This window comes from Talpa europaea (genome assembly GCF_964194135.1).
Source record: "Talpa europaea genome assembly, chromosome: 3".
NCBI lineage: Eukaryota > Metazoa > Chordata > Mammalia > Eulipotyphla > Talpidae > Talpa > Talpa europaea.
Window position 1 is genome coordinate 43458023 of NC_140069.1, and position 72089 is coordinate 43530111.

A 72089-nucleotide genomic window follows, 5' to 3' on the forward strand; every position below is an offset into this window, starting at 1 on the left:
TTTTTCTATAGGCTTCCAAGTTCTTAGGAAAGTTTTTAAGAAGCATCAGGTTAGAAACCTTTAGGAAATGTTGAATAAATATCCCGTCTTATTAGATGAATTAATATTTCCAAAGTCAGATTAAACTGATACTATGGATATTATAAATGATTGATTAATATATTCAGCATGCTGCATAAAATTTGCAATTTTAATAAGAGAATGGATCACCTCAAATAATTTACCAAATTTTCCAAATTATTAGGATTAAAGTCATAGACATATAAAAGACATCAAAGCTTGAAGAACATGCAAGGAATTTTGAGCTATTTCTACCCTATTTTTCTCAAGTGAGGAAATGAAGTCTTGGCACATTAACATGATTTGGAAATCCTCAAAATTTCTCTGACTTTCTCTAAGTATTAAAGATTAGTATAAAATTTAAGACTGTAGAATGTAGAAATAATCATGTGACTCCCATAAGTTATTTAACAGTTTTTTTAAAATCTGTGTTTTTGTCAAGCATTATGCTAATACTAGGCTGTAGAGATAACATAGAACCTAGACTCAAATAACCAAAAGCAAAAATCCTCAAATATTATTCTATATGAAGGATATCAATACTTTAATAAATACTTTTATAACACTAAATTTATTAGGTTAATTAAAATATTTGATCATGGAGATTAAAATGCCCCATTTTCTTTCTAATGATGCTGGTGATAGGTAGTGGTTGCATTTGTAGGGTTTTTATGGAGCAAAATGAAAAAATTGGTAGTGTGATTTAAATTTAGATTCCAAGATGATTTTTATTGTCATTTTTATTGTGGCTATTAACATTTTTTTGAATATTAGAAGAAATATAGATAACAATATCTAATCAAAAAGGAGAAAATAATGGTCAATAGATAATATTTAAAAACAATAAATTAAAATGTGCTAACATGCTACAGAGACAGAATAATGGAAGTTCATTTTTTTTTTAAAAGATTTATTTATTCATTTACACAAGAACCGGGGTACAGGCCAGACACGCAGGAAGGTGAGAGGATTCACCAGACAGAGCAGGGAACAGAACAGGCAGACTGACCGAAATACACTGCTGAGGGGAGCAGTGGGCGCGACAGGAGAGGTCTGCCACGCCATGTGGGACCCTTCTCGGCAGGCTGGGATCGAACTGGCGCTGCAGAGGCTGCGGACAGCTTCACAGCGCAACACTCAACCGCCTGCACCACCAGGGGAGGCCCGGAAGTTCATTTTAAAGCTTTACTAATAATTAGGTGTTAGTTATCTCGTGTGTGAGAAGATATGCTAATAAGCAGTGGTATATCTGCTATTGAAATTTGGAGCTCTGATGCAAGACATGTTTCTCACTAAGATGGGTAATAAGAGCTAAATTTACTTCTCAGAATTATGCAGTTAAACAAGGACAAAATACTATGAACAGTAACATATAGATTGAACAAGGAGACTGGGCAACTGATTGTATCAGGCTATTAATTATAATAAGTCCTAAAATTATAATAACTCCTAGGCATAATTTAGTTTTTATTTTGTAAAATTTTGGTGGTAGAACAAATCTCTAGTAATGTAAAAAATAAAACTAAATACCTTTTCCTATGTACTAGCAAAATGAATTTCATGTGAATATAAAATATGTTCAAATATTACAATTACTAGAAGAAAAATAATTTTATAAATGTATTTGCTGGCTTTAAGACTTATAAATTTATATAATTTAAACATAAAGCATAAATTAGAATATTCAATACGCTAGCATTTATTGGGTATGGCTCTAGCAATAGTACCAAATTAGCCCTACTAAATACTTTTTCAGTTGCCTCCCCCAATAAACTTTACAAGCAAGCCTCAAAGCGATTAAACATTTCTTAGCTACATTCTAGAAGTTCAAAAATAGCTAATATAAAAATGTTGTAAATATAAAATTGCTTCAGTTACCAATAAGCAAAATTTACAATATCTGATATGTCTTCTCAAATTACCAGAGATGCAAAGAAGGAAAATATAATACATAATCAGAAACAAAAAATAATTAATAAAAATAAACTGAAAAATTATGCATATGGTATAATCAGTAAACAACACATTCAAACAGTTATTACAACTAATTTCTAAATGCTGAAAAAAGGCAAAGGGACACTTAAACACTTTTTAAAAAAGATTTATTTATGCATACAAGAACTGGAATGTAAGAGGTGTGTGGGGGGGTGAAAGGATTCACCAGAGAGAGTGGGGAGCAGAACAGGCAGATCTACTGAAATAACTGCTGAGGGGAGCAGTGGGCGAGACTGGAGAGGTCTGCTGTGCCATGTGGGTTGCTCCCTGGCTGGCCAGGGATCTAACTTGTGCTGCAGTGGCTGACAGTAGCTTGATAGCACCGTCTTTAACCCCTGCACCACCAGGGAGGCCCCACTTAAACATCTTAAAGAGAGACATGCTTTTAGAGATGAGGAATTTAAGAGATAAAAATAAACTGGAAGTGATTAAAAGAGATGAGACAGAGCAGAAGCAAAGATTAACCTCCTTGAAAGCCAAATTTTTGTTACTATATATAATCTTTCCATTGAGGAGCCCAACTAGGAAGCCTGAAATAGAAGATGCCAGCTTGGTCATCTCTTTGCATTTGAAATTCACTGTTTCCCATTTATGTTTCCAAATATAATGAAAGTATAAAATTATGAAAATTTTTCTCACTGGAATTAAAGTTAAGCACCTATCTATTGTATGGACTGCTGGCATAATGCAAATAGGTAAATAGTCAATGTTTAAAAAATACATCACTAGCAGCATGAAAAGAAAATTGGAACATATAACACAAGTTGTGGATGAATATAGTAAAGAAAAATAAAATCATTTTATTGTTAAAATGTGGTTGCCCTGCACATTAGAATAAGTAATACAAGGCATATTTCCTTTTTTGAGACATAAGCATCAAATTGAAGGGCAAATGGGCAGGTGAATTTAAAGAGTAGTTAATTTCAACAATTATCAGATTCCCACTATTTTTTTGTCACTGACAGCATCCCAAAATATTTGCTGAAGGATTGTATTTTTAATGACTATCAATGACTTTTAATGACTGCCAAGATTTTTAGTGACCATAAAAACAAGTACTATCAAATCCATTCTCAATACAGAAAATAATGCTCTTTGTGCCAAGAGTGCTGATATTAAGCACCCACATTTCAGACTAACTCAAGATCAACAGATGGTACATCTAGTGCGATAGCAAAAATATCTATATCTACTATGTATCTATGTATCTATGTATCTATGTATCTATCTATCTATCTATCTATCTATCTACCTACTTACCTATCTATCATCTCCAAAAAGACACCCTGATATTTATGATGTATTATTGTCTAATATCTGTTCTGGAATCATTGTCAAAGTTAATTTTAATCCCATTTATCTAAAAACATCAGGTGAGAGAATTATGCAAAAATTTGAACTAATATTTGACAACTAACATTGTTATCAGTGGTTTTAGAGGAGGATATCACTGATTTATTGTAAATTATTTTGTTTCCAGTTTATTAGATGGAAATATCAAACTTAATTTGTTAGGATTGGAATAACTAGTCCCAGAAAATAACATTTGTGGTTCTCACCTTATGTTAAGAAGTGTATCACCAGTAAACAATAAGACAAATATATGAATTACTAGAATAGGTTACTGGTTATGGTTTATCTATGAATTTTGTAGAAATATTTTATAATCAATTGTATAATTGGTTCAAATTGTCACTGTAATATATAATTATAGGTATTGATGTTTTCCTCCTGTGAACATTAATATACACAAACCCTATTAAATGAGGTCAAGAGGCTAAAAGGAGAGTGCCAGTACATGTGTAAATTAGACAACTGTATGATCCAACATGCCTTCTGTCTCCACAGGAAATCATACTGTTTCCCTTTCAGCTGAACTGAGAAGGCGGTCCTCCAGATGTTATATAAGTAGTTGCTAACCTTTGCTACAAAAAAGTTTGCAGCAATATTCCTAAAATAGAGTTGCAAACTAAATTTACTTCAAAAAGAAGGATGGGACACATGGGTCTCATCAGGAATGCAATTTCTAATCTGCCCTCCTTTCTGTTGTTTCTGAATAAACCCATTTTTGTAGAATAACTGATTATTTTATCTTGAGGTCAGCACTCCCAAGGGACAAAAATTATGTTCCTTCTTTCTCTTTCTGTATCTTGCCAAGAACATATGAAGGTGGATTCCATCTAGTAAGAAACTATAAATGGGCTGTTGAAGTGAAATATCTTTGGTTTTTCTAAAGATTTAGGCAAGAATTACAGTGATTTTCATTAAATTCTTGAGAGGGTGTAGATTGTGATTGTTCTAACACTTTGATCACCGGGCAACCACCACCAAATTAAGCTTGCAAAAATTAAGGCAACTGAGCACATGGACTGTCATGCCTGAGCACAGAGTTCTTCCTTGAATTTCAATGATTACATTGTTACCACTGTCTTACTACAAAAAAGTTGTGCCCTAAAAATGGTGATGAGATCCAGATATCCCAACTGAATTGAATGCTCTCTGCTGTAATATTGTTGAGAAAAAGATTTTCTCCATATAATCATTTTTCCCCACAATCTAAGGCCGTGACTTCATATAGTTTACTACAGGACAGTAAACTGGTAAAATAGTTCACTTACATATTAGTTTCTATTGACTATGATAGTCAAAGTCAATATTAAAATGATAATTTTATGTCCCAAAAATGGAATAGTAATAATTTCAGAATATTATACAAGTACGAGTCCCTAAGTGCCTAAGGTGACAGCTTAACTTTGGAACTGGACTCATGGGTGTTTATAACTGCACTTGAACTTCAATAGTAAAAATAGCACTTTGTAAAAGGGCTATAATAAGCAGAAGCTCTGTGTCTGTATTTGTTTGCATTATTGCTGTTTTTCATCTACTTTTACCTAAAATTTGATTATTACTCTCTTTGATGGGCTGAATCAACAATTTCAAATGAATAAATATAACCATAAATGGCATCCATAGTGACATATAAATATTACTATTAACGTGGTAAGCAGAAAGTCTAAAAAAATCTTTGAAATTTTCAGAATCATTTTTTTTTACATAAACGATTGTGAAAATTAACATTCTATGTAGTCTTCAACGATGTTTGCAACATAGTGTTTAGTATTCACATCTATGATTTTATCTAGGTATTCCTATTTTTAAGTTGGTTCCGATTTAAAGTGTGATAACATTTAATTGTAGAAAATTAAGGAAATACAGACTATTATGAAAGGGACCAACATCTGCAATCTCTTTGTTATACCTCAGTTAAGGGGAGGTGCCATTTTGCCCACCCCCACTTACATGCAGCCCCTTGGGCCACAAATCCCTGAAAGCCCAATTCAGATTGCATGTTAGCAGGAAGGGTGGCATTTTGTTTTGCGGTTTGCTTCCCATTCTTAAATGTGTTAGTAAGGAAAAACACCCAGGTCACATCATTTTGCCATGTAGCTATTCTGGAACATTGTCACCCAGAGAACAGGGTAGTAGGTTTTCTGTTGTTCTCCGGTATTCTGCATACTGTGATTGCCTTCATTTATTTGACTTTTTGTACCTGATGCAGTTACAAAGTTACTAGAAGTCTTTAAACTTCTTATATTTTTCTTCCAGAAATTAAATGACCTGACCTCTCCTATTTGATTTGTCCCCTATTACTTCTAACCTCCCTTCTTCCTTGCTAGCTACACGGACTTCCTTTCTGTCCATTATCTTCTTCTTCCACAGATTTTTATAAGCATATCTCTCTCTGACTCTAAGGAAGCTTAGACTAATTTTAATTGTTGTACATTGTATAGTTTAATATAGCACCTTGGGAATCAATGGTCAAACGGATGTTAAAATATCAAGATTTATTTTTAAAGTCTAGCTTGTGTTTTTTTGTACTTCTACTGTAGAAACTTTGTTTTCAGAAACCTCTCTCAAATAAATAACAGTTTAAAGTTTGCATTTAGGAGATTATTGTTCATCTTACTATTTATGACTACTGAAATATAATATAGAGAAAAGTAAAATAGCATAATAGTAAATATTTAGCTAAATTACCTAGTACTGACTACGTTTGTACCTATATTGCTCTAAATTAATTTAATAAAATAAATTAATGATTATAGTTAAGTTGTACACATGTACACATTGTCATTAGTCTGTTTTCATCATCACCATCTCAGTGTAAATAAAATGTGTTTTTACTTATGATTAAAATGATAGTTGGTTTCTTCAAGAGAAAGACAACTCTTAGAAGCTAACAATCCAGGACACAAACTGAAATCTCCTTATTTTCATTGTCATCATTCAAGAAAATATTTTTGAAAGAAGAAATATTATTGATCATTAGAATTGTGACTAGTAATTAATTTCAAATTATCTTTGGTATAGTTCACATCCACACATCATAGAACAAAAACTGTGACCCTCACACAAACAATTCAGGTAGATGATCATTAATATTACCACTGTGACATGCTATGGAAACCACATTGATTCAAATTAGTTACCTATATTGTTCTATATTTTATGGAAGGTACATTTCCCAAAACCACAACTGTTATACATTTATGACTAGAATAGTATGCTGCATATTTCCATTTATGAATTATGTTGCAAATATTCTGATATGTTTCATTAACATATGTTTGCAATGTTCTATAGAACTGTTTCATTCAGTAAACACCTATTTTACAATGGTTTTATCTTCTTAATGTGACTCATGTTCTGCCAATGTTAAAACTGAAAAAAGAACAAGGCATTTTCGGCCTTTTGGATCGAATATTTTAAATGATAGAAATTATTTTGGCTTGTAGGGTATAGAATAGCCAATAGAAACTATTTTCACAGAAATGTATGTTAAAATATTTTGGTATGTGAGCTATATTGAATTACTATTTTGTGAATTGTTACTGTTTTTGATGGCAGTAAGGTCTAGAGATTTGCAAATGTTGTTATATAAATTCTTGAAAGGTGAAACATTAAATCCATTAACTAGGTATATGTTCTGTAAGACATGAAATCAGTTAGGATATTTTTTAGAAAATTAAATAGAATAATGAATTGTGTGTTTCTCAAATATAAATGATCTGTTAATTTTCTCTAAATTTGGTTTGGTTCAAGCATAGGTAATCTCTCAATCCCGAGAGATGCAAATTACTATCATGTGACTTAAAGAGTAAAAAGAAACTCTTTAAGTTCTCCAGGAGATACACAAGGGAGAATAGAGGCATTATAGAGTAAAGGAATATAAAGACTAGTAGTTAAAGGCATTTGAAGATAAATACATATAAATCATTATACTAGAAATATTTATAATGAACAATGGGGTAAAAATAAGAAAATAGTCAAATTTATCTTAGAATGGGGGAGTTCTGGCAAACATGCTTTCTAATTTAGTATAACATGAATAGGAAATATCTATATGATTTTCATTTTTGCCTCTTCAAATGCCTGTAACTACCAGTCTCTAAGCCCATTGAAAGGAAGTTTTGGTTATATTTGTAGCCCCTTGCCTACATGCCTTTGCAGACACCTAAAAATTATTGATTAGGTAAATGATAGAGAATAATGACTAACTATTTCCTTTCTTTAACCTGGCTCAAATTGATAAGTTGCCAGGAAGCAAACACATTAAAAAAAAAATGAGGATTTTGAGAAAGAAAGGAAAATCAAGACAACATATAAGACTTGAACTAAAACATTAACTTCATAATGTGAATGGGAATGACTAATGTCTTCAACTTCTTTAAAAAATTAGGCTCTCTGGAAAGAAATAATTTAAGAGTGAATCACTTCTTCCTCAACTTGAATTACTGACATAATTCAATTTATACAAGATGAATGTGTTTGTATTCTATATATAAAAAAATCAAAAATAATTCAATTGTTCATATATTTTGGTTGCAGATGACAAACACCTCTACTCTAAGTAGTTTAGCAAAGGGTGGAATTAATTGTACTATATATGAATGTACTGTATATTTCTGGAATGAATAAAAGTGAAGCTTAATATCAAAGTCACTAGAACTAAGAACTTAAAATGACCAGAACTATTTTCTCTCACTCACAGTCTTAAATTTGATTCATTTGTAGGCTGTCTCCATTTTCTACAGTCACTTCTTTGTTCTATTGGAAATAGGGCATCTAATTGGGTGTAGACTTTGTTAGCTTTGATTATGTCACACCTGTGAAATATTAGAAGTTTTTTTTTTTCCTCTCTAATGCAAAATTCAAAAATCCTGGACCTTTCAACAGGTGCAACTTAGGATACATACTTATTGCAATAATACTGGGAGTTTTTACTATCCTATAAAGTGTACCATTCTTCAAAACTTAGTCAGGTGCCTACAAAGAACCAATAAATAATGGAAGAAAAACCTGGCTCTATAGAAAGATGACCATTCTCATTGCAATTATGTACTTAGAAGAGTGGAAGAAAACTTTTCCACAAAAAGAAAAATGATTTTTACACAAAGACAGCCACTGACATACATTATGTATCTTGAGTCTGCTAGGGAATATCTTTTACTAACAATAACAAGGAAATGAAATCATTTCAATAAAATGGAATAATTTCAATAAAATACTTTTTCTGCTTCATAACAAAATTGCAGTGGTAAGCATTCTCACATTGTATTGTTGTATCGTAATGACCTCATTGACCTAGACTCCGTATGTCCTTCTATTCTGTCATCATCTTGCAGTTTCTGTCTGCAAGAGATAATTACTTGCACTCCAACAGCATTGTCTGAAATCCATGTGAATGAAGGCAGAAATTAGCAAGAGTGAAAGAAGGAATTCACCACTAGAGACACATTTAGGCATTTACACAGAAGTCTTAATTAATGCTGGAAAATTTTCAACTGGGCCCATTGCCATCTCCTAAAATTTAAGGAATCCATAATAAAAAGAATGACATAATAATGGATATTGAGTATACAACTAGCAATTGCTGCCACATGTCTCAATTTCTCTTAAAAGTCAGCATAGGGTTAAAAACATAAATATCTCAGGAGGTAAGAATTGCATTGTAGATAACTTTAAACTTGATTAAAGGCAAGCTAGATATTAAGCTACAAAACCCAAATATTTATTATTTATTATTCTAAAATATGTCATATCTGAGTTTCTACCAAGGTCTTACTTCCTATACTTTAAGTAAATAAAATCAACATTCTCTACTATTGGCAAACTATCAGTAGTCCATAATCATGAACATATGTATGTATGCAAGAAAGGCTAAACACCCAGCAAGCTATAGATAAAACTTGATTTTCCATTATTATTCATTCAACACCTTTTATGAAGATGGATGCAAACCACCCTGCAATTTCTATATTTTTCTCTTCCAATTAAGAAAGGAAAAGCTACATTAAACATGACAATTATTTTGTGCCAATAAGTGTGTTTTTGTTTTAGCTGTTACTCTTGTGTTCATTCAGAGATGCAAAAATTCTGTTTATAAACATTCCAAAATATCCTGCAAATATTGTAACTTGGGGATGCAATTTTAAAATACCAATAAGAAATATATTTTGTATATTTCATATTCTTTAAAACCAGTGGTTAAAAATAAGTTCTAATTCCAAAGGAGACCAGTTCTTAATGTATTTGCTTGCTGATAATAGTACTGCCTAATTAGGATTTTAAAATAAAAGACCAGCTATTTAATCTGACTATTCATTCAGTCAAGCTATCCACGGTGATTATTTTGTTAAATACCTAGATGGAAGGAATTGACATGGAGGTCTTCAGGTTGCAGAATACAGTCAAATATTTTGCAAACTATCTTAACTCAGAAAACTACATTTTCTGGCAGAATGTTGTGATTTAGAGCCAATACATTCCACTATAGATGATGGAGTTGGAGGATTCCTATGGTTATCCTTTCATGAGTAAATTGGTACAATTTCCAGGAAAAATTGACATGCATACTAACAAAAAAGAGTAAAAGTCCTTATCTGTCAGACTTTCACATAGCCAGAGGGATTTACTCAGATGCTCAGATTTTTTCCACATGGATTAGTGGAACTTTCCTCATGTTAGACTCTAGTAGAAAAGGAGACCTATGCGAAAACTTGTAAAACACTGTCAGTGTGTTTCTGGGCATGATGTGTGTGTGTCTATGTCTAGAGTTTGAACAAGAATAGTGAGAACTTGTTGAAATAAAAGTAGCACCAGATATAATTCTCAACTAGAGTTATGGGAAGAGACATAGAGTAGCAAAACATATTGTGTAAGATAAAGTTAAAAATACTTTACCTTTCCCACTGAATATAGTCATAAAGCTCACACAGAATGCATATAGAAACTATTTCAGATCTATAGAACACAAATAATAGTAGATTGGAAAATAATAGAAAACAATAGAATTCAAAGTCCTACCTAGCTGGCAGTGGGCTTGCTATTTTTTTTTTAATTATTTATACAAGAACTGGGGTACAGGCCAGATGCGCGGGAGGGTGAGAGGATTCACCAGAGACAGAGTGGGGAGCAGAACAGGCAGACTGACAAAATACACTGCTGAGGGGAGCAGTGGGTGAGACAGGACACATCTGCTGCGCCATGTGGGACCCTCGCCAGCTAGCGGGGATAGAACCGGCACTGCAGAGGCTGCGTGCAGCTTCACAGCTCTGTGCTCAACCGCCAGCGCCACCAGGCGAGGCCCACTATTTTTTTTTTTCTTCCAATATTCTTAGTTATGACTAGAAACCCAGAAATGTGCATTGTCACAAAAGAGAAAACCCCAACAGACTTCCAATAGTTCTTCTGGAAGGGGATCTTCCAACATGCAGAGAGAATATGAGAAATTTCATTGCTTTTATTTTCGGTATTTTGCTCTTCAGCCACCAAGCTGTCCTGTGGCATTGATGTCATGGAGACCTGAAAGAGACTATGACTTTGAATGACAGATTGAAGGAACTGTGTTGCCAAGAGTTTAGTACATACCCATGTTGTTTTTCTTTCTCTCTCTGATCTCTCACTGCTTGTCTCAGAACTGTGGGAACTATCTAGCAGAGCTGTTTTCTGGCCACAGAACCAAAAAGTGGAACTCAGAGCATCAGAAAATACAAAAGAGACTGTGGTAAAGGAATAGCTTGGGAAAGTGATTTGTTTGATTTTTTCCCCCTGAACTTCTGCTTTGTGTATTCATGAATCTGACCATAAGAAGCATACCATAAATGTTGAGAACTGAACTTAAAAAGACTGCTACTTGTACACTCAGTAGTCCATATATGTGACCTATCTCAAGAATACCGTGGACACTGAAACTTCATCCTACAGAAACGTGTTTGAATTTGTGGCCCTGAACCCAATGAGTCAATTACCCACTAAAACAAAAATATCAACATTCTCTATAGGACTTAAGTAAGACTGGGAAGTATCTTACAGCATTCAAAATGTTTGAGACATAATCCAATTTACTCAGCAAAATAAGAATAAGGAAAATCTCAAGTCATTTGAGAAAAGACATTTAACAGATGGCAAAGTTAGAATGACAAAGATATTGAAATTATTTGCACAAACTTAAAAGTAGCTGTTATAAAAAATAGTATGGTGAATCTCTTGGAATGAAAGAAAGTTTGAAATCTCATCAAAGAAATACAAGGTATGGAGGACAATGGAAATACTTAAAATGAACTAGATAGTAACTGAAATAGAAATAGCTAATGGAAATGACCAAAAAGTCAGTAAATTTGAAGATATATTATCAATAATAGAATTATCTCATCTGAAAAAAAGATTGAAAAAGTGCAATGGACTTCAGAGACCTTGGAGACAGTATAAAAATTTCTAAAATTCATTTCATCATCACAGTGCCAGAGGAAAACAACATACAAAAAAAAGTGTTGAAAACATCCAAAATTTAAATCTATGGATTCACACCAAAAACCCTGAATAGCCAAAGCTCTCCTGAAAAAAAAAAGAAGGGAATGGAGGCATCACACTCCCAGACTTCAAACTATACTACAAACCATAATCATCAAAACTGCACGGTAATGGAACAAGAACAGACACACAGACCAATGGAATCAAATAGAAAATCCAGAAATAAACCCACAGATTTATGGTCAACTAATCTTTGACAAAGGAGCAAAGACTATGCATTGGAGCAAAGAAAGTTTGTTCAATAAATGGCTCTGGGAAAACTGGGTCGCTACATGCAAAAGAATGAAGCTTGACCACTACCTCACACCATACACAAAAATCAACTCAAAATGGATTAAAGAACTAGACATAAGACCTGAGACCATAAAATACATAGAAGGAAATATAGGCGAAACACTACGTGATATGCACATCAAAGACATCTTTACAGACACATCAACCAAAGCAGTGATAGTGAAGGCAAAGATAAACAGCTGGGACTACATCAAATTAAAGAGCTTCTGCACAGCAAAAGAGACAATAACAAAAACAAAGAGAAACCCCACCAACTGGGAGAACATTTTTGCACACAACACTAATGATAAAGGACTGATCACAAAAATCTGCAAAGAGCTGATGAGACTCAACAACAACAAAGAAAATAACCCTGTCAAAAAATGGGCAGAAGAGCTAAAAAGAAACTTCTCTGAAGAGGAAATGCAAATGGCCAACAGGCATATGAAAAAATGTTCAACATCACTTGTCATCAGGGAAATGCAAATCAAAACTACCATGAGATACCATCTTACACCAGTGAGAATGGCACATATTAAAAAAACTAGCAACAACAAGTGTTGGTGAGGATGTGGAGAAAAAGGAACTCTTCTGCACTGTTGGTGGGAGTGCAAACTGGTTCAACCACTATGTAGAGCTGTGTGGAGATTTCTGGACCTACTAAACATAGAGCTTCCATACGATCCAGCAATTCCACTCCTAGGTATTTACCCAAAGGACACAGAAACATCAATTCCAAAGAGCACCTGCACCCTTATGTTTATAGAAGCACTATTTACAATAGCTAAGCTTAGGAAACAACCCAAATGCCCAAAAATAGATGACTGGATCAAGAAGATGTGGTACATATACACCATGGAATATTCCTCAGCATTCAAAAAAGATAAACACCTGCAATTTGCAGCAACATGGATGGCGCTGGAAAGGATCATGCTCAGTGAAATAAGCCAGAAAGAAAAAGAAAAATACCAGATGGTCTCACTCATAGCAGGAATCTAGAAAACTTAAATAAGGGACCAGGAAAATGAATAAGTATAAGAAAGGGAAAATCAAAATCAACAAAAAACTATGAACCAGAGACACTTTTGGGGGGGGTGGGGATTGGGAGGGGAGGGCTTGGGGTCAAAATAAGGGGGTTGCAATTGTATGGGGAATGAAAAATAAAATTTATTAAAAAAAAGTGAATGTATAGGACACCAAAAAAAAAATAATCTATGGTTTCAGGAAGCTGAGTGAGTCCAAAAAGACACGATGCCCAGTTACAACATAGTCAAATTTTTGAAAATAGAAGGCAGAGAAAAATCTTGAAAGTACCCAGAGAAAAAGTGGTACATTACTTATAAGGAAAGCAATAGGAATGACTGAATTTCTTCTGAGAATCCCTGGAGACAAGGAGTAAGTGCATAATATTCATAAAGTGTGAAAGGAAATAACTATCAACTTGGAATTCTGTATCCAGAAAAAATATTATTCAAGAATGAAGACAAAATAAATTCATTATCAAATGAAGAAGATCTTAGAATTTGTTGTAAGCAGACATTTTAAATAATTGCTAAAATAAAATTTTCAGACAGAAAAGAACAGCTATTAAAGTAAACGTGAATTATCAAGAATAAAAGAACTGAAATGGGAAAATATGGGTTGATAGCAAGAGTTATTCTTTTTATTTTTTTTTTATAAATTTTATTGTTATATTCCCCATACAATTGCAGCCCCCCCATAAGAGTTATTCTTTTTATGTTTTTACTATGTGTAATGGTTGAAAGCAAAAAGCTAAAACAATTTGATGGTATTCAGTGTCAACAAAAAATATAAAGTAATTAAACTAGAATGGGCAGAATAAAGGCATCTATATGGTGCTAAGTTTTGAATATTTTACTGACGTGATGAAAAATTTGATCCCAAACAGTGGAATACTTATGTATTAAGCCTAAGAAAAATCACTGAAACATATCTACAAGATCTATGCGTGAAGACATTAATACACTAAAATGATTCAAATAACCTGAAGAAAGTAAGAAGGAATGAGGGAATGGAAGAAAGAGGAAACAAGCGAAGAGGCTGAATGAGGAAAGTGGCAAATTCTCTTCTCAAAATTATATAAGTTGTATAAAATTATCAAAACTGGGCCTCCCTGGTGGCGCAGGCGGTTGAGCGCTGCATGGTGAAGCTGTCCACAGCCCCTGCAGTGCAGGTTCGATCCTGGCTGGCCAGCCAGCGAGAACCCCACATGGCGAAGCAGACCTCTCCTGTCTCACCCGCTGCTCCCCTCAGCAGTGTATTTTGTCAGTCTGCCTGCTCTGTCTCTGGTGAATCCTCTCACCCTCCTATGCCTCTGGCCTATACCCCAGTTCTTATATAAAAATAAATAAATCTTTAAAAAAATTATCAAAACTTGGTAATTAAAAAGTAAAAAATTGACCATATAGCAAAAGGTACAGTGTTTATTCAAGAAAATTTGCCAATCCATAGTAAGAACAGTGGGAACTTTTTTTTTTTTAAAGTTATGACTGTTCCTATCCCCTCACCTCAGTTTCATGGTACAGGATGATATCAAGATAATTGGAAAGGGTTGACTTCATTTGGAGAAAGCTGCTGAAAATGTCATGACCTGGCTGTTGTCAGAACAAAGTGATGTCTATCTCTGGTGGACATTTAGGGTGGTCAATATCCAGGTAACCTGTCGTTTTGACACTAGTTGGGGGTAAGCAGTATATCTATAATTGTTATATTTATTTTTATATTCACTTGATGATATAGGTTATATTTGTCCTTGTTTTTAAAGATAAATGGGCATTGTGGTCTTAACACTAGTCCTACACACAACAACAACCACAATGTACACACACATAATTATGCATTCACACACACAATGTATATAGTCTCATAATCTGAGGACATCACCTAAATAACTCTCTCCCACTGTACTTTTTCTCTACTTGAAGATAGAAGTAGAGATGTCTCCACAGCTGTATATGTGGAGTTATGCCAAGATACTCTCAAGTGTAGGAAGTGATCCAGATGTCATTGCTACTGCTGGAGAGAGATACTCCAGAGGTTGTCATCTGGGCACTACTAGTGCCAAAATTGCTGCATTGTCCACAGCTGTTGGCTTTCTTGCTGGAAGATGATGGAGCAAGAAAATATTTGCAAACCTTGCCAAAACAGTGGGAAGCAACAACAAAATGAGTACACATTGGTGTAAAAGTCATTGTTCAATTTGCTTTGTCACATATCTGATATGAAATGGATTTGTTGGTAGAGTAATTACAACATTGTTTATCTGTACACACTTCATAGTTGTTAATATGCTGCTTTATAGTATTAAAAGCATAGTTTCAAATCTCAGACATGACTAGTTATTGATTGAGTTTACTAATGATTCATTGACTATGTTAAACTAGGAGAGAAAACTGTTTCAAAAATAATCTTTAAGTTACATATCTAAAAGTGAACACTCTGGTCTTCATGCTTCACTCAAATTAATATTTGTTAATTGATAGATTCTTATATTTATGTCTCATATAGTACCAACAAACTGTTTCTTATAGCAGATGCTTAACATATGCTATAAAGGGGATTTTAACTGAACATCATTTAATTAAACTTAATGGAATTAAATTTAATCTTATCAATTGATACTATGGATTAGTTCTTGTTCCTTTTTTACTCTGACCTCACACTGGCATATGTATCTTATTGCCAGTGAATTACAGGATGATTTTTCTATAAATATCAATATGCAAAAAATTAAATTGTGGTAAATTTTTAAAAAAATATGGTCCAGATATCTGGGTTAATAGAGTACACAGGTATTCATGATAATTCATTTCTTTATTGATTTACTATTTGATGTGCAGATAAATTACAATAATATTGTAGCTATTCAATTATAAATGGGAATAATAAAAATATAAGAAAAGGAAGAAGGTATTATTTTTTCATGGATTTGGAATAATCCATAAATGAATAATCTTTCATTTATTCAACAAGCATATACTGGTCAATAAAAGTGAAATTAGTCTCCTAGAAGGTATAAAACAAAATAAGAGATGATACTTCCATTCATAGAACTAGTAGTGTGGGAGATTAATATAAAAATGTGGATGAATTATAATAAGAATTGTGATAAAAATATTCATAAGACATCTTCCTGGAAATCAAGGTCAGACAAGTATTAGTGGAAAGGTGAGACATGAATACATGTTTAAACATAAAAGGAATCCAGATAAGGGAATAAAGGGGACACAAAGAACAGTCCAAAAAAGGAAGTAAGATCGTAAAGTGAGGAGAACACGAAAGTGCATATTCGGATCACTACATTGTTTCACATTGTAGTATTAACCAGGTGCTTTATTTTTTAGTAGTAGATTCAGAATTCAAATCATCAAATAAAAAAGAGACTCTGGGGCCTCCCTGGTGGCGCATGTGTTTGAACACCGCGCTGTGAAGCTGTCCGCAGCCTCTGCAGCGCCGGTTCGATCCCAGCCAGCCAGCGAGGGTCCCACATGGCGCGGCAGACCTTTCCTGTCTCTTCCACTGCGCCCCCCAGCAGTGTATTTCAGTCTTTCTGCCTGTTCTGTTCCCCACTCTGTCTCTGGTGAATCCTCTCACCGCTCATCTGGCCTGTACCCTGGTTCTTGTATAAAAATAAATAAATTGAAAAAAGAGACTCTGCTCTTATTCAAATATTGGGAAATGCAAGATAGAAAAGAAAAACAGCTAGAATCAAGGATAGAATTTTTATTTACTCTTTCTTGGAGTTTTCACTTTTTCCAAATGACTACCATAGAGCCAAGATCAAGGTCAAAAGTATCCACTTTATTTCATCTTTATAACCCAAGAGACAGCAAAGAACTCCTGAGAAGTTCCAGTTAGCAAAATTTTAGGTAGGGAGATTGATTGGCTCTTTTTGGGCCAAAAATCTGGAGATATATATAAAGACCAAGCAAGGAAGTAATACAATTGACTTTATTCTTCTTGGACTAACTCTCTGACTATGAAATAATTGATATTTACCAGAATCCTATGTCATTCAGAAGTTGTTTCCTCTAGTGAATGGAAAACATGACATTCTCAAATAGAAGAGGACAGAATATTGTTCTGATAAATAAATGTGTATTTGATAAAGATCTTACAATTGTTCCTTTAGATTATGGAAAATCATTTAAGAGTTTTCCTAGAGGAGTCATTTGTTCGTTTTTGTAAGAATGGTCTCAGTCAGCCTGGTGGGAGATGATGAGAGATTCTACACTGACAATGGTGTTAGACATAGATATGGGGAATATTTTAGAGAAATTGGAAGAAAATTTGGCAGAACAGTAATCCATTAAATGTGAGGTAGGTTTGGATAATGAAGGCAGTGCTGGACAGGGAGACTCCTATAATTCAGTTGCCTACCAGTTCAAGTTAATGATATATTTACATGCCTCTCTGTTTATTCCTTTTTTTTTAAACACTAAAATCACTCTTTAATCACTTTAAGTAATTTAATATTCTTCATTTCTTACCTTGAAATGTATATCTTGATGTTCAGTAATCTCTGTGCTGACAATATCTTGAATTTCTGGTATATTTTTATTCTATAATTTAAGATATCATTGTAAGAATCTTCTCTTTTTGTCCTTCAGTTTAGAAACATTAAGTGCTACTTGGAAACCTAAGGTTGAGAGAAATTTCTGCTTTTTAATGATGATATCAAATCTGTCACAAGCAAGTCTTAACTCTTTCCATGAAAAACTACAACAGAAATTAAAGAAGTATAATTTAATATAAATCATAGTAAGGCTTCTCAGCACTATTTTCAGCTTTCTTGCGCTCTCCCACTGGAGGTCCAGGTGCTTTTCCTATAATACCTATGAAAAGGGTAATGTATAGAGTCTGAAAATAAGAGACACTAATGTAAGAATTGGGGGGAGGAAGGTAAAAGAGCCTTATTATAACGAACTATAGAAATGATCCCTGAAAGTATAGTCTTTAAAAAGAGCCTTATTATAATTCCTCTAGTAGCAGAGAGCAAAAGCATGAACTTGGTCAGACAAAAAGTTTTTGCAGACCTTCTGTGTCATATCTGGAGCCAGATGAGTTTGTTGCCAACATTTCTGGTGGTTCAAGCAACTTCATGACTTTCTAACTTCTAGTGGCAAGAATTAACAGTTTTCTGGAATCTTTAAATGTCTAGCCTTTTCATCAGTTTTTTTAAAAAATATCTATTCTACTGTCTTAAATCTTTTTCCACTTGAAATATCTGGAATGGTTACCATCATCTTCACCAAACACAAACTGAGAGTTTTATTATCATGAGTGGTTCCATGCAACCAATAATAAAGATAGGATTCTGGTATTTATTTTCTAATGTGTTTATGTTTAACAACAGAGATGACATCACTGCCAGTGGAAAATAGGGTACTGATAGTTGATGTAATGCAGCAGCAATAGTTACTTAAATTATATGTTACAGTTATATATAGTAACAAGCTTTTTGAATGCAAAATTTGGTACATTAAGTGACAGAAGCAATAGTTACGGTGGGAGTATAACTGTGTTATAGGCTAGGTGCCCGACTGCTTTACAGAGTTCACAGAAAGAAAATGGCACATCCAAGTCTATAATAGTTTCCATTTAAGTCATGCTCAAAGTAGAGAACTTCTATGGTTCAACTCAAAAGAATGTTTTATCTTTCCAACCAACATATTCAAACCTACAGACTCAGTTTGAGCTTTTATGTTTCTGAATTACAATGCAATTTGAATCACTGAGTGGGAATTATTAGCATCTTCAGTTTTGTAATGAAAACTTTTCAGTGAGTTTTAGTCATTGTATATGTCTTCATTCCCTCCTCTCCATATGGCAATGAACATTTTTTTTAAGGAAAATCAACTTTTCTCCTCCTGTCTAAAGAAACCTGCCTATTCTTAGTTATTTCAAGTTCTTTTAAGACTCACTCTACCACACAATCAGGGACTCGACTCATTGTATAAATCCAATATAGCTTGTCCATTGAAAATTTTAAATAACCCTTAGTTTCTAGCAAAAGTCTGAGATATAAATGGAAGTAATTCTTTACTTGTTAGACCAGGAAGGAAGTAATATAATTCGGTTGGGTGTAATTTATCAATACTCGTGCAATTATAAGAGATTATTTGAGTGATGAGAGTGCATTTAAATTTTACTCTGTTGTTTGAATGTCACTGGACAGAATATGACCTACATTAAATGCAGTTGAGGACACAGAATTTTCTTGGTACAATGAATTAAAAAATGTCAGAATATAGTAATACTTAAATGGATTTATATCATAAGATCCATTCACAACTCCCTGCTTTCCTGCTCCAGTTTCCAGGGTCCACTCCCTTTATACACTGAAGCGGGAACCTCAGAATTCACCAGACATTTCCTGGTAGCTTTACTTCTGGAATGGTAGAAACTCAGAGCAGTACTGACCATCAGAAATGGGAAGGCCGATTGCCAAAGTGATAAACAGTGCCAGAGAAGAAATTTAAATAGATTGACCTAAGGAAAATCTTGATATGGTTATTTATCACATTGTTCCTTGGACAAATACATTTTCACCTGCAGTATAATGCCTTGTTTAGTATAATTGCAAAACATCCTACATATTGATCTGGGATACAGAAACACTTGAAGTACTACACCTAAAGATTTCCTCTCTCCTTCAATTTTCAGGTCTTTGCTGCTTCCCAGTTCTAGATATCCCAGTCATTACACTGATAGCATTGTGCTGCTTGGGACTGGCAAGGAGGAAGTAGCGCATAATATAAATTTCCAGATAAAGACCAGGTGTGACAAAGAATAAGATATAAATGCCATAAATATTCAGAAGATTACCATCTTTGCAAAGTTGCTAGTAGTTGGATGAAATATAGAGACACTTGTTGAAATATGAACTGAAAAGTAAAATATGTTTTGTCCCAATCAGCTCACTTCTACTAATAGAGATTAGACTAAGTATTTGAGAAAAATCTGTATGCATAGTAAATGATATTTGAGTGTACTTCCAAATCCATCTATGGATTTATTAACTGTTTTATTAACTACCATGGCATCACAGGTTGCATTATTTCTGGACAAGGAACTCTACCAAAAAAGAATTAACTACATGCCCATGCATAAAAACTCATTGTTCTTAGCATTTATTACATCTGAGCTGGGTTTATATGCCATTTGAAGTATGTTGATGACACAGTCAAGCAGTGGTTCTGCAGGAGATCTATGCTGTCTTAAAGATATAACTCAGAGTGGTGAGGTGCAACCCCTGAACTGAACATGACCCTTATGATTGTAGGTCAGATGGAAGCAAAAGAGTTTCCTTTTTTCCTCCCCAGAGAATCATCTAAAAGTTAACCAGCGAGACACTGCACCCAGAGATTCCCGTATCTTGGGATGGAACCGGAATACATTTGGACATTGGAGATCAACATAAACTGAAACAGAAAGAAGAAACAGAGAGGAAAGTCATGCTTCTTTGAAAAAGAGGTGGGTAGAGAGAAGCACCTGGAAGCTAGTCTGGGGCAGGGGACACAGACATCACAGGTACTGATGGTGTGAGCCAGCCTTCTCCCTCTACCAACACAATGGCACCAGCAACTACATACCTTGAGACTCTTTCTGTGACTCAGAAGCTATAAAAATAGGTCTCAGTACTTACTAAAACCAACAAAAGCCAAAAAACTAAAAACCACAGCACCCCCTGATGGAAAAGTAAGAGTAATCCAGATATTATTGCTACAGATACTGAAGAAAAGTATGGACTAAACAAATCTCTTACTCCCCCCAAAAAAAGCCCCACAAAACAATAAGTGCATTAGCACACTAAAAAAATAAAAATAAACTAGATCTCACAGGAGCAAACAACTGTCCAGAATCCATGAATTTTTTTCCTCCCTATCACATTGAGAGTTCAAAATTGCCATGATAAGAAAAATCTAAGAGATGGAAGAAAATGCAGAAGGGCAACTGTTATAAGTTAATCAAAGAGATACAAAAAAATTCACTCAAAAAAAAAAAAAAAACCCTACATCTCCTGTATTTGTGTTCAGTGGAGGGATCAGGGGTAGGCTTGAGTCCAGGTTTCAGGAAGACAGTGGACCTACAAATATGCTTTGGTGTTTTGGATGACTCAAATCTAATGCACAGAAAACACTTGCACATTTTGGGTGAGTTCCCCATGTTGCCTGCCACCATCACAGGGCATCTGACCTTATTACCAGAGAAATAGTGACAAACAATTGCAAGTGGGGAAATTTTGGAGTAGCCTAATGCAGCCAAGCACTGCACCACAGGACCCTCACTATGCCTAGCGTGGCCACCCACATTGGGAGGTGAGGTCTATTCCTTTTTCCAAACAGATGTGGGACCAAACTCTGCCTTGATATCCAGACACTGCCCAAACTGGGCTGTAGACACTGGCACAGTGTCATGACCTGATCTCTGACACTCTTAGCGAGGGGGCTTTTGGGAAATGGTGGACCTTTCTTCTTCATTTGGACAGGGACTCACCTTGACCTGCTTCTTGGCTCTCACTCAGTCCTTGATGGTGGGCAATGCCATACCCTGCAGCTCTCAGGTTTCCTCTTTAGGGGCCTGTCTGGTTTCTTTTCAGTTTTGGGTAGCCAGTTCTAGGTTTATCCTAGGCCTTAGCAGGCCATCCGTCTTCGGTAGGTCAGTCTGCATTTTTTTAGCATTTGCCCGAGGCTTAGGCAGACTGATCATCTCCACAAGAGGGCGCTCTTTTCCTCTGCTGAGGAAGCAGCAGCCATCTTTACATGGTTCTTACAGCTTAAACTGCAACAGGGGCATGATCTACAAATAATAATCTCTCTCTCTTTCTCTCTCTCCCCCCTCCCACTTTCCCTCCCTCCTTGTCTCCAGCTTTCCCTATTTTTTCCTCCCTGTAAATAAACTCTGATCAGGTTGTTTCTCCCCATGTGTCTGTTTTGGAGTCATGTCTTGCCCTTAAGCATGTGGGTGAGGTCCTCCCTGGTCTCCCAAGTTTGTTTGGTTTCAGTACTTTATCTGAATTGTACCTGTAATTCTCTTTGATCAATATTGTACAAAATGAATGTCTATCAAAATATCTGTGGTGCATCTTTAAAATACAGATTCAGAAACCCAACATGCACATTGATATGAGCTCTTATTGGAATTAATATTGGGCAACTACTGCTTTTAAAAAGGCCATTTGAGCAATCAAAAGACATCTTCATAATGGGTATACTGTTGACAATGTGTATTTGTTTAATGTAAAAGTCATTATATGATTATCCAAGCATTCAAATTGCTACATACTTAATGTAACATTATTAATAACAATATAACCATAGCTACATTTCTGATGTAGCCTGTAAGTCTCTGTAGTTTAGTTTTATTATTACAGTTCAACTCTAATGTAATGCTCAAGTGGGTAATAATATTGTTCTTGATTTTAACATGAAGAAACTGAGATTCATATTAAGTCACCTACCTAAAAAAAAAAAAAAAGGAGGATTGAGCATTTGAATTCATAATGATCTAGATCTCATTGCATTTTCTATATTCCAGATCAAATGAACATGGAAGAGTATGAAGTTACTTTTGGATTCATAAAAAAAGAGAAAAAGGTTGGCATATTTTATTTATTTATTTTTTTTATTTGCATTTTTATATTTTATTGTAAAGAGTTAACATCATCCAAGATATAATTTCAAATATGCAACTTTGAAATATGTGCCTCTGGTGACTACTGCTAGTATTTTGAACTTGAGAGTCTGCAGGAAAGTAATGAGTTCAATTTTCTCTAGAATAGACTAACAAAAAAAGACTGAAAATTTGCAAATTTTTCATAGGTTTGATCTAGCATTTTTCTACTCATTACAGAAATGCAAAGGAGACATGACTGAAATTTTTGCTTTTACAGATCCTGCTGTGGAATGCAGAAATTCTATGTGGCAATGGAGCAGTTTCAATTGTGAACTCCCTTGCTTTGAAATTGTAGACTAGACTATATCTTTTGGTGCCTTGGTTAGAAATCTGAAACCCTCATTATTTCTGCATTTGTTAAACTATGACTTTTTTTCTACTTGCAGACCAAGTAGTCAGATTTGATAAAACTTGATCTATATTCAGCAATCTGCTCTCATCTCAGCTTACTAAATAGTTCATTCCAGGGCACCCTAGAATGTATGAGAAGATACTTTTAATAGGTTTCCTTTTTTCCCCTTTTAGTATAGCTGTTTTCATTTACATACCTGAAACTTTTGAATTTTGTATTTGCTCTATTTCTATGTCTGAAAGGATTTTGTGGCTTTTCTATCATAATGAAACCTTTGTATTGTATATATTTTGCAGGGTTTTCTTGAATTAATTTTCTCATTTCAAATAAAAAACTTATTTAATATTTGCTTATATGTCTGTGCATACATCTCTCTCGTTTGTGTGTTTTATAAAGAGAATGTGCTAGTGTTACTAGTATTACAAAGATTGTTCCAGACTTTTCTTTAGATCACAGGTAAATTCATTCAGATTACAATGGGTGATATAAATTTATCTGTTTGGAATGATAGAAGTCTTTGCAAAGGCAAATACTTCTGTTTTAAAACAGAAATACTGGTTATATTCTACTTAGGGTTACTCAGAATATTTTTTTCAAGATCAGGGATTTAAAAGAGATGTTTCTATATCTCCTTTCTATGAAAATATTTATTGAGGGAGTAATGTTTATTGAGCTACTAGGACCTATGCCTTGTAGCTAATGATACCTTGAAACATAGTTTAATTGTAGTCCTATAAACAATGTATGGGACTATAAATATAAACTTAATCTTAACACTATAATCTGATAGAATTATTTTTTTATATTTTAAAGTATTTTCTAAATCTAAACTTTTATTTTTTTTAAGATTTAGTTATTTATGCATACAAGAACTGGGGTCCAGGCCAGAGATGTGGGGTGTGAGAGGATTCACCAGAGAAAGAATGGGGAACAGAACAGGCAGACTGACCAAAATACACTGATGAGGGGAGTAGTGGGCGAGTCAGGAGAGGTCTGCTGCACCATATGGGTATCTCCCTGGCCGGGGATCAAACTTGTGCTGCAGTGGATAGCTACATAGGTTGCGTCCTAACCCCCTGTGCCACCAAGGAGGCCCTTAATCTAAACTTTCAATCTATTAGATTTCATGAGACCAAACTAGTAATGCTAAACACACATATCACACACAGAAACACACAAACACTATATTGATATTTACATCAGTCTTCTGGTCCTTTATGTCTACAATGCATCCCACCGAAGTGCCTATGTGAGAGGGTAGAGATTGGCCATACTTCTCCAAAATTGTCCCTCCAGCTTGAATTCCACTCTGCCGATCTTTTTGGACATTGTACATATCCTTCAGATATTTGCTAGTACCTCGAGCTTGATACATATCAAGTGAAATTCCACTCATTTTTTCTTCCTGAGTAGGTGTGACCCTTGGAAATCTCACCAGGAATATGGAGATGGCATGGATGTTTCTCACTGCACAAGGTAAGTTAGTAATAGCTGACTCTATAGATTAGTGTTTAGAATTGTGTCTTATGAAGGGACAAAAATAGTGTCTGCTACCTTGTTACCAGGTAGCAAGATGCATAAGCATTTCCCTGTAAAATAAATGCATACATAAGTATAGTATTATCAATCAGCAAGATTTTCTTTATAAGTATGAGGCATTGTCTCTCTGATTATGTAGCAAATGAAAAGGGGAGGGCAGGAAAGAAGGAACAACAATATTGCCAAGCAGGGTTTTGGTAGTAACTGTTTAACATTATTATGGAACAAATTATTATTTGGGAGTTTGGAATCTGCTTTGAGAATTGTTCATAGATACATAACAAACTCAACACATATCTCATGCAGCTATTTACACTGAGTAAGCTGTTGATTAGCACCTCCAAAATGTTCTCAATGTTGCATACTCAGTTGTGTCACTTGGAAAGTTTTAAAAAATACTCATGTCTGGGCCACACCTCTGAACATTCTGATTAAATTGACCTGCATGGATGTCTAAATACAGCTAGAATTAAGAACTAGTGTGTAAAAACAAAGAAACAAACAAAAAACAAGAAAATATATTGTGAAAATAACACAAATAACAAAACAAGAGAGAGAGGGGAAAAAAGACTGGTTATTACTTCTATTTCTACTTCCTAGACTGGTGGAAAATTGTGTGTCCACTTGAATTATTTGCAGAAGTGACAATAGCAATTAATTATTCTTGCAAGGGTTCTGATACACTTCCTTATCATGTTATTTCTAATTGATTAGATGAAATTAATTGCATTTTTCTTTCAATCTAAAGACCCATGTCATACTTTTTAACTGATTACACCCAAAACATTAATGTTAATTCCATAGCAACTTTGACAGATTCATCCAGTCTAGATTCTTGGCAGTTACATGTTTTATAAATTATGGTTTTTATTCATTGACTTTTAAACCTTATTTTCCAGTATTAGTAATTGTATATATAGTTTTTAAAAGTTCTCTTTTTAAGTGAAAGAAGATATTGTATTGTGTCAAAATACACTTACAGAAGTAAACCTGGCCAAATAGTAAATCTGTGGTAGGGGATTAGACTTCAGGGCCCTTTACTCCCCATTCTGCTGCTTAACTCACTGAGGCATGCTGCTAGTATATGTCTTTGATGCCAGCCACAGACTCTTTGGATTAATCCTTAGCCTTAATGCCTTAACTTAGTGAGCTGCAACATACCAATTCCCACATGTCCTGTTTCCCTTAGTGATGGGTTAGTTTTCGCTTCATCATTTCTGCAAGTATCGTAAGTGTCATATGGGTCTATAAAAGCATCACCGTTCATGTCCTCGTGGTCAGCTAGTGCCCACATGCTGAGAATCAAGTGGTGTAACATTCCATGAATGTCCCCAAGACATAGGATTAGGCTGCATTGACACGTTTCTCAGATGGAGCAAAACAATAATTTCTAATCTGCTACATTCCATTGTTGGTGTGCTCAGTCATTTCAAGAGACTTCTGGTAACAATTAATACAGCCATAAAAAAGGGAAAATAACAGGGAAAAACATGCACACAAATTGAAAGCAGATATCTGAATACTGTTGTCCCACAAATTTAGATCAACCACACGTCTGCCTGGAAACTTGTAAATAGCATTCATAAGTGATGTTATCATATAAAATGTGGTGGAGAAATCACAATGGAGCCTATTTGTACATTCTGGAATTAATATCTATGTGCAGATAATTAAGAGAACAATAAAATACACAAAATGAATGCACACAGGGGAAGGTAGGAACTGAACATGATCCAGATATGTCATATTGTGGAAACCTCAGGGAAATAAAGCTTTATGGGATACTGGCAGACAGCATTGCTGCTGGAACAGGATTTTGAAGTCTTGCAGCTTGGAAATAATGTTTTCAGTTAATAAGGATATGTGGGTGGAATTAAACTTACCACTCCTACTATTGTAGTGAAAATTATGTGCCTAATTCCCATAGACTGTCCTGGAAAGAATTCTTGCAAACTCTTTTATGCCAATGCTTTCGAACAAACCATGGTAGATGGTAGCATCAAATAAGATTGAGATAAACCTTCCTGTTACTTATCTATACATCCTGATAGCATTATAAAAGTTTAGATATGCACGCAGGGTATCAGGAACACTCCACTGTGTTCCAAGAAAATAAGCCTTAACCAAGAGACTCAATTTTCATTTTTGACCTGAAGAAAATCTTTTTGAAGATGGTGGAAGTTATTAAAAGAGAATGACATTACAGTAAGCAGTACCTTCACAATCTAGTGCTTATTGGTTTTAGGCATGTGTACTGAAAGAATATTTGCTATAACCTAGATACAAGGTCAGATGTGGTCTAAATGATCTAAATGTTTTCCTTGTATATCTCACAGTATAATGCAGCAGACTTTGGGAAAAAAAGCAGGTCTCATATTTGAGACACAATTGGGTACACATGTAGCTTTCTGTACATAATTCAGTGTGCTTTGATTTATAACAGACTAGATTTCAAAATCAGTAAGTTTATATTATCAACTGCTTATGTGCATGTATGTGTGCTTGAGAAAAAGGAATTCAGGTTTGTTTTAAAAAGTCTTTGGCATTTATTCACACATAAATTCCAACAAAATTAAAACATTGATGATTTGCATAGATAATTTAAAAAGAAAATACAAAAATATTAAACAGAAGAGAATAGCTATACACAATTTCCAGTTACCCAAAGATATGCATTTACTTTTGAGAAAGATAGACAAATGAATTAACTCACTGACTAGTGAATGTACAAAAATGTACAAATAACTCTAAAACATGTTCCCTTGTACACTTATCTATGTGAAATTGGAGAATAGCACTATCATTTTAATGAAAATATATTAAATGAAAACCTTAATATGTAGCTTTTTTGAAGTCCTTCAGTAAAGTGCCCCATCAAACAAGCCAATAAGAAAAAAAAATTAGAACTAAACTATATTAACCCTATAATAAATAATTCCTTTTCCATGCTATTTGTTGTGTATCCTTTGATGATTCATAATTTTTTTTGTATGTCATCATGAGAAATATAAATGTTCTCATAAGCCAACAAACTTGCTTGGCTTAAATTAGAAATTCTATTTTACTTCTACAGACAAATATGAGTGGGAAGTTATCATTAAGGAATATCTCATGATGTTACTAATGGAAGAGCCACAGATAATATTTATTAGTCCAGGAAAGGTGCAATTAGTCACCATAGGGGAAAAGACCACACATTGAAATACCTTCTCATATGTGACACAGGTAGGACCTGCATTAAAGCCATTGTCTCTCAGGTTCTTGCTGGGAAGATTTGGAGAGGTTTTTTTTTTCCTATGATGTTGCCCATGCATTTATTAATTCTCAGGGTTAATGATCCTATATAGAGTATTCCTGTGCCAATGATAAAACTGTGATGAAGGTATAGTTGTTTCTTTTTTTAAAGATTTATTTATTTATGTAAGAACTGGGGTACAGGCCAGAGGCTCAGGAGGGTGAGAGGATTCACCAGAGACAGAGCAGGGAGCAGAACAGGCAGATGACCGAAAACACTGCCGAGGGGAACAGCGGGTGAGACAGGAGAGGTCTGCCACACCCTGTGGGTATCTCCCTGGCTGGCTGGGAATCCAATCTGTTCTGCAGAGGCTGTAGACAGCTTCATAGCACTGCGCTCCACCCACTATGCCACTGGGGAGGCCTGAAGGTATAGTTTTAATTATTCTACATAGAACTACATGGAATTACCTCTTACCTGCCCCTCTCCAATCTCTGGCATGTACTCTCTCAGTCCTACTTCCTAGTAATACTGTCTCTAGACCATACATTTATCACATTTCTGGGAATGAAAAGTCCTGTCTCCCCTGAGTTTTTCAATTTTAACAAGTCCATTTAGTGGTTTGAATATACCTTCCTGGCTTGGAGGATGACTGATACTTTGAGTCATCTCCAAGGTCAGGGGTTGGCAAACATTTTCTGTGAAGTGTCATTTTTGCAAGCCCTGTAGTCAGTGATTTCTACTGCAACTCCTCTACTCTGCATTCACAGACAAACAGGAGTGACTATGTTCCAATAAACCTTACTTGTACCACAAAAAATGCACTTAGACTATTTGGCTTAAACTAACATAGTAGAGTGACTTTCAGAAATAAAAGGAATGTCCTAATGAGTGTGTGTGTGTGTGGTATGTGTGTGTACATGTGTTATTTGGGACTCTGTAAAAAGTTCTCTTGATTGGGCCTCCCCAGTGGCGCAGCAGTTGAGCGCTGGGCTGCGAAGCTGCCCTCAGCCTCTGCAGCATGGGTTCTATCCCCGGCCACCAGCGAGGGTCCCACATGGCGCGCAGACCTCTCCTGATGCACCCGCTGCCCCCCTCAGCAGTGTACTTCATCAGTCTGCCTGTTCTGCTCCCCTCTCTGGCTCTGGTGAATTCTCTCACCCTCAGCACTTCTGACTGTACCCAGTGCTTGTAGAAATAAATAAACCTTTAAAAAAAAGTTCTCTTGAGCGAGAACATACTATATGTGACTATACCCTATTCTGTATATTAGTAGATCAGTTTTATCTTTGAGAGTTCTTCCGAGATCAAAACTGTCTCATTCAAACTACAATTTGCTTCTACATCATTAGAAAAGTATAACAAAATAAAGTCATTTTACTTTATTATTAACCGCTTATTAAATGTTTAATATATATTCCATTAAAAATTTAGAAATACTCTCTTTATAAATGTTCTTCAAGATTTCCATTTACGTGCCTCCCTGATGGGGTTAAGCACTGCACTGTGAGACAATCCGCAGCCTCTGCAGCACAAGTTCGATCCCTGGCCTGCCAGGGAGAAACCCACATGGCGAGGCAGACTGCTCGCCTGCTGCTCCCCTCAGCAGTGAATTTCAGTCAGTCTGCCTGTTCTGTTCCCCACTCTGTCTCTGGTGGAACCTCTCACACCCCCTACCCCTGCAACTCTGGCCTGTGCCCCAGCTCTTGTATGCATAAATAAATAAATCTTTGAAAAAAAAAAAGATTTCCATTTATTAATTAGAATCTCAGTCTTTAAGTGACTTACTCCCTTCCAGGGTGCTTTGAACATTGCAGACAGTATTTATTTTATTATATATGTGATATGTATACAAATTATTCTATTTGCTATTATCTTAAAACAGGGTCATAAGGGCCACCCTCAGGATTACATAAGTAAACCAAAATTCAATAATAAATTTAATTTGATAATGATATACACAAAGAAAATAATACAAACATTATTTGCTTTCAATAGTTGGCCCAATTTTAAGAGTTGATAATGTCATCATAAAAATAGAAATTAAGAATTACTCTGCATTTGAAACTCTTTTCCCCTAAACTGACACATTACTCTATAAAAATGGAAGACTTACTAAGAATCCACATTATAATTCTTATCTTCAGGGGTACCTCTATCTAAAAATAAATCTCTAGAGATTAAGAATAACAAATTCTTCATTCTTACCCAAAGTATATTTTGAGATATATGTGTATTAATAGCTCCTTTTCATAGAAGATCAAGTGTTCCCTTCTTTTGTTGTATCCTTTAATCTTTCAATCTTTTATATACTATTTTAATCACTGGTGAATGCAGAGATGCATGAAATACATATATGATATAATTCCTTATCTTGAAAAATTCTCCAGCCTAGTGGAAAACAGGATGCATACACAAATAATTTTATTACACTATAGCAATTTCTTATGTAAAAGTAGTAGACTGTACTCTGATAGCATTAAAGGAAAAGATTCACAAAATAGATATATTTTAGTTGATTATTGAAGGATTAGTAAGGATTGTTACAAGCAGCAGTAGGGATGGGACACATCAGGCAAATCAAATAGAAATTGTATTTTGAAAGCCATTAGAATTTCATGCTGTTGGAAAATAAAAGTGAATAACAGGAGGCAGAAAAAAAAATTGGTTAAAGGTAAGTATGATCACACAGGTTGGATCTAGATTGAACAATTCATGCCTGCGTACAAAAATAGTTGGTACCTGACCTTATGCATAGTAGAGGTTTTGAAACGTATCTGTATTTGTGGCACTCTGGAAGTTTATAGATGATGGAGAAAGATTTAGATAGGAGAACATGATAGAACAATCTGTTCTGATTGAGTTGAAAACTTTATTTGTTTTAATGTATAAGACCCAACCTTGGAAGAAATCAAGTAGTGGACTGTCAATCTTGCATTGATCAAACGTGAAAGCCTGCAAGATCAGCATACCTTTTGGAAGACTGGCGGCTCCTATGTCTGCCTTGCACATGGTAGAAAGTAGACAGCCAAAATGAGTGATTCTCATTCCTCATGGCTCATTAAGATGAGGCAAAAAGAGTGAAACTCACATTTTCAGTTCCACTTTTCTAATAGAGTAATGTCAATGGGTTGTGGCAAATTGGAATGACAAAATATTACTCTTGTGTATTTCCACTGGAGTTATAGGATATGATAAAAGTGTGTACATAATCTAGTGTCAAAATACAGAAATAAATTCCACACCCAATGCCATAATATTGCCTACAATTCTGTATGTTAGGCTGACATAAATATTAATTCCAGTGTCATGAGGGTACAGGGAGTCTCATGCAAAATTATATGTAGCATGTAGTCATTTAAAAGTAGAGGCTGGCAACTTCTCTAACTACTTATTTAATAGTGGTAGAACCTAAGAGAACTGAGAAATCACTGGCTTGGCTATTTGAATTGTTTTCTTTTAGGATAGGAGTAGGTCAGTATTGCATGTTACTGGCCGCTACAATGCACCTGAACTGAGCTTGTGACCTTCTAAATCAACAGATACCAAAGGAAAAAAGAAAAAGCAACTATTAGCATTTGTTCATTTATTCATTTATTTTATGCTTCTCATTATTAAGTCAAAATTATATAATTTCCTAAAAGATTGTGGGAGGACCAAATAAAACAATATATTCAACAATATATTCAACAATATATTCAAGGATTCAACTGCCAATCTTATATTACAATATTTTGGATTAATTTATAATAAGCATATTTATAGTAAATATTTTTAATAAATTTACTAATCACCATGGATACAAAGTTAATAAAAACAATCACTCTGCTCTTAGGGATTTTCAGACTAGTAGAGGTAAAACATAGGCATAGAAATGGATCAATTGTGACATAATGTGGCAAGTACAGTGGAAATACAGAAATAGCTCTCTCTCTGGGATCATCCAGAAGGGATTCACGCAAATGATATTAGAATTTTGTCTTGAAGTATGAATGGCAACGATCCGGTTAAAAGGGGAAAGTTGTACTTACAAAGAAATAGCTTAAAATATCTTGAGATTGAATGTTGTTTTCAAAAACAAGAAATGTTTTTTTCAAAAACAAAAACAGAAGCATTTGTTGTGCAGTGAATGCAGCTTGGAGTCTACCTTTTCAGGAAGTGCTAGACAGCTTACTATATTTTGCCAAAAACAGTAACAAAGGAAAAATCTCCCACTCCATTCAATATTAGAGTTTCTCATCACCTCACTGAGGTGATGGTGCACTGGTGCATTGGTGAAGGAAACTATGGGCACTACACCTGAGGGGGTGGGGAGAAGCAAATATTGTTTAAAAATGAACAATGATGTAAAAAAAATACAAAAATTAATTAAAAAATTTTGAGTTTCTCCTAATGCTGTGGTTTTCTTCCATCATCTCCTCATTTTTAATAGCAGCATGATTGAAAGATTATTTTGGATATTAAGGGTAAAGATATGTAATACTGAGAGCCTGCCAATCTTGTATTACTGTAGTTTGGTTTAGTGGAAAATAATTGCTGGACATAGAATTTAACCTGCTGAATTAAATACTCAGTTAATGTTAATAAATACTTAATTGAAGCAATTGCTTTATTTTGATCTCAGAACCTTAGTTTACTCACTACAGAAAGGAAGTAATATCCCCTGCTATCTGCTTTGCAAACTAGAAAAGATAAACGCTCTCTGGTTCATGCTTTGCATTAAAAAACGTGAAATACCATAAATGTCAGTGTGAAATTATTACCATATTGATTATTTGTGATACCAACATGTCTGTTAAATTTGGGTCAGAATGAATGTCCTACTAATAAGATACATATTCTGTGTAGCTTTGCCTTTTAGAAGAGAATGGAGGGGGAAGTTAAGTAAAAACTACTTATTTTCTCACCTTAATCCTATGAATTATTGGTCCTGTGACAGTTGTCTTACCTTTCTGAATTTCAGTGTTTCTCCTGTGTAAAATGTGAACAGAAATAACTTTAACAAATATATATATATGACATGTTATTTATGATTTCATAGTTTGAAATTTATTATACCCATATTATGTAAACAATTATATAATTCACAAGATTCTTTACACAAAAACTGATACTGGAAAAAGTATATCCCTTGTTGGAAGCCACCGCATAATAGCCAATGGAGCCTCTTTTTTTTTTTTAAAAAGATTTATTTATTTATTTATTGTTTATTTATACAAGATCTGGGGTACAGACCAGATGCACGGGAGGGTGAGAGGATTCACCAGAAACAGAGCGGGGAACAGAACAGGCAGACTGATGAAATACACTGCTGAGGGGAGCAGCGGGCGAGACAGGAGAGGCCTGCCACGCCATGTGGGATTTTCACCGGCTGGCCAGGATCAAACCCGTACTACTGAGGCTGCGGACAGCTTCACAGTGTGGCGCTCACCACCTGGGCCACCAGGGAGGCCCCAATGGAGCCTCTTTTTGACTCCTTTGTTTTCAGGTCCGATGTTCTTTTTACAATACCATAGAGTTGCCTTCCCTAAATCTTCTTGTACTATGTTTCTTGGAAGGTTGTAGGAGACCAAGTAAAACACTATGTTCAGATTCTAATGAAATTAATGCTCATGCATAGGGTGTTGTTATTATGCTCCAGAAAGGATAAAATATGTGCAACATAGCTCTGCACATATACTTGGAAATCATCCAAGTACATACATATCTTTTTAACATCTACTTTAAATTATAAAATTGTTTTTTTTCTACATTAAAAATAATGTAAATTCTCCTTGGATTTTTACACTTTGATGATTTTCTTTGAATATGAAAGTTATAAAACTTATTTCAGATGCATGAGATAATACGTCAATGTCTGGCTAGTTTGAGTGTTTTGTAAAAGAAAATGCCCATTTAAGCTGAAGTTCTCCTAATTTGCACACTTAGGCTCCATTTACTTAGGTTTTATTATAAGCTCTGTCATCATCAAAAAATTAGCAGTAAGCAAGGGATGATTCTTTATTCCCTTAGAATAATCAACTGAATCACCCTGGGATAGGAAAACAGGAGTAAAACAAGGATTTGAGTACTTTCAAGCCTAGCATTAAATTTGACGACCCTTGTCTGCTTACACTAAGGGATTTTAAACAAAAAAGTATCCATTTACCTAAAGAAGCACAAAGTTTATTTAAGAGCCCTTGATTTCTTTAGAATATGATATGAGTCTTGGCAATGAGCAGAAACACATGATTTTGCAACATGTGTCCACATGTGGTTCATGTACTCCACATGAGCTCTTTCAGTGGGTCCTGTGACCTTGCTGTGGATCACATGTGTTTTACATATGCTTCGTATGGTTCACATCTGTTTTAAACATTTTTCCCTGACAGTAGACACTCTTGTTATATTACCATTTGCTATAATAATTAAATTCAAGGAACTTAACTTGAGAGGATTTGTGGGGGAGGACGTTTGTTAGTTTTGATTTATATTTGGTGCTGTGTTGAGTGATACCCATTACAACTGCTTATCGTATCTCTTTGTAGACATACTATTGCTGCATTTAACTTCACTGAAGCCAGACTAATCCAGAGATGTTCTTAAACTCTATGGCTTCTACAAAGGTTATCATTTTAGATCTTGAAAACATACTCTAAAATTAGGGTTTAAAAAAAAAGGAAGGAAACTGACATTTCTAAGAGAAAAGATTACTTCTTAGGTGAAGATCAAAAAGTGCTTAAACACATAAGTAAATAATATAATATTAATCATGTAACAAAAATTTAAATGAGAACCTTATGTAGCAGATCATAGTCTCAAAACAAAATGCAAAATTATTGTGGACACCTGTCTATTTTACTTATATTAGCAGAAATAAAATGCATTGTCACTTAATGAATTACTTTCTATTATAGTACACTTAATTATCTCCTCCTTTTATCCCCAGGAAGTATCATTTTAAACTCACAGCTGTATCTGAATACATACTACCTATTAAACCAAGAAGCAATACTTTTTATTAATTACAATGTATTTGTTTTCATCTATCTTTGAAGCACATTCTAAAATTAGACACTAGTCCCTGGAATAAAACAATGCTGAGCTTAATGAAGTCTAAGAAGCAATGACTGTATTCTGCATCTTTACTTGATATGTGGTTATAATAATGCTCATTAGTGTTAATAATACTTGGAAGTAAATGAAGCATATTGGATTGTGGCTACCTTATCCATACATTGAGTAGGAACGTGGTACCCCCCCCCTCCGCCCCAGCCAACAAGTTACCTAATGCTCAGTTGGCCAAATGTTAAAAGAGATTTGGTGCTGTAGGCGATTAAATCCACAGTCTGCCCCTGTGGACCAGGCAGCCGTAAATAAGCATTTTAAAAGAATCTCAGCCTTTAATGAAGAACAGGGGAATTTTGATCAGTAATCAGAAACAGCTTTGGAAATACAGGGACAGTGGTATGCATATTTTGATTCAGTGCATAAAACATGCATTGTTTTAGAGACATTCCAAAGACTGAATCCTGCTGTCTTAGTAGATGCTTAGTGGATTTTAAACATTTGAGGAATTTAGAGGTAACATTCTAGAGCAAAAAGAAGTATCTGATGAGATATAATTGTACGTCATTAAAATTAAATGGCATAGGATGAAATGAGATAAAAATACATATACAAAGAAGAAAAAGTTCATGCAATACAAAGAATAGTGATTTTGATCCTCGCAGGCACTGCACATAAATTTGTGTGTATATATATATATATATATATATATATATATAACTTAAATAAAAAAGAAATGCTTTTATCTTATAGTCCGTAATAACAGGCATAATAATGCAATATATAAAATCATTCCAGCTAATGAGTCATCAAAATTCTCAGGAGTAAATAAAATTCCATTCCCATGTAACTGACTATATTTAGATCAAACCAAGGTAACATGAAAAATAAAGGTAGGTCAGAGGAAAAAAAAGAGCTTCTAATGGGAGGAACACTTACTATTCAGACTCAAGGAATAAACATGATTGAAAATGCTTATCTTCATCTGTGGGAAATATGACTAAATTTCTTAGTAGAAACCTGTCGAATATTTTTGTTTCATTTTTTTCCTTTCCTTTTAGAGTCCATAATCTCCACATATATCTTGTTATATATGAGATTGTGGATTCACAGATATTTTGATGGCTAATAATTCTAAATGTGGCAAACATTGTTTTAAGAATTGGTAAGACTTCCTTTGCCTTGCACCATGCAACTATTTATCATGCCTGCAGTGATATCTTACAGCTCTACCAACACATTACTAGGTGGGATGGAAATGAAGGTATTTTTATTGCTTATCATTATTTTAACTTCCATGAAGTTACTGACAAATCTGACTCACAAAATGCTATCACTGCATGAAAGTAATGGATGCATCCAAAATATCATGGTAATAATTAGCCCACCCATATGATCTCGCCTCCAGAGTAACCACAACTTGACATTATACCTCACCGCCTCCTTGATACTACCACATAAATATTTAATAGTCATCTCACATTTCAACAAATTCACTAGACTCCTGGTTCTTTAATTCCCCAAACCTTAATCATCCCCCAAATTTGCTAACTCCTTAAAAGTCAATTCCATCCTCCCAGATAACTTATACCAAAAATATTGAAGTTGGGCCTCCCCGGTGGCGCAGCGGTTGAGTGCTGGATTGTGAAGCTGCCCGCAGCATCTGCAGCACTGGTTTGATCCCTGGCCACCGGGTGAGGGTCCCACATGGTGTGCAGACCTCTTCTGCTGCCTGCTGCTCCCCTCAGCAGTATACTTCGTCCATCTGCCTGTTCTGCTCCCTACTCTGACTCTGGTGAATTCTCTCACCCTCCCGCGCTTCTGACTGTACCCAGTGCTTGTATAAATAAATAAATAAATCTTTAAAAAAAATATTGAAATTGTTCATAACCTCTCCCTTTCATACCTGCATCTAGTCTGTGAACAAACTCCATTGGTTCTATTCCTAAAGCTTCTATTTTCAGAATACAAATTATTCATCTTCATCATTCCTACTCTTGTCTATGACAGCATCATTTCTTGCCTTGATTATTGCAACTATGTCTTAATTGTAATGGTTCTTGACTCTTGCCCTCTTTCAATCTCTTTGCAACACCTTAATCAAAGTCATGTTCTTGTAAACCATGTTGATGATGGCCTTTCTCTACTCCGAACCTTTAATGGCTTCACACTGCACTGTAAGCCACATGTCTTACAAAGACTTGAATGATATCATCCTCTGGAGCCCTGTAATCATTTTCCTTCCCTCACATTGCTCTGGACACATTGGTCTCTTTTGTGCTTTACACACCAACCAAGATCCTACTGCAGGCTATTTGTTCTTACTGTTATTTGTCCCTCAAACGCTCAGGCCTCAGACCTCAAATATCCTCTTGCATTATTCACTCACTTCCTGTAAATCTCTGCTCAAATGTCACCTTATTGGGGAATTGACATTCCCTAGTTCAATGTGAATTTTCTCCTTAGGAATATTGTATCTCCATCTGATAGAGTAGTCATGTGTCCACAGTGTCTAGTATAGCAGGCACATGGTATTTATTCAACAATCTTATTGAATGAATTAACTCCTTCATGGAATTCTTTCATGAAAGTGAAGAAAAATAAAGATCTGGAAATCTTATTGAATCTCACCGTGACACAGACTCAAGAAGTGGAAAACAGATAAATTGTTCATAAAAGGAAGCACAAAAGGACGAGGTTTATTACTGTATACTAAAGACTGTCCAGAGACTGTGTAGGGACACCAAATGGAAAAAATAAACCTCAGATATTCATCACATGCTTATTCTCTGCTAGTGATATTTTCTAAATGCCTGAGAAATGCTAACCCTATGAGGTAAAGTCTGTAGTCATTGCCTTCTCAAAAATGAGGACACCAAGGAATAGAGGCATTAAATAATTTGTCCACAGCTTGGTTAGAAAATGTCAGCGGTAGTATTGGAATTAAGATAAACTGGCTCAGGATCTTCTCTCTTAAAAAGCATAATATATTTCCTTAAATACAATTGGGGTCAAAAGGAATCATGTATGTCTCACTCCTGACTTAATAGAATTTTTGGATTCTTAAACCAAAGTAATTAAATCTGAAATTATTGTAAAGTATGCCAACTAGGCTCTGGCACCACAGAGATTATGTAACCCTTTAAACTCACAGGAGATGATGGGATAGATGTCTCTATATCTCGCCTTTCTTTAAATTCAACTTACATCATCATGGGTAGTTAACTTGAAAAAGATATTCTCAATGAGATGACCATATATTTATGCTGTAAGGCTAAATAACTTAATCCATCTATGGTGGAGTAAGACCAAGTCAATTTTTACATGTATAACATTAACCAGCTTAAATTAGAAATGTAGCATGTCAATGACTTAAGTGATTTATTTATATTACATTTTATAAGCACAATCACATCTACCATAGAATTAAGATGCATAATATTTATATGAGAATGTATACATTATACATGCACACATATATGTAAACACACATATATATTATATATACATGTGTACATATATATTTTAAGAGAGAGAAAGTAGATAATATTCAATATGCAGTACCATTAGCTTGTATGCACCCATTTGTCCAGGTATGGGAAAATTCCACAGACACACACAACAGGCATACATATTTGAATATCTCCTTGGAAATATTTGGCAATGCCTATAAGGTTAGACACTGCATCCAGTGGAGGAACATAATTTTTTTACTTGAAAATATTTTTATTAGATATAAAATCAAATCCTGAATTCAAGAAATACATATTTTAGTCTCTCTTTTACTTTTAGAGACAGAAGAAAAAAAACACATATATTAAAATATATAATTTTTCCATATGACTAAACTGGCACTGAAGATTTCAAGGTTCTGCAAAGAACTTGATGGTTGCTATGTTACTTCCCATTCTGTGTCTTCATATATATGTAGTGGAAGGTCAGAGTCAAGTATTTATCTCAAATAACTAAGCTGCAGACTTCTTATAGATAAATAAATGTTCTGCATGGCTCCCTAGGGTCCTGTGTGGCACTATTATCATGTCACATTGTTTCTCACCCTTCTTTTTATTTCCTTAAGTTTTTTTTAAATAATAAATTTTATTTTTATATTCCTCATACAATTGCAACCCCCCTATTCTGACCCCAATCCCTCCCCTCCCGCCCCCCACCCCCCTAAAAGTGTCTCTGGTTCATAGTTTTTTGTTGATTTTGATTTTCACTTTCTTATAGTTATTCATTTTCCTGGTCCCTTATTTAAGTTTTCTAGATTCCTGCTATGAGTGAGACCATCCGGTGTTTTTCTTTTTCTTTCTGGCTTATTTCGCTGAGCATGATCCCTTCCAGCGCCATACATGTTGCTGCAAATTGCATGTGTTTATCTTTTTTGAATGCTGAGTAATATTCCATGGTATATATGTACCACATCTTCTTGATCCAGTCATCTAAAAATATGGAACGCTTTACGAATTTGCGTGTCATCCTTGTGCAGGGGCCATGCTAATCTTCTCTGTATCGTTCCAATTTTAGTATATGTGCTGCTGAAGCAAACACTTCCTTAAGTTTTCGTGTGTCTCTATGCAAAATGACACTTTGGGATTAAAAAAAAATCAATGCGTCAAGTAATAATATGTTTTGAATTTAAATGTAACTATATATGTGTAGATAGATAAGCAAATAGATCTTATTATCCCTACTATATTGATATACATTTAATATTAAAACTCAGAATTGACAAATTTGGGGAGAGCTGAGTCAGGGCTTTGATAAGGATGAACAGCATTTTCTTTTCACAATAAAAGTGAAAAAAATCCAGCATGTTCTTGATTTTTTTTCTTCTTGCCTTTTGACAGCAATCAATTTCCTATTATTTAGGGCTGGTTCTTATTCTACTCATTATTTTTTATATTCATAAACTCGACATTTATACTTTCCCCTTAGAAAACACTTATTCTTGGTTTCCTTTGTGAATTTACAATTAAATTTAAAACAAAAGATGAACAAAGTAATAAATAGGCCCATTTATATGCCATCTGCTGTAGTGTATTGGTGCGTATTCTAAGCTCTGAAGAGCTATTTAAGAAATATAAGATCTTAATGCTAAGATCATTATTGTGTTAACAAATACGTTTCTATAAATTCAAATTCCACAGCTGTACAAAACATCTTTTTATTTATTTTTTTGGTTTAAAATTTTTATTGCAGTCAAGACATATAACTTTTATGACCATGCATTTTGAATACATAGTTGGGTTGTCTTATTACTTTGGACTAATAAACAGATGAAAATTGAGCAGCTGAAAGGAGCCCTAAAACCCTGACTTTTGTGTCACTTGACTCAACCACCTGGTTGTCTACAAAGAGATCTTGACCCATGTCACTAATGCATTGCTCTGGAGATTAAATAACAAAAAACTTCAAGTGATTCTGAAGGGCAACTCTGGATGACTTTTGGGTGTTAGTTTACCTTATTGCCCTACGAGAGGCCAGAGAACAATAGGATGCACTTGTCCTATGGTGTTAGACTTGACTACTGGCAGGTAATCAAATACTGTATTTTGATTAGAGTAGGAGGAGGCCAAGATTAAAAACAAAACACTCATTTTAGGATTGAATTATATTCAGTCCAAATAACAAATCATTCTACAATTTGGATTTTTTTCAAAATAAAAAGAATTTGGAGTAGATCATTATTTTTTTAAACTTTCCGCTTCACCAAATTGTGACATAAAAGTTTATCTTTGTGATCTGAAGATTTATTTTAAATATTTTTCATCCAAATTGATAAGTGATTTGCTCTATTAATTAAAAAGTCTTATACCCTTTCTCAGTGTAGATTCCATAAGGTTTTGTAAAGAGAGCACATGTGAGTTATTGCATATGCAAAAGAATATGGACAGATAATTATTTAAGTAGTACCTATTAATTAAATAATAAAACTGCTTCAACATTTATTTCTTAAAACTACATAAATTCATCTTACTAGCAGTATTTATTTCATTATCGTTATTAGTGAGAGAAATGTGTTAATAGGATTATATCCATTTTGTTGGAATATATTTGCCACATATATTGTAGTTTCCCCATTATTTCATGAGCTGGGTATTCCTTTTCATTCCTCCCTGTCACCCCAGACCAGCTATTCGTTATCTCACATCTGAGCTATTGTGTCCCTCTCCCCAATCTTTCCCTTTTAATCCCCCCTAAACAACATAACCGCGGACTGTCTTTTGTCATCTAACTTTTGTAACCTACTGCGTTTTTCCAGAAGATCAAGTTCAGTGAAATCATTTTACCTGCTCTTGTTATTTATTTGCCCAATTTTATATCTTTCTAGTTTTCTATATAAAACCTTCACCGCTACTAAATTTCTTTTTTGAGTCCTTATTCCCGTTCATTCAACTATATCATTCACCTTGTGTAAGATCATGTCTCCTGTGCCTGTGATAATTCAAAGGAATGCTAGGCAACCAGTCCCTGTGCTCACCACTGGCAAGAGTGCACCCCTCCAGCCAGGAGTTCTTTGCTTCTTCCTAGTTTCACTTGAAGACACTCCTGGAAATTTGTCTTCGTGATCAGTTCCTCTTCTATAAACATAACATTATATCACTCTATCAATGCATTCACTATATTAGTTAATCCATAAAAACTATCCATAGAAACTATCCATAGAAACTTTGTTTTCTATATAGGCCTTTCTCAATGTCCTTCATATACTATCTTAATAATTATTTACTGGGAAGAAACATAGGGAAATAAGTGAATATTTTTAAGTCATATACAAGCTTGAATCCCATTTGTACCACTGTATAGTGTCCTTAGGCAGTTTATTTAATCCTTCTTAGTGTTTTTCCTCATCTTTTAATGGGCATGATAATAACTACACTGTAGGGAATTGTGAGTGCTAAATATTTAATCACCTTTTCTCTTGATGATGAAGAAGTACTGAAATTAGAATCTGTGAATTTATTCTTTGGATGATCATTTTCTTTCAAAGAAAGCTTACAAAAGAATGTCAGTCTATTCCTGCTACAATCAGACATGAGTTATCTTTTTGGCTTATGTATATGCTTAACATTTACATATATGTGATTGTAATATGGCTGATTTTCTTTGGACCAAGGATATTGCCTCATTTAAGAATATTTAACTTTCATATTTGACCATAAACAAAAGAAACAAATTTTTATTTGCTAACATTATTACGCATAGTTTTCAGAGGCCAAATGTTTGGCCATTTTAATCATAATACCTTAGTAACAAATTTCATAGCAGACTAGTAATGAGCTGAAATAGTATCTAACCTTTGAAGTGACCCCATCTGTGGTATAGACTGCTATAGTTACTTGAGAAGTGATTTTATTTATCTGTACTATGAAACAGCATTTTCCCCTTATATGCCCATAGCCTGGTCAATCAGCTTCTAGCAAATATAGATCCTAACACGTTGGGGTTCCAGCAAAGGAAACAGTCATCCCAGGAAATAAGGTGGCAACCACTCAACCAGAGAGACTTGTCATAGTGGTTAGTTTTCTAAGTCACCTAGCTACTTCCTGATCTTTAATAAGGAATGATATCTTGAGACTGGCAAACAGTGATAGATTCTGAGCATTTTTCTCATCCTAGTACCTGGAGTTTATACATGCACCTTAGGGACTTTTAAATGGTTTCGAAAAAGAACAGAATATTTAGAAGCCTATGGGATAGACAGCATCAGCAAATTAATTATTTTTCTCACTACAGTAGTTGAGATCAACCTGATATTTCAACTAAGTGAAATCAACTGTGACAAAAAGTGAATAGCATTCTTTGATTTAAATGAGATGAAATGATATTAGCAGTAAATTGTGATCAACTATTATAACTACCTTTTAATTGCTTTCCTCTTTTTAAAATGAAGTCTATTTTAATTGTGGCAAGATATGCTTGGCATGAAATTTAGCACCTTAACTATTATAGTTTTAAGTATATGGTTCAGTGACATTAAGTACATTCTTATTGTTCTACAATGGCATTACTATTCACCTCCAGAACTTTTCATTATCCTATCCTGCCCATTTTAAATCATTCCCCCTTCCCTCCTTCCTGATTCAAGTCCTTGGAACCATGGTTCTACTTTCTGTTTCTATGTATTGGACTAGTCTAGGGAGCTTATATATTTATTTTCTTTCATATATTTATTTTCATATTGTTACGTTTGAAAGTGTGATTTTAATTACAATTAGCTAATAAGTGGCCCAGCCCAATGAGAGCTTCTGTGCTGGTAGATTGATCTGATTCTTCTGAGCAGCACAGGCCTGTTGCTGCCCCAGCTGAGTTGAGTTTGGCGAACCACATCTCCTAAATGTTGCTCCTCAGGTTTACTTTAAGAGACTGTTAAGTGACCCTGCTGAGGCAACCTTTGGATCACAGATGCCCAAGCAGAAACATTTACCATTGCAGTGTAATGGAAAGCAGATTTTAACATTCAGGGAAAATGTGATTTCAGAAATATTAAAGATCTTTATGTGGAAAGGCATCTTTTTAACTGAGTCCCTGCAGGAAACAAATTTCCCCTTGGGTGTTATGTAACATAAGCATGGTTCAGGCTTCACATAGGGTTCAGACAATTTAATGGGGGACAAGCAACAAACTCAAGATATCCAGACTTGAGCTTGAAAGAAGTACAGATGGAAAAAATATAAAATGATAAAAATTTATACAACAGTCCTCTGATCAGGAAATAAGTTCATCAAAAGAAATGGTTTGCTAAGTATTTATAACTCAATAATTTAAAATATTCTTTTCTCCATAGTTGCTTTTTAATGCTGCATTGCATGATAGATGCAAGGTAGAATACTATACTTAATAAATTTCCACAATTTATGAAATGCAGGACTTATTCTTTCATAATTATTTGTGTATATAAAGAATAATGTGCAGCCTTGTAGTAAATACCTGGTTTTAATTGACTTATGTGACGTTATCAGCATATAAATTAGAAAAATATGTGTTCATTTGCCCTTGAATCATCTCTTGGTATTATTATCACTAGCAATAATAATCATAATATTGCATATACTGCTTATAATTAAATCGTTTTTTCTTTTCATTTATAAAATGGTAAAGGTTTTCAACACTCATTTCTAAACATACAGATGTCAATGCTAAGGTAATATGAAGGCATTAAAAGTGAATTTTTTTCTGCATTGATCTAGCAGAAAGCAGTTTCTACTGATGTCAATGTAAGAAAATTACTGATTTATTTCCTGACTCTTCCAAGAAAAATAAACTGGCATTTGTATGTTATATATATCATACTTTAAATATAAAACTTTATAGTCAAATGACAGTATATAGATCTGATATAAATTCTTTGATGAGCATTGTGGTATAATGAGTAAAATGCCAGGAAAACAAAGACTTATAGGAAGAGAATTCCTTAAGGGAAACCAAGTTCAAAAACTTACAAAGGATCAGTCATATTTTTATTCTTACATTAAGTCAGTACATTGATAGTGACTCATATTCTGAGTGAGAAAGAATATAAAATTTGAATAACTTCAGGACACGCAATGGCTTCTGAATTTGTATGTAAACAATATCTTTACAGTGGAGAAATTGTGGGTTTGGGTGTAAAGAGAAGTTAAAGAAGCATCTTTGTTAACTTTTACCCCTCCCTGTTTCCTTACATGTCTGACTATGTTATAGTTCACAAATATCAATTAATTCTTTTTGTATCTATTTTGTATATCACATCCACAAGAAAGTAAAACCTTTTCATTGCATTTTAATCTTTCTCCCTTTTCTCTGTTACTTTGAATTTTGACTACAATGATCATTACTGAAAATATCAATAATGTTTCATGAGACCCTGAAGACCCATGTGTCTTTCTCACAGGGTGATTAATATTCCATCTGCTTATGGTGAGAAATTTGAGTCCTTTTGGCCATAGCAACAAAGTAGAATTTGTAACTGTTACCTATCTTTCTAGCTGTCTCTCATCCTAACCATGGTAACCTATTTTCTGTTTTCCACTCCTTGTTTTTTTGTAATCCATTTTACCTTCTGAAATATACTTTCTTTTCCTCTCTTTGATTACTACTAGCAATCATTTACATCTAAATTCCTTTATAAAGCTTTATTTAATCATTTCAGACAAGTTTAATAGCACTCAACAGAATTTTACTACTTTGGCTCTTGTAACTGGATTGTGTGTTGCATGTATAAATATATAAAATTAGATTTTTTAATCAAATTGAGTCCCAACAATGTGTCCTCTTTAGATATGCAATTATTTTTAATACTACCTTTTATTATAGGATCAGGAGTCATGTCTCATTAAACACCTTCTTCCTTTTAAATTATATAGGTGATTTAGATAATTATACCGTTATCTAAAATTTTAAGTAATCTATATTGATTGCAACCTGAAATCCTTGCTAGCTATCATAGGAACCTCTATGATCTATGTCTAACTCCAACTTCATCATGAATGTATTGCTCTGTGCTCTTATGGAATTATGTGTCTTAGAGCACATACTAGTGCATTTCTCTCTCTCTCTCTCTCTCTTTCTGTATGTGTGTGAGTGTGTATGTGTGTGTGTGTAGGTGTACCATTGCTTTTGTATAGGTCCTGTCTTTTCCTTCTCGTTCACCTCTTCTTAATCATCTTTTAAGATTCAAGTCAAGCGACACCTCCTTATGGAAACCCTTGCCTCTAAAGACACACACATCCCCAAGTGTAACATCTGTCCTTTGATAGTACCTAAGTTATCCCTCTGTTGGAACAGGTTTCATATTACATAGTATTCAAAAGTACTGTCAATTTCTCTTTTTTCCCTGGTGGACTATAAACTCTGCAAAGAAAATGACTGTGTTTTATCCATCCTTGAAATCCTTGCATGTGGTACAGGACTGTCAGATGGTAAACAGGTGAAAAATCTGACTAGAGGAGAGGGTACAAGAATCGAATGCCTATTTCTCAAGCATTGAATGTAGTTTTTTGAGTAACTTGTGGTTTATTGACCAGAGTTGAACTTTAGCAACATCTGTAAGTAGATTCATGAGTATGACCAATTAAATAATTAGTGAATGTTTTTTAAAACTGTAAAACACTAAGTGGTGGTTAATTTTTATTATATAAGAGACTTTAACAATGGACATTGATCTTTATTTTATGAATATGCAAATTGTTGAGGCAATTATGAACTAATCTATCTGCTTTTTGCTTAGTCAGACTGTTTCTTTGCCACAAGTGGTTACAGACTTAAGAAAACTCAGAAAATATTTAGCTCCTGGCTCTCTGTTTCCTTAAGCAAGGAGATATATACTGTCACCTTCTTTAGCAGGCTGCATAGGGAACATTTCAAGCTTCAGTTCCCTGCCACATGACAGCTCCAAGCTGTCAGTGTGCTCTTGGGGGAACCACAAAAACATGCATGAATTCTTGAAAAGTGATGATGGTGGAGTGAAGGCCTCCAACAGAGGATCATGAAGCAGGAAGTGAAGAAGTGGGGAGTGATGAAGTATAGGTGCATACACGGGATGTTTTTCATCTCAAAATATACCATTGTTGTCCTATTTTCCTTGAAACATTACAAATGACACATATTAACATATCACTTCTTTTTAGCTCATGGTCTCCATTCATGTTGAATTACATATAAATCTATAAATTGTTCTTTTGCACTTCTACCACTTTACGTATTAAATTTTAAAAATGGAAGTAGAGTTTTAGATAGGATTTTCCTCTTTGCCTAACATCTTTTAAATCTATATATACACAAAGTCTTCAAATATTTGGACCACTAAGGATGACAGTAAACCTGCAAAAGTGGAAATCTATAACTTGAATTGCTCCAAAGACACACAGACACACTTTGTTCAAGCGATTACAGTGGTCAAACCTACCTACCGCATTAGCAAGGACTCTTTAGTTAGCTCTTTTCATATTGATTGTTTAAATATAATTACACTTCTCTAATTGACTTAAGTAACTAGTTTGCTTAAAAAAATTTGTTTTATATCAGTTGTCAACCACTAATTTGAAGTGAGTTTTCTACGAATACAGGATCTATACAATTAAAATATATGAATTAACCTCCCATCTTGTACAAATGCATTGCTGTCTTTACAATGTAAAACTCTAACAAATTGTATATGAGTATTTTGGAAGAAAAGTGATTATTAGATTTTTGGCACTCAGAATCTGCATTGGTTTTAGGCATATTTAATATCTGTCCATGGGAGAAGATCATCTTCTATTTCACACACACTCAGTTAAGTGAATCTCTTTTCTCACATTTCCTGCATTTAGCCTAAGAGAATGCATACATTAAAAGAGAATAGGGGGATCAAATAAATATTTTAACTCTTCTTTAATCCTATTATTGATTATGGAAGATATAGTGTGATGGCTTTGTTTTTTCTCTACTTCTTCTCACTCCCAATTTTACTGAGACATAACTGACATATAACACCATAGAAGTATGAAGTGTACAATATTATGATGATTGAAGAATGTAAATATTGCAAAATGATCATTAAATTAAGTCTATTTAACTTGTGTCAACATACATACAATTTTTTTCTTGTGATGTGAACTTTTAAGATTCTTAACAACTTCCAAATGTAAAGTATGGCATTGCTAACTATACTCACCATGCTATACATTACACCCCCAGATCTTATTTACTGTGTGAACAAAAGTTTGTACCTTTTCACCATATTCACCTACTTCCCAACTCCCCTTCTCTAATCACTTGGTAACCACTAATTTGGCCTCTCTCAAAAGTGTTTTTTTTTTTTTTTTTTTTTTAGATTCCACATATAAGTGAGAACATACTGTTTTTTTCCCCCCTCTGATTCTTTTTTTTTTTTTTAAAGATTTATTAATGTAGACAAGAGCTGGGGACTTGGCCAGAAGTGTGGGGTGTGTGTGTGTGAGAGGATTCACCAGAGACATGGTGGGGAGCAGAACAGGCAGATCTAGCGAGGTACACTGCTGAAGGGAGCAGTGGGCGAGGCAGGAGAGGTCTTCTGTACCATGTGGGTCAGCTCCCTGGTCAGGAATTTAACTCATGCTCCAGTGGCTGTGGATAGCTTCACAGCGCTGTGACTTACCTCCTCATGCCACCAGGCAGGCCCCCAACTCTGACTCTTTCAGTTAGCATATTGCTACATTTTCTTGATGACATTATTATGTGTGGTAATTAAATGTTTATTGAATATCAGTGTGAGTATCGAAGATTAAATTTGCAAATTGTCTCAAATATACAAAATACCTCACAAAGCAATTTAATTAATCTATCACATAGCTTTACACATATTCTAATGACAGTTTTACTCACAGTTGACTTTCAGTTTAGTTTACTGAACTTGCTGGCTACCGTCATCTCACAGACATCGATGAAAGCAACCTGTGAAAACTGAAAAAAATGATTTGTCATTTTTTTGTTTCTTTGAAAGTATGTTCAGTAAACCATACTCAGGACACTAATATTTATTTATATTTTATCATGATGGTGAAAGTATTTTTATACCTCCCATTAATGGTGAAATTAACACCTTGCTACAGGATTAAACTTGTATTCAATTATGTGGTGATTAAATATGGCACAACAAGAATAACTTGTCTTTTCCTCTGTTCACAAGTGAATGTGTGAACAATAAATGAAAAAAACTAAACTGTGATATAAAATAATTCAGTGTGTAGCAACACGTATACTTTAATTATTTCTTACTTCTGGGATTCCATCTGTTTCTCTTTCGTTTTTCTTTCATGTAGGATATCAATCTTTCGAGCCAATTCTATTCATAAATGATGTGAGAGAAATATAAATTTAAGCTTATGTCACTTATTGCAATGGAGGATTGGGACTATAAAAATATGATTATGAATTGGGGAGTATGCCTGACTTTAAGTGAGTAAGAAAAGATCTGGAAGTTTCCCAAAGGCTTGTGGAGATTGAAAATATAACCTGATTATAAGAAAAAGAACAAGATTTCTGTTAAAACAATGAAAATAGCTATGGAATAATATCCAAATCTAGAAATATTTCAAGAGTTCTTAATTTCGAACTTATGTTTCCAATACATAAATTTACTTCTTTAAAGTCTTTTTCTTTAATAATATTGGAATTTATTTCATGCTTACTATTCTTCCTTCAAAAGTAGAATAGATTTTAAAAAATCTATTGTGTGTTCTTGAATTCATAATATGTAAATTAAAATACCTTAAGGGCCTCCCCTGGTGGCACAGGCAGTTGAGTGCAGTGCTGTGAAGCTGTCTGCAGCCTCTGCAGCACGGGTTCGATCCCAGCCGGCCAGCAAGGGTCCCACATGGAGGGGCAGACCTCTCCCATCATGCCCGCTGCTCCCCTCAGCAGTGTATTTCATCAGTCTGCCTGTTCTGTTCCCTACTCTGTCTCTGGTGAATCCTCTTACCCTCCTATGCATCTGACCTGTACCCCGGTTCTTGTATAAATAAATAAATAAATATTTTTAAAAATTTTAAAAAAACCTTAAAAGTCAGCATTCATCATTTTAAAGCACTACTGACATATAATATTTATATGTTTATTCACCTATTTACAATAATTATCTTTTGAAGTTGGTATAAGCAAAATGGAAAGCTGGAGTTATGGTCAAGTTTATTTTTTTACATAACAAGGTTGAAATCTGTCAATAAAAGTTTATAAAATTCAGCATATTTTTCATAAAACATCATTTCATATAAACAATAAAACAAAAAGGAAAAAAGGGTACCTATGAACACTAGACAGTCACAAAGGTGACTATTCTTCATGAAGCTCAGTCTGTCCACTCCTCAGTAGACCTGGATCAGAATGAAAAAGTTTGCAGCTGAACAGTGAAGCTGTCCACAGCCACTGCAGCGTGTGTTTGATCCCCGGCCAGGGAGCTACCCTCATGGTCCAGCAGACCTTTCCTGTTTTACCTGCTGTTCTCCTCAGCAGTGTATTTCAATCAATCCACCTGTCCTGCTCCCCACTCTGTCTCTGGTGAATCCTCTCACCCTCCCATACCTCTGCCCTGCACCCAGTTCCGTATGCATAAATACATAAATCTTTTTTTTAAAAAGTTTGCAGCTGAAATGTCAGTTGGGAGTTTCTGGGAGAGTACTGCAGGTAGAGTCTGGCCTGACCTCATCACGATTGCAGTTGCTTCCCTCAGCTCAAGCAGCTGTAGCATCCAGAGAAGCTTATGCCCTTGGCACTACTTTCCACCACCCCATCTTGCAACTTGCTCTTTCTGCAACCAGCAGAAACCTCCTCATCCCCTACCTCCCTGATATTCATCCTTTAGGTTGAGTTCTTGGGCCATAACCCCCACTACTACCCCAATATTGACTCTTGACCTCCAGTCATTCTGTTTGGTGATGAGGCTACAACAGTAAGCATATCATCTAAGACCAATGCTCTAACCTAATAACCTAATACAACTTTCAAATCAAACACAAGACTGTTACGGCAAAACTGGGAAGGAAAGTTGTCCAGTTTAAACCATATAAATAAACATAAATCACCAAATGTAATGGAGAAGCAGAGGCATTACTCCAATTGATGGGTCAAGATAAAATAGGCAATAGAACAAAGTATATTATCAGAATAAGACTTCAAAACCACAGTCTCAATGATGACTAAGTGTGGGGTGAAATTAGGAGAATAGTGAATGGGCAAATGAGAACTACAACAATGGCAGAGAACATATGAAAAATTTCCAAACAGAAGTCATAGTTAATGAATATAATCATTGAACTAAAATATATAATAAAGCGGTTTAACAGTAAACTTCAAAAACAGAGGATTGAATTATCAAGTTGCAAGGTAGTAGAACATGTTCACAAAAAAGAAAAAAATATTTAAAAATTTAAGAAAACATAAAAAACTTATGGGGAAACACCAAGAGGAATATTTCTATCACAGGGGTATCAGAGAGAGAAAGCAGAGAATGGGGAGGAAATCCTATTGGAAGAATCATTATTGAAAACTTCCTCAAACTGGGGATGGAAACATACTTCCAGAGTCAGGAAACTCAAGGAATTCAGAACAAAATAAGCCCAAAAAGACACACCATTACACATTGTAATTAAAATGACAAAATTGAATAGTAAATAATAAATGAAGCTAGAGAAGGGAAAGTGTCACATAAATTGGAAGACTAAACAGCAGATTTCTCAGCAAAAATTCATACAGGCCAGCAAAGGGCACTGTGGACTAGGGTGTAGGATTATTGGTGCTTTGGTGGTGGGTAATGATGTGCGGTATCAAACTGGATACATTTTATTTTGTATACATTTGAAAAAAGTATAAATCTGTTCCCCTAGCTCATAAACAGTGTTGTAAACCAAATCAACGTTACTTCAATAAAAAATAATTTGAAAATGAAAATTTAAAATCCCATAATAGATCATTGCTAGCAGATAAAAACATTTGCAATTTGCAATTGGTTTTGATGATAGAGAAGATTAACTCAGAATCTCAATTTAGCAAAATGCTGTCTCAGAAAAATATTCCTTTCCTCTCATTAGGCAACTTATTTTTTATTATAAGTTTATTCCATTAAATTATGATTAAATTTTGATAGTTGTGAAAATTCGTTTTCTCCCTTATATGAGTATGTAAATATTATCCTCTGTTTAAATGCTGTAAAAACTTAAATATTGAGCAGAAAGAAAAGGTTTTTTAAGTTGAGGTAACATTGGCTTACATTGTTTATATATTGGAAGTACAAGATCCCCTGTTCTGATGCTGTTACCATGCCCCTCCCACCACCAGTGCACCCAGAATAACAGAAAAGTGTGTAAACCTCTGTACTGAAGGGTTCCCAGTTTGGATTTCAGTGCACACGTATTCTTACAACATGTCTCTGACCGTTAATGTTACGTGTCAACACAAGTGGGTGAAGGATACTCTTACTATTATCTGTATCTTATTATTCCTAGGTCTATCTGTGAAGGTGTCTGAGGGTGAGGAGATGAAATTAGGGTTGGAACTGGCATCCTGAGTAAAGCAGATAGCACTCCCCCAAGTGAATGGGTCTCATCCAATCTTTGAAAGTCTGGAAAGAACAAAAAGGGTAGAGGGATGTTGAGTACTCTTGCTGCTGACTGAGCTGCCCTCTGCACTCCTGGTTCTCAGGGCTTCAGACTCAGTGGATTCTACACCATCAACTCTCAAGTCTTTGAACGGCACTGTTAGTTTCTGGTCTCCAGATTGCAGCTTGATTACAGGACTAGTCACAGAACTTCTCAGCCTCCAAAATCTTGTGAGCCCATTTTCTTCATTAACTTAAGTCCTTCAACTCGATATGCTCTATAATTATATAAATTCTCATTTTTCTGCTTAGTAATTTTCTCTTCAGCTATAGCTGCTCTGCTTGTTATTTCATCTACTGTTTCTTTTGTATTAATTTAAATACAATTCAGGGCCTCCCTTCTGGTTCAAGGGGTTAAGAACCGCGCTATGAAGTAATCTGTAGCCTCTGCAGCACAAGTTCAATCCCCGGCCAGCCAGAGAGCAACCCACATGGTGCAGCAGACCTCTCCTGTCTCACCCGCTGCCCCCCTCAGCAGTATATTTCAGTCAGTCTGCCTGTTCTGTTCCCCACTCTGTCTCTGGTGAATCCTCTCACCCCCCGCATTTCTGGCCTGTACCCCAGCTCTTGTATGCATAAATAAACAAATCTTTAATATATATATAAATACAATTCAATTTTTATAATAATTATTGATTTGGGGGATAAATGCATGGCTTGGAATAATACATTTGTTCATTTTAAAACCTGTTATAACTGCTCTATTGACCTTGTTTTCTGACAGTAATTATACCATTTGTCTAATGATGCACCTTTTTTATGGCATTGACTTTCCTCAAATATTTAATGATCAGTAATGTTTTCAGCTGAGACTATCTTCTGAATCTGCTTGAGGAAGACTGCTTGTAGATCAGAGTATGATGTTCTAGCACAGATTACATTCCAGCTTTTTTACAGTAAGAATGAACAATGGCGGTAGGAAATGTGCTCTCAGGGCAATGAATGATGGACTAGTTCGCTGGGTGTGGGTGATTGTGACACATCATTCACTTCCTAGACCACTGTCTCTTTTCCCACAGAATCTTCTATATCTAGTGCCTTATCTAAACTGCTAACCCATGATATGTATGGGTATGTATGTGTGTGTGTAAACCCTATTCACAGAGTTCCTCTTACTGCAGAATTGCATCTTATATTCAGGTTAATTGTCCCTGAATTCCTTAATTCCCTATCATGACTTGACTCCACCACCTTCAGGCAGGTCCTTCTTGGAATGAATTGGATGTTGAAAAGCACAATCAAAACAGCTTTGTAAATTCTTTCACTAACTTCACCTTCAAATCTCAATATACTAACTCAATTCTGCCTCACAGATGAAATTTCTGGGATGTTCAACAGCTTTGTTTTGTCTTGTTATTTTTACATCACAAGAAATTCTTCCAGGTCTTTAGGAAATATAAACCAAATTAATGATGGCATGACCTTTATTCAAACTTGAATCCAATTAAGTGTCGGTCACACTCTAGCCTAGATTGTTCTGGATCCTGGAGGAGAAGAAAGGGAATAGTGTGTTAAGACCTATATGATGACTCCATTTGATCTAGCACGGGAGCCTCTGTATATTATATAATCCAGAAATGACCTTTTCCTAGGTAGAATTTGCAGCTTCTTTGGAGACCTTGGCCTGCAATTTCTTTTTTTTTTAATTGGTTTTTTTTTTTTATTTGTTTTTGTTTTTTTTTTTAAGGATTTATTTATTTATTATTTATACAAGCACTGGGTACAGTCAGAAGCGCGGGAGGGTGAGAGAATTCACCAGAGCCAGAGTGGGGAGCAGAGCAGGCAGAAGGACCGAAGTACACTGCTGAGGGGAGCAGCGGGTGGCAGGAGAGGTCTGCGTGCCATGTGGGACCCTCCTCTGGTGGCCGGGGAGCAGCCGGGGATTGAACCGGCACTGCAGAGGCTGCCGGCAGCTTCGCAACCCAGTGCTCAACCGCTGCGCCACCGGGGAGGCCCTGGCCTGCAATTTCTAGGCTATGGGACATAAATCTCCTGCTGGCCACTTAAAATTTCTCTCCTTCTGGGATAGTTCACATTTTTCAAGTGTTATTCTTGGACAATTTTATTTTGAGGACAGGTCCCCAGGAAAACAAGTCATCTGTAGAAAGTAGCTTTCACTGAACAGCCTTCTTTCTCTTTCCTCTACTAGCTCTAATCAAACAATGGTGATGAACAGTTGAATGTAAGAGCAAAACACTGATCTATACTCTCTAAATTCTGGAGAATATAAATTCAATTTTTCGGAGTGCTTTGGAGACAGCTTTGGGTGTGCACTGGGTTCTTCCTTTCAAACCCCTGCTTCTCTTGCAAGGGACCCTGACTAGTGTTTCAGGGGTCCTCTCTAGAGGCATCTTTTGCTTCAAGTTTCACTGTAGAATATTAATGAACAACAAATGGCAAAAAACTTATTTTCCTTCTTACAAGGCTTAACATTACCCTTAAGCATATAGCTGTTTTTGACAATTATCTTCTCTACTTTTGAATCCTTAGTTGAAACAAACTAAAAGACTTATTTTAATGTTTTATTACATTTGTCAAAATTCCTTTTTTAAAGATTTATTTATTTATTTATTTATTTATTTAAGAACCTGGGTGCAGGCCAGATTCGCAGGAGGGTGAGAGGATTCACCAGAGACAGAGCGGGGAACAGAACAGGCAGTCTGACAAAGTACACTGCTGAGGGGAGCAGTGGGCGTGACAGGAGAGGTCTGCAGCACCATGTGGGACTCTCGCCCGGCTGGCCCAGATTGAATCGATGTTGCAGAGGCTGTGGACAGCTTCACAGTACTGCACTTAACCGCCTGTGCCACCAGGGGAGGCCCATTTGTCAAAATTCTTAATTAGATTTTGTCTTCTGTATCTTTAGTAGGAATCATATTATTTTCTGGTCCAATAAAAGGGACTCTTGCTTTTCTACATAATATGGTTCATAATGCAAATACTGTATCAGTTAGTACTGGAAGATTGGAAGCAAGGACTTAGTCCATAAAATGGAAGTTTTTTGATAGTTTTGTTGCTCATAGAATATATCATTTCTCCCATCAGGAATTACAGCTTTCATTATAGCCATTATTTATAGCCATTTCATTTACAGCCATTTCATTATAGAATTATCTTAAAACAGTCAACTGTTTAGATAATTCCCTTTCACTAAATATGCAATACTATTTAATGTTCCTGTTGTGAGCCAGGTACTCTTCTAATGTTCAAATGATCAAGGCAATGTCAAAAAATCTTAGGCAGATAGATTGATGATAGATATATAAAAGGTAGATGATATATAGGAATACAAACATATGTATCATCAAATATTTCAATGGGAGAGAATTAATAATATGACCTTACAGAACAAGGAATGCCATCAGGCATGTATGTGTGCTGGTGTGTAGACAGCATGAAGGGGAATGTGAGCACAGCACTTTGATCAGACTTTTCTTTGTATCACTCAGTACCTAGTCTTGGACAAGTGTTCATCCAGATCATTTTATTTCTAGTTAATCAGAATCCTGGAAACACTGCCAAACTGGGAAAGGTGCCATCACTTGAGTGATGTCACTGATGTACATTCTCTTTTAGACATGGCAGTGAATTCTGCTGTCCTGTGGAATTCTCATATTTTCACATTGTCATTTAAGACATTAAGTGAAGACCTTGACATTCAGTATGTCTGCTAAGGAAACAGCTTACAACGATAGGTTACTCGTACTTTATTCATAGGTTACTCGTTCTTTAATCGTTGAGCATTCTGCATCATTTTCCTTTTTTCAGTCGATGCTTTGTTTTGCTTTGTTGTGCTGGCATTGTTTCAGTATTACATCACAGGTGATGTGACATCTAATAGACTGTAGTGTTTTCCACTGTTTTATTGCACTCTGCACAGAGGGGCTACCCAATTAATATACAGTGGTCTGTTTGCTAAAAAAATATTGCCTATTTGTCCATCCATTTGAAAACACAGATAATATGAAGGACACAACTAAGACAGAAACTAGAATCCCAGAAGTTTCTATTTTTAGCTTCAAATTTTCTTTTCTAAATGGAAAGCAAGCATTTGTAGTGACTCAGCTTCATCTTTATTCTTAATATATATATATATATTTTTAAAGATTTATCTATTCATACAAGAACCAGGGTGCAGGCTAGATTCACAGGAGGGTGAGAGGATTCACCAGAGACAGAGCAGGGAACAGAACAGGCAGACTCATGAAATACACTGCTGAGGGGAGCAGTGGGCAAGACAGGAGAGGTCTGCATCGCCATGTGGGATCCTCGTTGGCCAGCCGGGATCAAACCAGTGGTGCAGAGGTTGCGGACAGCCTCACAGAGCTGCGCTTAACTGCCTGCGCCACCAGGGGAGGCCCCATCTCTATTCTTAGAATTGTGACATAATCCTCACCTTTACCAGCTGGATAGCTATAATGCATTGCCAAATACCTATACCATAGAAAGTTGGTATGTGGAGACCTATATGTCATTAAGGGCCCAAAGAAACCACTTACCCTTTCCTGGAATGAGGGCACTCTACAATAGCTGGTGGGTCACTCTTTCCAATTCTGAGTCTTTTTCATATGAAAACAATAATGATGGTACTAAATTAAGCATCTGAAATCCCCATGCTACAGTACTGAATTGCAATGAATCTGGCTTCAGTGCCTGTGGAGTGATGGCATTCCCCAATCTCATTACTGGAAAGTCTGCCTTGTCATTTAACATTTAGTGGAGTGTGCAATGTTGCAGGTGGAATTTTCTTTCAGTTTAAATACATGACCATAACAGGTTGGAGTCCTTTTTATGAGCATGAAGATAGATGGGAACATTCATTCATTTTTGCACATATCGAACACATTTCCTTATATGGCCGATGTGTGCCAACATAGTGCCATTTTTGAGAAGAGACAAGTATCATTCATGATGCCAAGAGTAAAGATGCTCACATTGAAACCTTCAATTTTATCTGAAGTTTCCTATAAACCTATTTTTTTTACTAAGTAACACTAGCTGACACAAATTTTGATCACTGCTTGTGTTCCAAATCCCAGACACCTTCACAAAGAGCTTGTTTATTGCATTGTAGTTTTTTTTTTTTTACAAATAAACTGAATCGTACAAATCAGAAACTAAGTTTGAGAGGAGTTAATATCTTTCCCAAAGTGACATGTCAATAGGTAAAGTGATACTACAATTTGTAAGTAAAGTGATAGAATGAGGACCATTAATTCAGATTTGTTTTATTACAAAGTCATTTATTTTCACTTCTAATCCAAAATAATCAAAACTAAAGTTCTTGCATCTCCAATGTAAAGCAGAAGTCAAAGTGGATAAGTTAGAAATACCATAAAGTCAGTCTCTATTATCAGAGACCTCGTAGAAGTAAATTATTCTCTGCTCATTCCTCACATACAAGTCTTTTTTCCAGTGTTCTTCCTCTTTATTCTAAGTATTGCCGCCTCTATGTTACAACTTCCTGACTTGTTTCTCCAACTTGCATTTTTTTTTAAAGATTTATTTTTATTTATTTATACAAGCACTGGGTACAGTCAGAAACGCGGGAGGGTGAGAGAATTCACCAGAGCCAGTGCGGGTAACAGAACAGGCAGGAGACCAAAGACACTGCTGAGGGGAGCAGCGGGGGTGGCAGGAGAGGTCTGCGCACCATGTGGGACCCTCCGGGCAGTCGGGGATCAAACCGGCGCTGCAGAGGCTGCGGGCAGCTTCGCAGCCCAGGGCTCAACCACTGCACCACCAGGGAGGCCCTCTCTAACTTGCATTTTGTCCCATTCATCTACCCCCTGAATAACCACATCATGATCAATCTAACATACATGTCACTCTCATGTAGAGAACTGGCAGTGTGACCTTCCATCTTCTGATTCAGTGCCCCGCATAGGAAATGGAATTTGGCCCCGTTATGTCATCTCCTGCCATAAGCTTGATTCCCACTATAGTCCCTGCTACTATAAAAAACGCATATTTTTTGGACACATACATATATATATATTTTTACATGGGTCGCTCCCTGGCGTGGGATTGAACTCATGCTGCAGTGGCTGCAGATAGCTTCATAGGTTGTGTCTTAACCCCTTGCGTTACCAGGGAGGCCCTGGACACCTAATTTTGTCTTATATACCCTTTCTTTTAAACATTCTTCTGGGCCTCCCCTGGTGGCGCTCAGTGGTTGAGCGCTGGGCTATGAAGCTGCCCGCTGCTCTGCAGCGCTGTTTCCATCCCAGGCCACTGATGGTCCCTCATGGTGTGACAGACCTCTCTTGTCTCGCCCACTGCCCCCCTCAGCAGTGTGTTTCATCAGTCTGCCTGTTCTGTTCCCTGCTCTGGCTCTGGTGAATTCTCTCACCCTCCCATGCTTCTGACTGTACCCAGTGCTCGTATAAATAAATAAATAAATCTGAAAAAAAAAAAAAAAGAACATTCTTCTTTCCTCCTTCCATAGTTAGGTACCTGTATATGTCCAATACTCTGAGCATATATCTCTTATGTTAGCAGTTCGTATGTCAGAATGAATATACCTTCTTACTTGATGAATATAACTTTTTTTTTAATCCCAAAAATATTATTTCCCAACAAATTCCCACTATTCCAGCATCATGAACTGGAAAACTTCAGGATTCTGCAGAGGCCATGTCAAATTTTGCATTAGAAAACTTCAATGCTTAATCGAAGGCCTAACATTAAATGTTTATTTTTAAAAAATTATTAAAACAAAATGACAGCAAAGCAAAACAATCAACAGAAAAAGGCAGATATAGTCCTAGCTTTTCTATTAGAAATAAGCATTGTTTTACCAAAATAATTTGGTGAGGGATCAAAGCATATAGTTAATTCTCCCAGGCTTGTCACATTTTTGCATTCACTGTTATGTGATCTCAGACCAAACGCTTAATTTTGAGGTGATTATCAATTTCTTAATTAGTCAAATGTTTGCCCTGGCTCATCCTTAGCATCCCAGAAACAAAAGCCTATGGCATCACATTAATGATACTGCAAATGTTCCTTCTACAACCCGAAATGACATTTCAGGAGATATAATTCTTCTAGAAACCACAGATATGAATCAAGACAAGACAATAAAAGGCAAAATGTAGTAAAACACCTGTTTTGTATGTGAAAACTGTTCACCTGACCCAACTATCCATCCACCTCAAAATGCCACTAGTTACAAGGAACCAAACAAGAAAATATGGGCAGAACATTGCAACCCAGCACCCCAAGTAGAGAGCAAACCAAAACATTGGAGTTATATCATAGCATTCATATATTCCTAATTTCTTCTATACCCAAAGTTTTCAGAATGGTCCTGAATATACCTTTACACCTAATGAGCCTGTTGAAATCTTATAGTCCTAAAGATTCAGGAGCAGCCATCCTTGTCTGTAAGAAGCCCTGCTTCCTCAGTGAAACAATGGTTAACTAGAGAAACAATATTTGAGATGGCACCAGATTCCACATGAAAAGATCCTTAATTAATGTGGCTGGGCTGTCGGTTTTCTGGGGCTGGCGCAGCATTCATCTCTCCAGCTATACCATACTCAAGTTACTGATGTTAGAAAGCTGTCCAAGCAGTTTACAAAAATAGCAACACCGCCTGTAAGAGTCATCCACTGTATTTCAGGCAATGTTCCTTACAGAGAAGGCTAAAATTGAAGTACTAGAATTTGGGGACCGTATGGGTTGGTTGAGCAAAGGGAAATAAATATCTATTGTCAATTATTACACTGTAAAAAGTTTAAGACTTTGGTAAATTGGGATTTGGTCACAGTCAGTTGGTTTCTGGAACTACAGTAGAATCCCACTGATGTTATCAAGAATCAATTAAACACTGTTCCCCCAGGTTTTAGCATGTCCCTTGACATTTCATTCAGGGTTTGTACATTCATAGCCTCTTTGTAGGTATGGAATAAATGAGTCTGATTTAGATCAAGTATTAAGACTAATGAGTGGATCTCAGGAACAGACTGATGAAAAACTTTACAAGAAAGTTTCTCCATGATCTTCTCTGCATGTGCTCGACTTTAAAATATTTAGCAGTTTCCATCAACCTTCTTAAGGACAAAGTGACAAAATTGAGGACCATATTTATTAAAGATCCAATAAAAATTGCATTGAATTACATAAGTATAACACACTGCAAAATTCATGGTAGCACTGAAACTTGAATTTGTCTTCATAGAAGGGAACAGTTGGTTTTACTCTAAGAAATTATAAAAGTCATAATTAAAAAAATCATTGTTGAGGGATTTGTTAAAAGCAGATCATGGGTCTCAGCTTTTAGTGAATTTATTTTGAACCTCCTGAAGCAGACACTGCAAAATTTTACATTCTAATGAGTGAACCAAAAACATATATTTCAAAGCAAATAGCACTCATAAATTACATTTATGACACATGAGGTTGCTGACTGCTGTGCAGGGAGCACAGAGTAATGGTGCTAATATGCACTCTAGCTTGATTTTCTCAGTTCCCAACATGCTCTAATTCCACACTACAAATCTTTAAATGGCAGTTATATTTTAATTAATGTGATTATGTGCTGCCATTAGCAAACCCTCCCCCAGCACATTTCTCCTGCCAGGCCCATGAATGCCAGTAAACCATTAACATAAAAGGGCTGTTTGCTTATTAAATTCATCTACACAAATAGGCAAGGGTTGCAATTGTTGATTTGCCACTGAAAGAACAGAATGAGAAGGAGTTGCTCAGTGCCTGGCAGTTGCAATTATCTGGTGTAATTAAGTCTAATTTATAAAGCCCCCCTCAAATGAGAAAGTAACAATTTTTGTTAATTAACAAGAGCATTTGTAAAGCTCGTTAACTCCATCATTCACAGTCCGCCTGGAAAAATGGGAGCATATGGCTATTAGGATGAGACATGTTGCATATGTGTATTTGTGCATTAATCTGTTTGGAAGGTCTAATGATTGAAATGGGAGCTAGAAATGGATGTTATATTACCAAAGAAAGAAGATCTACTGTTTTCATTTATCTTTACAGCAATGTGAGTGCTTTGTCATTATCTTCTGCACACGGTTTCATTATTCTGATACAGTACTCTACATTGCCTCATACCATCATGCCCATAAGCCTGCAGGGTACAAGAGCACTTATCTTTCCTGATGACTGTTGAATCATTTAAAACAAGTTATTAGTGAAACAATTAAAATGATATTGGTTCACAATTGTATTTATAGCTGGCAGGCATAATGGAACATTCTGAATAGCAGTCGGGGGTTCTCAGAATGGATGGAAAATGCTGTTAATCAGAGACAAGAGAAACCTCTAAAGAAAACCTAAATTGCAAGAGCACATTAATTGTATTGGAGCATTTCATTTAATTGAGAACAAAGGGAAGGTAAAAATCATATTATCAATGTTTTATGAACATGAAGAAATAGGAAAATTACTATGTCATTTGTCACATATCTTCTACTGAAAGTGGAAATTAAAAAGGCAGTATTTAACTTTAACCAGAGCAAACCCAATGCAACATGTTGTAATACATTTTCATTTTCAAAGGGAGAGCCAAAATAAGATAGAACAAATAAATTAATTAACTAATAATACATGTGAAGATATTGGACAGAATATCCTGCACACATGGAAAGAGTCCAGTGAAGCTTAGTGACTACTAAATGCCTGTAAAAGACAATGAAGGTGTTCCTTCTCTACTCCATTCATGATTCTGAAGAAATTATTGGGATCGGATTATCTAGGAAGATCATAAATATATTCTCTCTTTCTTGCTGTTGGTGGTAGAAGTCACTGGAATTTATTGGAAATGATGGGCAGCACATAGGTAAATGACTAGCAAATGACACCTCTCACATAAACCAATTCATCTTAAACATGCCCTGACTAGTAATGTGAAAGGGAACTGTCAATCACAAAACATTGTGTGTGAAGCATGTTTATATGTGCTTGGAGGAAGCAGAAGTGGAAGACTAGAGTTGGGGTAGGTGAGAACTAGGTTGATCAGAGTAAACCAGATGAGATTAAAGTTCTTTGTCCAATAAGCCAACTCATTTGGAAATTAGATTTCTTTAGTGACAAGATTGGTTCATTAAAGCAGTAAGTTGGCTGCTTATCAAAATCAGTATATTTTGGGGTTGTAGTCAAAATATAGACCCAATATTGAGAGCTTTGTTGCTATCAACAACTCTAAATTTTCAGTGGTGTTGAACTATGTTGATGTAATGTAGAAAGTCCAAACAGCATAAGCGTAGCACTAGCTATTAACCTAACCATGGTGAATCTAGGATGGCAATGTGTGGATAAATATTTCACAAATAGGTACCAGAAAACAAGTTTTTATATTCAAAAAGAACTTAAAGTGAAAATTATAATGGTAAAATGAGATTTTCTTGAGAAATGTTGACTGAGAAAGCCTAATATTGAAATGATTACATCACAAAATCAGAGAATTTAAGGATACTAGCAGAATTGTAGATTTTAAAGAAATAGATTATAATAGTAACAAAGTTTATTGAGATCTTTACTGCATATCAGCTATTGTACAATCATGAAAATTAAATTTTACATAACATTTCTCAAAACAACTATGAATTATTAATAACTTTATTTTATACATGAGTAAATTTTAATGTAGCAAGTTTATATAACTTGCCTAATGACTCCTAGTTAGTCACTGGGTGAAGTTCTTTGTCAATTGATTAGACAGGTTATAATCTATATTTAAACTTATAAATTTTCTTCTATTCACATCTCTTCTTCTATTGAGAAAAACTGTAAGACAATTTTTTTTCCCTTGCCAATTTCTCCCTATCTGTTTTTGTGGTTTTTAAATGACAATCTCATTATAACATTTTAATATGTAGATATAATCCATTTTTATTTTAATAGTTGAGTTAAGCAAAATAATTACTTTCTGGATGCATTTTTCTGATGGACTTCTAGAATGAGGTGAAAAAAGATGATGAAGCAAAAATATTAATGGTATTTCATTTTTTTCTCATTTTGAATTTCTCCCATGCCCACCGAGGTAAAAAGCTCTCTGATCCTCTAGTTCTTTTTCATTTTTTATGGAAATGGCAAAGATATGATTGGCTGCAGAGATTACCTAGTTATTCTGCCAGTAGATTTGAACTGGTTTATTATAAAATTATAATAAAAAATTGCAAGTTTACCTGTATTATCTATGAACTGTTACAATGAATAGAGTTTATAGATGGTTGCTTTTTTTGCTTTCATATTTTAAAGTTGCAACTCATTCTACCAAATCATAAAGACATAGTGTAGGAAAGTACTTACTAATACATAAAGTGGTATATACAAAAAATTCTCCTAAAAGCATACATAAAATGAAATCAAACTATTACATTTTTGTTGAGTTTTTCAATAAAAATTTCAATGCATTTGTTATTTTATATGAGGATGTAGGCAAACTATTTAGTACACTTTATATAAAACTGTGATGACAGGGTAAAACTTAAAGATCATCTTTATTTGATCCCTGTAAGAGAAAAAAATTGAATGCAAATATTATTCCAAGTGTATCTTATTTAGAAGTACTGGGTTTGATGAAGACAAATTAAAGTTACACCCAAATTTCTTGCCTATGTATACCATTACATTCTGCTTGTTTTATTCAAATTATTATATATATACTTTATATATAAATATATATATTTTAAAAAAGAAAGTATATATAAAAAAGAAAGTATATATATGTGTATATATATATACTTGATATATATATATACTTTCTGGCTTTTCAGAGAAGGCAATCTCAAATATGTGAAGAATTATTACAAATAATTTAATGAGAGAAAACAAGTAAATGTAAGAGCATGAAGAAAAGGATCAATGTATTTTTGTATTTATATATATATATTTAGTTTAAAATGTTGACTACAGAAAGTGGAGAAAACTGTTGATACTGATGCTGTTAAAAATGTGTATTCTAAGACTTTGTCATACCTCTTACTCAAAGAACTTTGGCAATGTAGGAGAATTATTAGTAGGAGTCTCTTATAAACCCCAGCAGAGGAGATTAGATAATGGGAACATCCTCTAGTCTGGAGACTTTAAAACATGTTTATTGAACTATACCTATAAAAGAGTGATCATATAAAATGAAGAAACCCAAATAGATAGCTCGACTGCTACCTACATGTTAAAAATCCCCTTATGACAAGAGAAAGACATCCAAGGAATCCAAATAGGAAAAGAAGAAGTCAAACTATCACTATTTGCAGACGATATGATATTATACATAGAGAACCCCAAAAACTCCACAGAAAAGCTAATTCAACTCATCAATCAGTTCAGTAAAGTGGCAGGATACAAAATCAACATGCAAAAGTCAGTAGCCTTCCTATACACAAACAATAAATCTGAAGAAGAAGAAATCAAAAAGACCATCCCTTTTGTTATTGAAACAAAAAAAATCAAATATTTGGGAATAAATCTAACAAAAGAGGTAAAGGACCTATACAAAGAAAACTATAAAACACTGTTAAAAGAAATAGAAGAAGACACAAAGAAATGGAGAGACATCCCCTGCTCATGGATTGGAAGAATAAACATTATTAAAATGGCCATCCTACCAAAAGCAATATACCGATTCAATGCTATTCCAATCAAAATTTCAATGTCATTCTTCAAAGAAATAGAACAATTATTGATGAAATTCATATGGAATCACAAAAAACCCCGAATAGCCAAAGCTCTCCTGAAAAAAAAAGAAGGGAATGGAGGCATCAGACTCCCAGACTTCAAACTATAGTACAAAGCCATAATCATCAAAACTGCATGGTATTGGAACAAGAACAGACATACAGACCAATGGAATCGAATAGAAAATCCAGAAATAAACCCACAGATTTATGGTCAACTAATCTTTGACAAAGGAGCAAAGACTATGCATTGGAGCAAAGAAAGTTTGTTCAATAAATGGTGCTGGGAAAACTGGGTCGCTACATGCAAAAGAATGAAGCTTGACCACCACCTCACACCATACACAAAAATCAACTCAAAATGGATTAAAGAACTAGACATAAGACCTGAAACCATAAAATATATAGAAGGAAATATAGGCGAAACACTACGTGATTTGCACATCAAAGACATCTTTACAGACACATCACCCAAAGCAGTGATAGTGAAGGCAAAGATAAACAGCTGGGACTATATCAAATTAAAGAGCTTTTGCACAGCAAAAGAGACAATAACAAAAACAAAGAGAAACCCCACCAACTGGGAGAACATTTTTGCACACAACACTAATGATAAAGGACTGATCACAAAAATCTGCAAAGAGCTGATGAGACTCAACAACAACAAAGAAAATAATCCAGTCAAAAAATGGGCAGAAGAGCTTAAAAGAAACTTCTCTGAAGAGGAAATGCAAATGGCCAACAGGCATATGAAAAAATGTTCAACATCACTTGTCATCAGGGAAATGCAAATCAAAACTACCATGAGATGAATGGCACATATTAAAAAAACTAGCAACAACAAATGTTGGCGAGGGTGTGGAGAAAAAGGAACTCTTCTGCACTGTTGGTGGGAGTGCAAACTGGTCCAACCACTGTGGAAAGCTGTGTGGAGATTTCTGGACCTACTAAACATAGAGCTTCCATATGACCCAGCAATTCCACTCCTAGGTATTTACCCAAAGGACACAGAAACATCAATTCCAAAGAACACCTGCACCCCTATGTTTATAGCAGCACTGTTTACAATAGCTAAGCTTTGGAAACAACCCAAATGCCCAAAAATAGATGACTGGATCAAGAAGATGTGGTACATATATACCATGGAATATTACTCAGCATTCAAAAAAGATAAACACATGCAATTTGCTGCAACATGGATGGCGCTGGAAGGGATCATGCTCAGCGAAATAAGCCAAAAAGAAAAAGAAAAATACCGGATGGTCTCACTCATAGCAGGAATCTAGAAAACTTAAATAAGGGACCAGGAAAATGAATAACTATAAGAAAGTGAAAATCAAAATCAACAAAAAACTATGAACCAGAGACACTTTTAGGGGGGCGGGGGCGGGAGGGGAGGGATTGGGGTCAGAATGGGGGGCTGCAATTGTATGGGGAATATAACAATAAAATTTATAAAAAAAAAAAAAAAAAGAGAGAAAAAAAAAAAACCAGAAAGAAAGCTGACCATGACTCTATTTGACTCAAAAGGCCCAGGGGTTCAGTATAACTCAATTAAAAAGACAACTTGTCCTTTAAATTAGAAGGATACATATCTCTCTGTATGTTTACATGTGGGCCCATCTATAGTTTTAATAAAAAGAAAAATTGGCACTAAATATGTAGTGAATGTTCAGACGTCAGTGACAGTTATAATTGTCAAATTGCAGAGAGAAAGTCGGATCTAACATGGAAGGGTTAAAAAAAAAAAAAATCCCCTTATGTAATACTCTGTAACAGCTTTAAATGCTTTGATTCTTAAAATGCTGTGATTACAGTTGCTCCATCAATGGACAAAAACTAGTATCAAAAGGCAGAATTATATGCCAATGGTATTTTTTATTGCACAAAGATCTGTTTATCAAGATTATTGGCAAAAAAAGAATAGCCACTAGTGGACATCTATCTCTCTTTTATATTAATCAGACTTAATGCTTTCATTTAATGTGAAAGTGAAGCCAATATTAGAAGAAGGAAAAATATTCCTGCTTGTGACACTGTCATAAAAAAGTTTATTTGCAAAATATTGTCAACACTATCTTCAACTCTCTTATATTCACAAGTATAGCCAAGTACAGTACGGTTACTTAGTTTTAGAATAAGTCAAAGTTTAGTAGCAAAAATTATACTTCTCACGATAGCTGATTGAGGAAGCTGAATTTGTCATTGCCCTACAGTATCTTTCCAGTTAGTGGTGCTGTGTCCTTAGGGCTAAACTCTGGTTAGCACAATGTTTGAACAGTTTATACTGGCTTCAATCTACTTCCCAGTCTTATAATCCCAAGACTTCTGGGAACAGGGGCAGACATTGGGCAATATATGTAATAATAATAGTATTAACAAGTAAAGAGGAGAGGAGGAGAAGGGGGAGGAGGAGGAAAGATTTTAATATTATTTTTTTCTATAAATATCCTCAACTCTTCATAGTAAGTATTAACACAAAGTATGACAGTTCCAGCAAATAGGTTTTTTCTCGTATTCTAAAAACCTTTAAGTGCAGCTCATGCTAATTTTTAATTCCTTTTGATTGAGAATTACTGAGACAAATGGAGAAAGTAAGGAAGACTTAACTTTCCCCTATAATAAAGTTCATTCTCTCTTGCCTTTGTTAGCCTTCTTTATATAGAGAGAAATACAAAGGGTGGGAACCTGAAGTCCAGCTGAGTCTGAGGTCAGCACTTCGATACTTCCTTACTTTCTCCAAGTCCAAACATTCTTAAATATTTCTCTGGCTGCTCTACGGACAAGGAAATCAGGAAAAAATAAGGAAGTCAGGACAATTATATTAGTAAAAGATCTTTCATAATTGATAATCAAATTCATTGTGCTTTCATAATGGGTCCAGTCAATTTGCTTTTTCAGTCATATTAAAGTAATGTCAGGCTGTGACTCTTTTTAAAGGAAAGACGTCTCTGGTTCACACACTATGAGAGTGTTAGTTGCCAAGTGGAGCATTCTCTTTGGACAAACTCCATTCATTTGTTTGACAAACTTCAAATATCATTTTCAAATTAATCTAATTATAGCACATCTCCTGTTGCAGCTATCTTTGGCCACTACCTAAAATTCTAGGTCCTGGACTTTGTCCCTGTCCCGTTTTCTCATCTCATCTCATGCCTATTGTTTCTTTGCTTCATCTCCCTGATACTGCTTTCCTGTCTCTTGAAACTTCACAAGGAATATTCTAAATCTTTATAGAATACTAAACACACTTATATGCATCCTTAACTAATTATTTTTCACAGGATCCAAAGGTGGGAGAGGTGTTTCATCACTTCCTAATGCCAGTTCAATTCTAGTTGCCTATCTTTCCAATATACTGCACTATCTTCCCTCAACACTGCCATCGTCTATCAATATTTTGCTGGTAACTACTCTGTAATAAAGGATTTGTGTTGCCTTTCCTTAAACCCAGGTGCCATTCTCCATGACAATCTCTTCATGCAAGTTGTCCACACAACAATTCATATTCATGGCTCTTAACTTTTGTTCTCAATAACCCCACCCACTCATCCCACATTCACCCACATCTGGATAAATTACACAATTGGTTTAGCCATCCATTCCCATGACTGCATTGTGTAGAATTGCCATCAGGTTAAAAAAATTTTTTTGAATTCAATTCCCTAAACTTTATCCAAAGCAACTTAATCGTTTTCACTCCCTTATTCTCTCATTTACGTGGTCCCATTAAAGATCACTATTTTCCACTATACCACCAGCTCTTTTTTTTTTAAAGATTTATTTATGTATACAAGAACGGGGGTACAGGCCAGAGGTGTGGGGGGGAGTGAGAGGATTCACCAGAGACAGAGTGGGGAACAGAACTGATAGACCTACCAAAATACACTGCTGAGGGGAGCAGCAGGCGAGATAGGAGAGGTCTGCTGTGCCAGGTGGCAGCTTCCTGGCCAGCTGGGGATTGAATATGTGCTGCAGAGGTTGATGATAGCTTCACAGTGCTGTGCTCACCCCTTGCGCCATCAGGGATGTGCTGTACCACCACCTTTTTCACACCCACTCAGCAATCTCTTGCTCTCACATCTCTACCAAAAATGGTCTAGTTCTCAGTAGTTCAAGGATAATAAGCTCTCCATTTCTTGATCTATACAAAGAGTGCTTGAAAGGTATTACAACTAGGCAGAGCTCATTCTTAATCAAAACATCTTCATGTAAGTTACATGATTTTATTCCTAGGCCCTGTTGTGCCCAAGATCAGCAGACTCGGCGAGCATAGCCTCCAAGAATCCAAAGACAGCTGATGCAAATGCAAAAGGGAGTTTATTACGGGCTCGAGACCGGGCCCTCGACACGCACCGATGCAACGGCAGAGGTCGAGAGCCCCGAATAGAGGAAGCAGGGGTATCTTATAGGGTTGCGAGTGGCGCGAACTCTGAAAGAAGCTGGCAATTACTCATTGGCTACTACAAAGGCATTTTGGCGCGCGCGGTTACAGTTTCAAACTGACTGGACGGTTAGAGATGCTGTCCCATTTATGGACAGGACTGCCCTCATTGGCGGCTGGGGTGGTCTGCTTTTTCGCCACCAAGTGGAGTGAGGGTTGTGACTGCTGAAACTATCTCCGGAATGCGGCTGGACAAGGACTAACATATCAAGGTGGAGGATATACAAAATGGCGAAACCTTGGCTAAACTTGGTTCCACAGGCCCAACAGGTAATTGAGTTTGTTTCAGGAAGATTTGGCTCTGGAAATCATACACCTCTTAGTGTCCCACTTTTACAACATCTCATCTTCTCAACATCTCATCTTCTATATTCCCTTATAAAAGACAATTATAGGTCAAGCACATAGCTACCATTTTCATATTATATATCTGTGCTATTGAGTGAAAAAAGTGCCAAATTTTAAAGGTTGCTACACCATCAAATTCACATTTTCTAACCTATCTTATCTTTTCACTCTAACACTTACCACCCTTGTTAGTGTATATAATCACTTGTTGATGAAAGTGAGACCTGTAGGTATTAACTTGAGAATGCCCATACCCCCTGACACTCTTATCTCTGACATTCAGGGTCAGAGGCTTGGGTGTCGACTTCCTTTGTAAAGTTAGGCTAATGTTCTTGATTACCAACTATGCCATTTTCTTCCAGATTAGAGTTATTTTCCTATTCTTCTTCCTGTCTTGTTTTTCTCTCATTTTCCTAAAGTACGAATTTTGTCACTCTCCAAAAATCCTCTTCAACAGTTCTCCATTGCTCATAGACTTAAGTCTTAACTATTTCAACCTAGCTTTCAATGTTTGATTTGATTCTAGATGGTTCATCTCTTATCACATTGTCCTTGCACTTATTGCCTCTGGGCTTAGGCCTTTATGTTGAATCTTTTCTATAGAGCGCCACCCTATCATCTACCAAATCCTTCACTCTCTATACAACTACCCCACTCTCCAGTAAGTCATTTCATTTTCACACCTACCTGAAGTTCCATTCAATCCTTCATGTTTCAAATTAGATTTATATATTCTATAGGAAGATATTTCTGAACATCCTAATTTAGACTGACTTGTTTCTATGAAATTCTACATAATCCTTTACATATCCTTCATCACAGTGTGTTCTAATTTTTTTTGTTTATTTATGTTTCTCACAAGAGGCTAAGAACTATAAGATCAAATACAACATTCATTTTTTTTTTCAAGTGTTCATCTTTGAGGCCAAAATTAAGAACCTGATACATAAATATATTATGAGCACAACAACATTAGAATTGGTCTAAGATAATAGAACCAAAAGCATATGTAGATCAGCAATTGAAATCTCCAAGGACTTACAAGAGCATATAATCTATTTTACAAAGGCACCAGGCATGAGGGGTATGAGATTTAAAAAAAAAAAGTAAGAGCCTTCAGAAGTTTCTTCACCCCAAAACACAACAACAAATTAAAGATCTAGACAAATGTTATTACCAAAATTCTCAATTCCTTAGGAATGACATAATAGTTTACTTGTAGAGAAAATAAAGAGCACTAAGATTACAAAGAGAACATTTGCTTCCACACCTTGCCACAGCCTGACATCAAATTATAGCCCATCCTGAGAGTTTTCTGAAGAGAATATTTTTATTTTCTTTATATAATCGTGTGCGTTAGTGTTTTTGGAATAGATGTGGGTTGTCTGAGAATTCAGAATTATTAAATGGAGATATTTAGAAACAGGGTTGGCTATTACAAATAAGTGTTAATATTTTGTACATGGAGGTACAGAGAATGGAAATTGTGTATTATTACTTGTTGCTTGGCTGTGTACATTAAGTATATGAATGAGTTCACACTGAGTTTTTGTTCTATACATTCATACTGTTTACATAAGATGATCTCTGTATTCTTATTAATTATATATTTCATTTACTAAGTGCCAACTGTGTTAGGTCCAAGGACAGAGGCAGAAAAGAGAAAGTATCTTGCTTTTGAACTGGATGCTTCAGTAAGAATGAATCAGTCAGATACAGGGACCTTGTCTGTGTTTGCATAAATTCTCACAGATAAAGCTATTGCTATTTTGATTGTTTTCAAGAAATAGCTATTCAGTTGTACAGGTTAACTAATGGTCACCTAAGACCTTTTTTCACATCAGCTATGCACACTACTTCATATTTCTCAAACTACAACCAATTTTATAATTAGGTTTATAAAGTATTTTGGCATTATTCATATTATCTGTCAGAAAACACACTAAAAGGAACATATTTACAAGAATTTCTGTTTAAATGCTATGGAAGAAAAATCCTGAAAAATGTCCAGTATCACACAAATAAGACTTAATTATACATATTTCAAAATGTTTATCACATAGTTTTTCTCTTTATTTAATTTGCCCTTTTTGCTTTCTTTTAGTGACTATAAAATACTTCTTTGAAGTCTTTCATGTACTTATGCTCCTGATCTTAAATTTTCTAGTTCTATTTTTTATGAAGTCTTAGACATTTTGTGATTTTAATATTACCATTTTGTTATCTCACAACATAATCCTGAAAATTAGAGAAGTGATTTTTTTTCAACATCACTTTACTTGAGATCAAAATTCAAATTTAAAACACTTCACAATCTCTTTTAATCTTATATCTAATATCTAATTTGTTTGACTATATGACTGTATTACTGATGACACAAGCACAAAAATTCATCTTAATTCTTGTGGGAATGGGGATTTGCAGCATTTAACTCACTAGTAAAGTCCTAGATCATGGTAGTAATTATATCTATGAAATTATGC